The following is a 72,089-nucleotide window of genomic DNA, read 5'->3' as shown; positions in this document are numbered from 1 at the left end:
AATGTTATTTTGAATCTATTAAATATTTATATGATTCCAAAGTCAAAACCACATAAAAGTATCTAGAGAGCCCCATTTCCATCATTTTCCCGCTGCCCTGTTCCTTCCCTGGTAAGCAATCACTTTTATTGCTTTCTGCTTGGCTGTTTATCCTGACACTGCTTTTTTTTCTTGCAAATATAAACCATTTGTGTACACACTTAAACCTCTCTGCTCTGGGTTGGATCTCAAATGTTCCTCAAAGGCTTAGTCCCCAGCTGATGGTGCAGGGTGTGCAGGACAGTTACTGGGGATACTGGAACCCTGGTCTTTTCTTCTCTCCATTTAGAAGCTTCCATGAGGCAAGCAACTGTAGGTTCCACATACATTCTCTACTGTGGTGTTCCACCTCATCACCAAGCGACAATGGACTGAAATCTCTGATTTGTGAGCCAAAGGAACCTTCTCTTTCCTTTAAGCTTCTTGCCTCTGGTGTTTTGTCACAGCAGAGGTGGGAAGCTGGCATCTCCCTTCCCCTTTGTTATATAAGGACAGTGTGCTATGCACTGTGCATTCAGCATTTTGTGCTTTTCACTTTAGGACACACTTTGGAAGCCGTTACATGGCACCTTCCATGTTCCTTATCAATCGATGTATCCTGTTACATGAGTATACTACTGTTTATCCAGTAATCTCCTAATGGTGGTCATTTAGAGTTTTTGCAATGTTTTGCTGTTTCAAAAAATGCAGAACAAGCAACCTCATGTGGAAGTCATTTTAGTTTTGTTTTCCCCATGACCCTTCAGTCTGAGAACCTGAAAGTAGGGTTACTGGGTCAGAGGGTAAATGCATTAACAGCACAGTCTCTCTCCTGTAGAAAAGTTTTTCTCCAAACAAGTTGTACTAGTTTACATCTCCACCAGCAACTGTTTCTAGCCATCCATTCGATAAACACACACCAAGTACCTACCAGGTGCCAAGCACTCATTTATTTCCAGAAGGCACAATGGTAGAAAAGACAGACGTGATTCTTTCATTCAAGAGCTCACAGTGTGAGGAGGAAATCGAAGTGAGATTCACACAAAACTGTCACATATCCATTAAGAAGAAGTGTCAGCTCTGCAAGAGTTCACAGTGAGGAGCTGGGCATGGTGGTACATGCCTGTTGTCCCAGCACTTGGGGTGTGGAGGTAAACCAGATGTCTAAGGCTAAGTTCTGTGTCCTGGTTAGTTTCAGCTGTTAACTTGTCACAGCCTAGAGTCACCTGAGAAGCAGGTCCCTATCCACGAGTTACCCAGTCTAGACTATCCAGTAGGTACATCTAAGGGAGATGGTCCTCATTGTTAGCTAAGGTAGGAGGGTCCAGCCTACTGCAGCAGCAAAGGAGACACCACTATCAAGAAGGTGACTTACCTAAGGCAAGGTTCATCTACTGTACTCAAGATTCACTGATCCCTTGAATTTCTTCAACTCTAGGAAACTTAAATGCATACTTTGTGGTCGTGGAGAACTGTCTTCAGAATTTTTTAAAAAAGAAACATAATTTTAAAAAGAAAACAAATCAGAAATTTAAATAATCACATTAATTCAAATGGAAATGCCTCATAATCTAAAACCTATAGAATCTATACAGTGATCCCTATTCAGAAGTTAATTTACATCTTCAAATTATTTCACTGTAAAAAGAATACTGAAAATAAATGAACTAAATTTGTAACTTAAGAACTTAGAAAAAATATGGTGTCTTAGTGAGTATTTCCATTGCTGTGAAGAGACACCATGACTGTGGTAACTTTTATAAAGGAAAACATTTATTTGGGGCTGGCTTACTCTTTCAGAGGTTCAGTCCATTGTTATCATGGTGGGAAGCATGGCAGCAGGCAGGCATACATGGTAATAGAGGAGCCAAGAGCTCCACATCTTTATCAGAAGGCAGCCAGGAGGAGACTGGATTCCACACTGGGCGTAGCTTGAGCACAGGAGATGTCAAAGCCTGTCCCACAGTGAAACGCTTTCTCCACCAATGCCACACTGCCTAATAATGCCATTCCCTATCCCTATAGGCTAAGCATTCAAGGGCATGAATATCCATGAATAGAATGGAGGCCATTTTTATTCTAACCACCACAGATCAGTATGGTAGTGCATGCTTTAACCCTAGTAGAGGCAGTACAGCCTGTCTAAATTTGAGGCCAGCCTGGTCTACATAGCGAGTTCCAGGTCAGTGAGAGCAACATAGTGTGGTCCTGCCTCCCCCCAACTCCCGAGCAAAAAAAAAAAAAAAAAAAAAAAAAAGAACCTAGAAAAAAGTCTGGAAAGATGGCTCAAAGGTTGAGAACTCTTGGCTACTTCTGCATAGGTCACAGGGTTGGTTCTCAACACCCACATATCAGACAGTTTACAACTTCCTGTAATTCTAGCTCCTGGGGTTCTGACACCCTCTTCAGGCCTCCACTGACACCCATACAAATCCACACACAGATACACACACGTCCACATAAAATTAATAACAAAAATAGCCAAGTGGTGGTGGTGGTGCACACCTTTAATTCCCACACTTGGGAGGCAGAAGCAGGCAGATCTCTGAGTTCGAGGCCAGCCTGGTCTACAGAGCAAGTTCCAGGATAACCAGGGCTACAGAGAGAAACCATGTCTCAAAAAAGACTAATAACATTTTTTTAAAAGAACCTAGAAAAGGACTAAGACAAAGAAAAAAGAGTAGAAGACATAAGGATGAATAAGAAATGCGTGAACAAAATATATTTAGGAGGGAATTTAAGTTCCAGGTTTTTAAGCATACTTTCTAATGTATGCAATTACAAGCAAGTTTAGATAAGCAAAAGAGAGGGGAGGGATGAGCATTGGTGGAGATACATCCTGTCTTAGTCAGGGTTTCTGTTGCTACATCAAAACGCTATGATCAAAAGAGCAGGAAAGGACTTATCCAGCTTACACTTCCACATTGCAGTTCATCATCAAAGGAAGTCAGGACAGGAACTCAAACGGGGCAGGCACCTGGAGGCAAGAGCTGATGTAGAGGCCATGGAGGCATGCTGCTGAATGGCCTGCTTCCCCTGGCTTGCTCAGCCTGCTTTCTTATAGAACCCAGGTCTACCAGCCCAGGGATGGCACCACCCACAATGGGATGGGCCCTCCCCCCTTGATCACTAATTGAGAAAATGCCTTACAGCTGGATCTCATGGAGGCATTTCCTCAACTGAGGCCCCTTCCTCTCTGATGACTCTAGCTTATGTCAAATGGACACAAAACCAGCCAGTACATAGCTGTGTTACAGAAATCACTAGAGGGATAAAGGGATGAAAAGAGAGCCATATGACAGTGATGTGCAAGCCCACACAGGAAGCCTGACTATCCCCCAAAATATAAGTGATCAGAACTGACTCAAGAAGAAACAAAGAGCCTTAAGAGACCAGCCAGAGAGAGAAGGCTTGAGAGCATGCATATATACGAGACCATCAATGCAAGGATGCCCAGCCTCTCTCTCCCTCTTCTCCATTTTTACTCACCACCCTGCCTCTCTCTGTCCCTCAGTCTTTATTTGCACGTTGGCTCCATTCTCCTAGATTACACAAAGTTCCTGCTGCGGTTTGCATGTATATGTTCTCCCAGATTTGGTTTAGTTGGAACCAAAGTCCCAAGGGGCAAGCATTAAAAGCAAGACCTTTTGGAGATGATTAAATCATTCTGGCTCTAGGTGCAGAGTGTTTATGAAAAGATCAGGAGATAGCCACTGAGACCCTCTTCTCTTTGTCTGTCTGCCATGTGAAGACCCAGATTTCAGTCCCAAACAAATAAACCATTAATTTTGCAACAGGGCCCCAGACCTTACTTACTACAACCAAGTCCATGATGGAAATGACATTGGGGCCATAAAACTCTGCACATAGATGTAGGGAGCCGTATTGGATTTGGGCCAAGAGCCAAGCCCTAAGATGGCACCAGTTTTTGCCCTCTCTAACTAGTAAACACCCCAGAGCGCATGCGCCTGTATCACGCCACGTTTCTGACCAATTATGTTAAGACACCTCAGCTGGCGGACGGGCAGGGAGGATAAAAGGAGAGAGCCTCCCGGGTACGGGGCTCCCCATCCATGAAAGCATCAAGAAAGATATCCTGAATAAAACTGCTGAGAGAAGAACGTAGCCGTGTTGCATCTTTTCCTTGTGGGACAAGGTTGGGTGAGACACATAGAAAGCATCACCTGCCAAGAATGAAAACAAAGACCTGACCCTTCAGAGCCCACAGTTCTGAGAAAGTCTTTGAAGGTGCTAACCTTGCTTTCTGGCTTCTGTACTTCTGCTTCTGGCTGACTGTTCTTGTTAGCTGCATTATGTCAACCCAGAACAAGTTTTGTGAACTAGAGCAGACCTGGGAGTTTTAGGTCAGGGAGGAGGTGAAAGGGGCCAGGATGCTGGCACAGGGACTATAGGCCCATTGGCTCTGATAGGCAACCACAGGTCAATGGGGATCATCCCTTCTGCCAGAGGCGAGGGAAATGACTCTCTGGGGGATGAGAACCTGAGGAATGATGGCTTCTATCTAGAGATCTTCAGCTTGAGCCCATTTCTGAATATACAGACCTGCCTGAGACCTAGCAGGAGGCAGGTAACAGGTGTAAGGAGCAATGTTACTAATTGGAATTTTGCTGCCAATGTAGTTTTGTTTTGCTTTTTTGAGACAGCGTCTCTCTACATAGTTGAGTGGCCTAGATCTCACTATGTAGACCAGGCTGGCCTCAGACTCACAGAGATCCTCCTGCCTCTGCCTCCCATCACTGTGCCCTGCCCCAGAGATAGATTTTTTTTAATTAATTAATTTATTTTATGTATGTAAGTACACTGTAGCTGTCTTCAGACACACCAGAAGAGGGCATCTGCTCTCATTACAGATGGTTGTGAGCCACCATGAGGTTGCTGGGATTTGAACTCAGGAAGACCAGTCAATGTTCTTTACTGCTGAGCCATCTCTCCAGTTCTCCAAAGGTAGATTTTTGAAAATACTATAAGAGGAATGTCTGCAGGCCTGGGGACGGAGTCCTTCCCAGGAGATTGCTGGATGGCTGGTTACTGGTGGCTGGGAGGAGTCAGTCAAGAATGTATCAAACAGTCACTTAAAAGTCTGAGAGAGTATAAGATCTGCAACTTGCAGTGTGGTTGCCTGGCAACCTTCAGGACCACTGAAGTTTGTCAGCAAGAATCCTTTGGATGGGGCTGGGGGGGATGGCTCAGTGGTTAAGAGCACTTGCAGAGAAGCCTGGTTCCATACCGAGAACCCATGCAGCGGCTCACAAGCACCTGCAACTCCAGTTCCAAGAGACCTGACACTCTCTCTTTAGTTCTCGGTAGCAGCAAGAATGTACATGGCATACACACATGAACGTGGACAAAACACCCCATAGACATGAAAAATAATAACTAAATATATATATATATATATATATCAGAATTCCAAAGGTGAGACTTAGCTGCAGTCTGGCTTGCAGAGAACGCTCTGTATTTGCTGTCGTTATAGGGAGGTCGAGGCAATCCGAACCGTTGTATTAACAATTTTATAATAGTAAACTGTCTTAGCCAAGCATGGCGGCGCATGCCTTCATTCCCAGCACTCAGGAGGCAGAGGCAGGCAGATCTCTACAAGTTCAAGGCCAGCCAAAACTACATTGTGATTCTGTTTCACGAGACAAAAGGCCTTGGGAGGAGATGCTGACCCCCAGTTCCCATGAGTTATCCTCTGGACTCCACAAGTGCTCTTGGATACACACACAATAAGCAAAGAAATGTACTCTGTAACTAATTTTCCAAAAGAAAAACTTTTTAAAGAAATCTCATATTTGATATTTTATATATTTATTATGATTGAAAGTATTTGACCCATTGGAATGACACCCTTATAATCCAGTTATGTTTATGACGGAGCAATGATTAAGCGTTATGATTTCAGGTTGAAATCCCACTGAAGTAACAGGGCATTGGAACATATGAACTTTAGGCTCAATCTATTTATTAGTTGGGTTTTCTAGATTGATTAAAAACTATTTTTTCTCAGGTTTGGTTTGTTAAGTAAGAACATTTAAATACTTTAAAAAAAATTTTCAAGACAGGACTTCTCTGTGTAGTCTTGGCTATCTTGGCACTAGCCCTGTAGATTAGGCTGGCCTTGAACTCATAAAGACCTGCCTGCCTCTGCCTCCCAAGTGCTGGGATTAGAGGTATCTGCCAACGCTACCCAGCTAAATACTTTTTAAAAGTCAAGTATTTTTAAATTTATCATTGCCATTTTAGAATGATGAAGATTCAGTAAGTTTGTAAGTTGGACCAAGCGTTATTTGAGGTGTCATTAAAAATGATCGTTAACATTTGTTAAAGTTATAAATAGGACAAGATTTGTAAGCTGAATACAAAGGCCCCAGGAAGAAATGAGGCTCTGGAATTTGTAATTTTAGTAAACTGACTCCATGTTTAAAACCCAACATAAATCTTATTAATGGCCTTCGCTATAGAAAAAAAAAATTCTGAAGGGTCCCTTCTAAATTCATGTGTGTGAACTGAATCATCAAGGTCATGGTTTAAAGAGGTGAGCTGAAGGCAGCTGAGTTGTGGGCACTCTCTTTGCACTCTTGAATTGGCTCAGTGTCTCATGAACAAGCTGCCCCTTCAGGCCCTTCCTCCTCCTGCCCTGTGTGAATGCAGTTTAGAAAAAGCGCCATCAATGGAGACTGTCACTAAGGAGCAGGTTGTCACTATACACCCAAGACTGCTGGGTGCCTTGGACTCCAGCCTCCAGAAGATATGTTTCTTTTGCTTCTAAGTTAACCAGTCTTGGGTTTGGGTTTTGTAACAGTATCTCACAGAGGACAGGCTGACCTTGAACTCATAATACAGCTGAGGCTGACCTTGAACTCCAAACCCTCCTTTCTCAGCCTCCCATGAGCTGGGATTGCTGGTGTGCATACCTGGCAGGCATAGTGTTGTAACAGCAGAGACAGACTAAGGCAAGCATCCAGATGCCTTGCCCCTCCATAACAAAGCTCACCTTCCAGACCCATGGTGATAAATTCAAATCTCATCAATGCTAATGTTGAGATGGTCGATGGGAATAATTTATCCTACGTATTGGACAGTTACATCAGTTATCGGGGACAACGGCACCAGAACAGAAAAAGAAGAAAGCTTTCCTGATACCGTAGAAAGCCTCTGTCCCTAAAGGACAGGGCAGTAAAAAGGGGCGGGGGCGGGTTGGAGACAAAAACAGACCAAGTGCCCTGTCTTATATTGGTTCAAAACTCCTAATAAAACCATAGCAGAATGTGATGTTTCTTGTACAAACGATTTCAAAAAACACATTTATACCCTTTACAAAAATATTACCAGCAAAGCCTTAGTGTATTTGATGAAAAATATCTCAGATCAAGAGGTGTTGCCCATAGGATGGTTCAATGTTAACAAATCGATTAATATAATTTATTCCAGAAAGTAGACTACAGGAATGACTTAAGAGAAAAATATACCAAGGCCAAGTGGCACTCATTACAAGAGTAAAAACATAGATCAATATTAGAAAACCTATTGATATAATTTAGTTGAATTATAATTGGAGAAAGGAAACCATTATATAAAGATAATGAAAAAATCTTTGATAAATATAATATCCCTAAGTTTCTACCATCTTACCAAAAGAAGAATGATACTTTCACCTTATACATTCAAACATTTTGACATTTATTTATTGGTATGTGTGTGCACGCTTGCTCTAGCAGGCAAGTGGGAATCAAAGCTTGACTTGCAGAAATCAGTTTTCTCTTCCACTTTGTGAGTCCCAGGGATCAAACTTAGGTCATCAGGCATCAAGCATATTACCCACTGAACCATCTTGCCAGACCTATTTTAATTATTACATGTATATACACATGCATGCATGTGTACTTAGTGTGCGTGTACATGCATATGTGGACACCAGAGGACAAGTGTGACGGCTGGCTCTCTGTCACGTAGGTCCTGGGGACCAAACTAAGGTCTTCAGGCCTGACAGCTGGCATGTGTCTCACCAAGGTGTCACCTGCCCTCACTCACCTTATTTCTTTTTTGAGTCAGGGTCTCTAGTTCAGGCTGGTCTAGAACTCACTGTGTAGAGGATGAACTTTAACCTCTAGGCTTCCCGCGCCCACATCCCAGGTACGTGGCTTGCAGGTATCCACTACCACTGAGGGTTTCTGATGTCCCGAGGCAGCTGTAAGCGTCCACATCACAACGAGATTGTATTAAAAAAACTCTTCTAGGTTTAGAACAGACAAGAATGCCCACAGTAGCTTCTTGAGAAACCAGAATCTCATATCATAGTCTAGACTGACCTCAAACACGTGACTCCCTGCCATCTCCTGCTGCTCTTGATTAACATTGTTCCGAAAGTCCTAGTTGCTTAATTAGAGAAATACATGAAAAGTGAGATAAAGATGAGGAAAGAGGAGGCAAAGTAATCATTATTTAAAGTTCACATGATTGAATATCTAGAAATCCCTCCCAGAAATCGATTAAATATATTAACTGGGTCCAGGAACTTGGCCAATTACAAAATAAATATACAAAAATCAAAGGTGCTCCAATCACACAATAAAAGATACCTAATAAATATGACACAGAATGATTCCCTTTGCAGTGTCTTAAAAGAATAAAGGAAGTAAAAATGAACTAGACGGTGAGATGCCTCAGATGTTAAAAACACTGGTGGCTCTTCTAGGGGACCCAAGTTTGATTCCCAGCACCTACATGGCAACACCCAACTTCTGAAACCTGGTACCAGGGGGTCTTGTCCCCTCTTCTGGTCACCTCAGGCATACATGTGATACACAGATATGCATGTAAGCCAAATACCTACACACAATGCCTATAAAATAAAAGAGACAAACTTACAAAGATTCACAAACATTTATAGGGAAAGATTCTGAGGAAGGACATCAAGACTTGAACAAAAAAGGCATAGCATAGACCTGTAATCTCAGCACTTCAGGGGTAGAGACAGGATTAGAAATTCAAGGTCGCCCTTGGTCATGGAATGAGTTTGAGGCCAGTCTGGGCTACATGAGACCCTGTGTCGAGAACAAACCAAAAATTTGGCATGGTGAGTCACACCTTTAATAACAGCACTCAAGAGACAGAGGCAGAAGGATCTCTGTGAGTTCAAGGACATCCTGGAGTAGAGTGAGTTCCAGGCCAGCCAAACAAGACCTTGTCTAGGAAAAAACAAAACAAAACAAAAAACAGAATTGTAATAGGCCTCCTTCAAATAAATATAAAAATCATATTCAGGATCCCCCAAAGGCCTTATAGAACCTGACAAAGTGATTCTAAAGAGAATTTGAACAATAAAGTTGTAGAAATAAAAGTCAAGAGAACTGGAGAGTTCTTGCTGCTCTTCTAGAGGACCCTGGGTTCAAATCTCAGCACCCATAAAGAGTTCCTCACAACCATGTAACTCCAGCTCCAGGTTTCCCACCCTCTTTTGGTCTTGGTGGGCACCTACACACATGGCACACACACACACACACACACACAAACATGGAAACATGCATATGCCACAGTCTGTCCAGGAGCAAGCAGTTTTTTCCCATGTGCATTACAGAGGTTTGGAACTCCAAACAGCATGGGAAAACTGGCAGAGGCAGTTTTAAACAGATCTAAGATGTGTTTGACTAGGGTGTGGAAATGCACATCAAGGAGTGAAGAAAAACCCGCCACATCTTGCAGGTCACATGGGGAAGCTGCAGTGTTGTGTTGGTCGCTCAGGTGTGACAGGAGAGTGTGGCCACCAATCTTTATTGTGGTTTTCATGGGAAGAAGTGGGCAAGGCAGGACAGAGATATAGGTTAGGCCTGAATGGTCTGAATAACTTCAGAGATGGCGGGGCCACAGGGATGTTACTGAAGTTGTCCATCCCAGGCACTATTGTGATTTGGGCCAGGGGAGTTTGCAGGTTCTGGGGATGTTAGATTATCTACTGTTTCCAACTGGTTGCTTTGCATGGAGTTGCTTTTCTCAGGAGCAAAGAATTAGCTATCCCTGGGAGGGGCAACTTCTCCTGGACTTGGTAGAACCCTGAGATGTTAAAAAAAAAAAAAAAAAAAACAATCAAAAATATCAAAATATGGGGCTAGAGAGTTGGTTCAGTGGCTGCTCTTCCAAAGGACCCAGGTTCAAATCCCAACACCCACATGGTAATTCAGAACTATCTGAACTCCAGTTCCAAGGGATCTAACATTCTCACACAGGCATACATTCAGGCGAACATCAATGCACATATAAAAATAAACAAGTCATTAAAAATGTTTTTTAAATACCAAAGTAAAGGCTAGGGCATAGCTTAGCTGGTAGTGTCCTTGCCTGCTGTCACAGAGTGTGAACAGACACCATAAAAAACACACTCTTATAAGGACAACATTTTTTAAAAGATTTATTTATTTTATGTATAAGAGCACACTGTCGCTGTCTTCAGACACACCAGAAAAAGGCATCAGATCCCATTAAAGATGGTTGTGAGCCACCATGTGGTTGCTGGGAATTGAACTCAGGACCTCTGGAAGAGCAGTCAGTGCTCTTAACTGCTGAGCCATCTCTCCAGCCCCATAAGGACAACATTTAATTGGGGCTGGCTTATAGATTGAGAGGTTCAGTCCTTTATCATCAAGGTGGGAGCATGGCAGCATCCAGACAGGCATGGAGCAGGAGGAGCTGAGAGTTCTACATCTTCACCTGAAGACCTCTAGGAAAAGACTGGCTTCCAGGATGCTAGACAAGGGGGTCTTAAAACCCACACCCACAGTGACACACCTACTCCAACAAGGCCACACCTCCTAATAGTGCCACTCCCTAAACTAAATATATTCAAACCAGTACCATGCACAAGGATCTGCACCATATCATCTGGGTTTGTTGTGTGTGCCCGACATCCCAGCAGGTAGAGGCAGGAATTCATGGCTATCCTTAGCTACTCTAGGAGTTGGAGGCCAGCCTAGGAAACATGAGACTCTGTCTCAAAAACAAATAACCCTCCACACACAAAATTTGCTGATCTACACTGATAATCAAATAAATGCAAATTTTAACAAAATGGCCAGTTTAATTTGTCAGATATGGAAAGAGGGCTAGTAGTCGCTTGGTGGCAGTATGCTTACCCAGCATGCTCAAGGCTCTGGCTTACATGGGGGTAAGTGGGGCATTTAAATACTGGCTGGATCCTGGACTACTGAGGGGTAGAGAGATGAGCCAGACTAGCCAGGCCGATCAGTCTTTGCTTCCTCCGCGGCTCCCAGCCGGCCTGCAGCCACTCTTAGCATCTGCTTCCCACTTCTCCCTCAGCACCGGCTGCTCTGGCTTGTCACTTCCTCAGTCACGGAGAGCCTGGCTTCTGCAGCTGCGCACACCTCGCACACCTCCAGCTGCCCATCTGTTCCTTCATCCTAATCTTCCCATCAGGAGCCACCCTACCCACAATTGACAGTGTCTTCCTGAGAATGCTCGCCCACAGATGCTCACCTACATGAGGTCTCCAGCTCCCATTTGTCTTGGGAGGCCTTTGTTGTTGTTTCTTTGTGTGTTTGTTTGAGGCAAGGTTTCTCTGAGTCACCCTAACTGTCCTGGAACTCACTTCATAGACCAGGCTGGCCTCAAACTCAGAGATCTGCCTGCCTCTGCCCTCCAGGCGCTGGGGTTAATGGCATGTACCACCTCTCCCTGGTTTGGGAGATTTAAACTTACAAATGCAGCTGTTTGCTAGACTGTGGCTTCTCTTTAATAAATCTACACTTGTGCAATAAATAAATAACAGCTCAGGAGGCTGAGGCAGGATGAACACTTAAACTCAGGACTTAGGCCACCCTGATAAACAAGCAGTCTTTGGCCTCTCTCTGTGTCTAGATTTCTTTCTCTCTCTCTCTCTCTCTCTCTCTCTCTCTCTCTCTCTCTCTCTCTCTCTCTCACACACACACACACACACACACACACACTCACTCACACACACACACACCACACATACACTTTGTCTCTCTCTCTCTGTGTCTCTCTCTGTCTCTGCCTCTCTTGCTCATTCTCTCTCTTGCTTGCTGTGTGTCTGTCTCTGTCTGTCTCTGTCTCTTTCTCTCCTTCCAGCAGGCTACCACATCTACCTGGCTTTTCAAGGGTTCTGGTCATCTAAACTCCCATTCTCACATGTGTGCAGCACACACTTTAACATCTGCACTCCCTCTCCAAGGCATGTGCACAACTTTTAAGTCCCTACATGATTCCTGGGGGAGGGAGCAGGGCAGTGGAAAGAGGGGAACTTTAGATACTTGGTCCGTTTCTGTAGGGAAGAACTTTCTGTGGGCCTGAACTTTACCTTTGGCTGGCTGACAGGATGTGGCATGCAGTCTTGGCAGGAACTTTGCCTTTCTCAGGATGACAGTGGGGGTGGGGTTCCAGAGGCTTTCTGCCGGGCCAGCTGGAAGAGCACAAAGGCCACAGACAGATCATCCTTTACTAACTAGTTGGGGGGAATCCTTGTATTAGGAAACTGGCTCTTCCTTTTTTAAAATAAAATTTAAGCTACTCCGTTTTGCAGCATTTGCTCACTTCCGTGATGTAAATATTCCCACCGGGGCTAATTTCACAGTGTAACAAGCTGCTCACAGGATTCCTGCAGATTTAGCAAGTAGCTCTCTCTTGCTTCCAGGGCCACTCCCATGAGTCCTCCCTTCAGAGTCCCAAAGATAACTGGGGAGCCTCTAAGGAGAACTGAGGACTTGTCAGCACACAAATGGGGTGCTAACACAAACAAGGAATTAAACCCAACTCACTAGCAACAAGCTGATATAGAGTCAGAGACGTGAGCTATGTTTGCATTAAAATATTTTCACTTGCTTTTTCTCCGTGTAAAACAGACACAGAGGATGGCGGTTCGTTCTGCGGGGCGCAGGCTGAGAACCCCCTCAGTGTCAGGCACCCAAGATTAACAAGGTGAATGAGACAAGGTTCCTGGCCTCCAGAAGCTTACAGTCTAGTGTCTAGACACTAATGTCTCATAGTCATTATTTACAGAGAAAATTAAAGTGGAGAAGGAACAAACAGGTAAGGCTCCCGTTTTAGACCGAGGGAGAAGCCCTTCCTGATGAACAGGCACTTCAAGGGCATGGGGATGAAAAAGGAAGCAGCCAGTCCTGGCGCAGGCAAGAGATACTGGGGGCCAGTAAATTCCTGGCAGGAGAGTGGAGTTGGCCAGAGTTGGGGGGTGGGGCTGGGGTGCACAGAGGAGACCCTGATCCGACCTGTGTGAGGTCAGCAGGGCTCAGGTGTGGTTGGAGAATCTCCTGCGTGTGTACAGGGAGAAGGAGGATTAAATTAAGTCAGGGCCCTGAATTTGCATTAGCTGTGGTGAGGAAGGCTTTGTAGGGTTGGAGCAGAGAAATGATATCTCCCCTACGTTCCAAAACGAATGCTGTGCCAAAAATAGGATGTGGGTGGTAAGGAAAGAAACAGAGGGTGGTTGAGATGGCTCAGCATCAGGTTAAGGGAGCTTGCTGCCAAGCCTGACAGCCTGCGTTCAATCCCCAAGACAGATATGACTGAGAGCAATCCACCTCTAGCAGCTCTCCTCTGATCTCTACAGGTGGCATCTGTGTGAGGGTACTTAGACACATGCACGCAGGAAAAAAAAAAAAAAAAGACAGACAGACAGACAGACAAAAGGAAGCACAGAGACCAGTCAGGAGCTGCTGCTGCGGACCAGCTGAGACAACAGTAGTTTGAGCTAAGGCAGAATTGGGGTAAGAACTGGGGTAAGCCCTGGACTGAGGGCTGGGTTTGGTGATGGTTTCCTTTAACCCTAGGCAGGCAGATCTCCGTGAATTTGAGGGCAACCTGGTCTAAAAGAAAGATCCGGCAGGGCCAGATTGAGACCTTATCTCAAAAACAAATAGATAAACCCAAAAAGATAAAAAGAAAGGAAATGGATCAGGCCCACTCCTTGTGTACTGGAATTTTTGGGCTCTTTAGCGAACAGGTATGGGGTGAGAGAACACAGAGGGCGCCCGGTGGTGGGGGCTATCCTTGCCCGCGTGGAATCCTGGGCTGGCGCATGTTAAAAGGCTGAGATGGAAGGAGCCGAGCAGGTGTCAAGCTCACACAAATGAAACTGACAGGAGGCTGAAGTGGAACACTTGCCTGGCGTCCCTCTGGGGGCCTCAGATCCCCCTGTCAAAAGGGGGGGGGGAGCGGGGTGGGAAGGTGAGAGCCGAGAAAAAAAAGGGAGAGGAGAAGCCACCAGCAAACTGGAATATTCCAAATGTCCTAAAATGTTTTACTCCAGGCAGCTGGAGCTGATCCCAAAGAGGATGTGACTGCTCCAAGGCGTGGCTCAGGGGAAGGGTTTAGTGTAGGGATGAAGGAGAGCGCGGCCAGAGGCACCCAGAAGAATCCAAAGCAGAGAAAGTAATAAACTGAATATAGTCAGCTGACCAAACTAGAAGGGCAAGAGGGAGGAGACCAAGAGAGGAAGACAGGAGAGAGAGAGAGAGAGAGAGAGAGAGAGAGAGAGAGAGAGAGAGAGAGAGAGAGAGAGAGAAATAGGCTGATAAAGGTAGGTAAGAGACCTGCCTGCCTCCCGAGTGCTGGCAGTAAAGGCTTGTGCTACCACCACCCAACCCAAGAAATATGTGAAGACCACGAATGGAAAAAAAGAAAAAGGAAGGAAGAAAAAGCATTTTGTAGAAATACTCTCTCGGTCTGGTTTACAGTACTGTAGCAGAATGTCTGCCACTGAGTAGTTTGCAAAGAACGGCGCTAAAAGGCCAGGCAGTCCAAGACCAGAAAGTTAGCACTGGCGAAGGTTTTCGTCCTGTCCCAACATGGAGGAAGGTCGAAAGAAGAGAACAAGAGAGACAGACAAACTTCCCCTGTCCTCTACCTAGTTAAGAGGACCGTGCCTCATGAGGCCAAGCGCCTCCTAGGCTAGGACAGCTCAGAGGCGCGATTGCGGGTCACCAGCCGAGGACCACTTCAGTGATGGTTTTAGTCCCGCCCAAGGGCGCAAATGGTAGGAGGAGAGTTCCCACTCCTTCAAGTCCAAGTCGTCCTCTGACTTCTCCGTGTGCACCACGGGAGCCTCCTCCCCATACATAAGTAAACAAACAAATAGAAAACATCTTTTAAAACTGGTTCCACTTTCACCTCCAGAACCGTTCAAAGCCGAAACAAATGCTAAAAAACAGAAGCCTACTGCAAATAGGCCTTTAAAGATATACTTTTAGTAACGCGTGGTCACTTTATGTTTAAAGGTCCGACTTTCCAGGAAGATACAACAGTCTTAAATTTGCGTGTACCTAATAACATGCTTTCCAGAAGGTATAATCAAGAGAGAAAAGCACAGTGACAGAGAATAGCAGACAAAACCGCCAGTAATTTCTGGGACCCACACCAAAAAGTCACACAAAAGGCCAGGTTCCAAGGCCTGACCCAGAAGGCACATACTGCGCACGCGCACTCCTGCAGTCCCCCCCCCATGTTCCCTTCCAGCGCTCACGGAAACCCAAAAAAAACAAATATTTTGTGGGACCTTCAGTTCGAACAAATTTCAAAGTATTAAAACTACGCAGGACGTTATCAGATCGCAATGCGTTTATATTACAAATTAATAAAGAAACGGTAACTGCAAAACTCTCCATTATTGGGAAACGAAGATGTTTCTAAATAATTGATGTTAGTCATTGACTACAGAGAAAATTATAACGATGTTTTCTGAGGGTTAAAAAAAATTGAGTAAAGTTTAAAAAGCACACACACACACACACACACACACACACACACACACACACACACAGGCACGCCAGCAGTTGGCTGGAGGCTGGCTAATGAAGCTACAGTGTTTAAGGCAGTTTTTCATTCTGTGGGCGAAAATGAGACATTGATTAATTTTTAAGATTTCATAAGTCAGGTAGCATGCTGAATTACCAGGGTACAGGAAGAATAAAACCAGAGAGGACAGCTTTCAAATCAGGAAATAAGAACAAGATGAAAAACCAAATCTCAGAAGAAATAAGCGAAAGAATGTAAATTAGGAGATCAGAGGTTTGAATGTATGCAAGCTTGCTTCTACGCGGATATTTAAAATGTGGCTTCCAGCCATGTCTGCGTCTGGGCGCGGGAAGATTTAGCTCCTGTGAGGACACCAGGGCTTTGTCCACAATCCCGCCTGCATCCCTCATTACCTCTGTCTCTGCTTTCTGATCTTTATCAGAAGACACTGAGGTCTCTGTGCCCAATTAGGGACCAAAGGGCGAATACAGTATTCCCTCCACCCCCTGGTGAATCAGCCAGGTGGCCGTGTGACATTCTCATAATCGCTTCCCTGGCAAGAATGGATACATCCTAAAGAGACACTTGTGTCCCCCCTTTTTGGCTATCAGACTATTGAAAGAATGGACCCCAAGAAATTAGTTTGTCCAGGAGTTTCCTCCTGGAAGAGGAACCGGGCGACGCCCTGGGGGACTCAGGGCTGAGGGAGTGGCGATCAGGAGACCACATTTGCAGAACTGCTCTATAAGGCATGTCTCTGGCTTTCTGAGTAAGACCTATCCTCAGGTCAGGACCCTGAAGACAGACTTGGAGTTAGAGGGAGGGAGTCGCTAGATCCTTTTGTTTCTCTTCCGGGTATGCTCACATTGAATAAATCTCTCTCTGCTTTCTTCACTATTAACTTGGTTCTTTTAAATTCCCTTGTTGAGGAAGTTAGGCTGAACCTGGCTTCTTTAGACACAGGCTGTAACAGATTCCCAGGTGCCCCCGGGATCTCAGCTTGGGGCACACCCTTCCATGTACCATCCCCCACTTGCTGGCATTTCCTGCTCTTGGCTAAGACCTGCATGTTAATATTAACCAGAGTCTCCAGGAGCTGACTCGTAGCTCTATTAGTTTCCAGGGCCTGTGTTAGCGGATCCTGCTCCAGTGCGCATGCACTCACAGAGCCTAGCCTGGCTCAATCCATCATCTTCTGTTAGGGATGTAAACTGGAGCACAAGGTGTGCTTGTGTTGGGACCAAGAGATGAGGAGACAAGCCGGCTAAGCATCTTGAAGACCCTGGAGACCCAGCCTGCTGCCTGGCAGCGACCACCCACATCAAAGTCTGCAGTCAGTGGCCAGGGGAGGAACTGGTATCTTTGTTAAAAGTCCATAAACTTTGCTCTTTTATTATTTTTTTTCGATTTGTTTACTTTTATTTTCGGTGTGTGTTTTGCTGGAGTGTATGATGTATGCGCTCCGTGTGTATTCCTGATGCCCGTGGAGGCCGGAAGAGGGGGGTGTATCCTTTGGAACTGAAGTTACAAACAATCGTACGAGCCAAGCCCAGGTCTCTTCAAGAGCAGCCTTCATCAGCCCCGAGCCCTCGCTACAGTCCTCAAGGTTTGATGTAGCCCGGACGGGCCTTTAAACTCATGAACGCTGGAACTGTGACCATGCAGCACCATGTTTTATATAGTGCTGGGGACAAGCCCTAGGTTTCATTCATGCCACTCAAGGATCAGGGGAAGAACATCCCCAGCAAGTTCATGAGTGTTCTTAAAGGAAAATGGGCCAAGACTTTCCCCGTTATTTTACTGATTGATTGATTGAGTATATCATACAAGAACAGAACGTATTGGGACCATATCCAGCCTTCACTGCCCTCTTCAGCTTCTCCCATCCTCTCCCATTCCCCTCACAACTTCGAGCCGTCCTTCTCTTTTTCTTAATCTTTCAAAAATCAGTTTATTTTTATGCGGATGGATGAGTTGCTTGCAGGTGTGTATGTACACCACCCGCATTCCCAGTGCCCGAGGAGACGGGAACAGGGAACAAGATCCTCCGGAAATGGAATTACGAGATGGTTGTGACCTGCCATGGAGGTGCTGAGAATGGAACCCAGCCATCTCTTCAACCTCTTCCTCCTTCTCCTCCTCTCTTCCTCCTCCTCTTCTTTCCTTCCTTCCTCCTTTTCTTTCTCTCTTTTTCTTTGGACAGACGTACTTTGAGTAGCCTGGCTATCCTGGAATTCTGTAGCCCAGGCTGGCCTTGAATTCAAAGAGATAACCCTGCCTCTGCCTCCCAAGTGCTGGGATTAAAAGTGTGTGTGTGCACCACAACATCCAGCCTTCTTTTGTATATAGTTCATTGAGTTTGAAAGTGCTGCTCGTATGTGGAGGGCTCTCTATCCACTGGGGTCTAGGTCACCCACCAGGGAGCACACCCCTGAAGAAAAGGCTTTCCCCCTCCTCTCGCAGCCTCAGAGAATGCACAACTCGCTGGAATCGGGGCCTGTGAACCCATTCTCCATCTGTGCTGGAATGTTGACTGGTTTGGTCACAGGCAGGCAACCGCAGCTGCTGAGGTCCAGGAGTTCGGTGTCCCTGTCATGTCCAGGGGACAATCATTTGAGGCACTTTTCCTGCTCCTTTGTCCCATCTTCAGTTCTCTAAGCCTCTGGGAGAAGGGGTGTGGTATAGAGGGAGCTTTAGGGACAATCTTTCCACAAGTGCTCAGACTCTATTTTGACTGGCTGTTCATCTCTCTATTAATCTCCATCCACTGGGGTGGGGGTGGGGGGTAGGCAGAGCTTCTCTGAAGAGAGTCAGGAATTGTACTTGAGAGCAGCTGGCCTAGGAGGTTTTTTTTTTTTTTTTTTTTTTTTTTAAACTTCATTTTGGTTTCCTAAGAGCCAGATGGGGTTGGGGATGGTAGTTTAAGCTTTGAATCTCAGCTGGGGGGAGGGGAGGATAAGGCAAGAGAATTGTTGTGAGTTCGAGGCCTGTCTGAACTACCTATTCAGTTTGAGGCCAGCCTCTGCTATACTGCAGGATTGTTCTATTTCAAAGAATAACGGGTGGGGTGAGGAGACAGCATCGTATCCAGTCCATAGCAAAAAATAACAAGGCCATTATGTTATGCCCACCACAGCTTGCTCATAACAACACAGCCTGGAACTATTTGGGATCTATGGATGGAGATCTTGGTTAAATAAGGATATTACACCCACATGCTCAGCGGGAAGCTGGGCCGCAGTTAAAATGATGGTGCTTGGGCTTGATGTAGGAGCTGCTCACATAGCTATTACTTTGTAGGGAAAGTAGGTTCCACATCACATTTTATACTATGACCTGATTTTACGCCTGAATGCAGGATGGTATAAACATCTACAGAGGAGTGTAATTATAGGCAGTGTTTGGGAAAGTGTTTGGAATGAGACGGGTGGAACACGACCAGGACTAACCGGTACAGGTCGGGTGTGGGGCTCGGCTTTTCCATATGCTTAACTGTGTCTTAAGTTTTTAAAATAATGGCCATGAGATAAAAAGGAGTAATAATACTAATTTTAAAAAAGACATAAAATCCATGGTCCGGGGCGAGGAGGAGCTCTGGACGCAGCCCGTGACAGACACAGGCGAAAAGTGAGTTGATTCCTTAAATGAGGCTCTATCTGGCTTTTGTCACTGAGGTGAGATTCACAGGGTACAAAACGTGCCACTTTAATGATCTGTGAGTGTGCAGTCCGGTGACACTAAGATTATTCATGACGTCATGTGGTCATCGCGGCTTTCTGTCTCTAAAACCTTTCCTTTTCTCAAACTGCAACTCTGAAAGTTCCCACACCCACACACCTTCCTCCTCCTCAGCTCCTGGCAAACGCCATTTTGATGTTTTGGGAGAACCAGATGCTCTAAGTGCCTTGCTTAAGTGGCATTTGCCTTTTCTTTAAAAACCAGAGGTAACACTTACCTTTACTCTATGAGTAGGAGGAGTGTTTTGCCCGCATGTACGGGCAGCCTCTGGGCCTGTTGGATCCCCGGAACTGGGATGACAGATGGTTGTGAGCCACCATGTGGGCGCTGGAAATTAAACCCGAGTCCCTCGTAAAAGCAACATGTGCTGTCAACCACTGAGCCATCTCTGTAGCCCTGGGCACTGGCCTTTGCAAGCTGGCTTGTTTCCCTCAGGAGAATCTAATGTCCTCAAGGCTCAACCAAGTCACAAAAAGAATTGTCTTCTTTTTAAAATAAATTATTTTATTATTGCGTGTGTGTGACTCTGTGTATGTGTGTGTTTTTGTGTTTATGTGTTACAGTAAATATTAAAAAATATGGAACAGTTTATCTCTTTACCGGCCCGGAGGCCTCACTCAGGTTTTAGTTTGGAACTGCATGCTCCTCTGGTGCCTGGTCTGAGCCGCTACCACGGCTCAAGTCGTCCTCCCTTCCCTTTGCAGTTTACTACTGCCTGTTCTCCGCCAGGGTATTTCTGTACCCCAAAATCCCACACAAACACAACTCTACAGCCCGACAGCTTTTCATATAGGTTTATATGTTCAACTCTCAATCCACAAACCCTCCACACAACAAGATTGCATCAAATAAACAAAGATACAAACTGCCCTTCGTATAAGATGCTAGACCTATAAAATCCTTAATGTTCATAGCTATTTAATGCCAATTAATATCACCTGGGTCCAGCTGGTCCTTGGGAACCTCCATGTAGCCTCCACCTCTAACCTCTGTCCTCTCCCACCCTCCACCTCTCCGACCTCTGACCTCTCGTTCTTAGACCTACTTCCCTGGCCCCACCCAGTCACTGGGCTTTCCTTTATTTTACTAATTAAAATGGGAATGTTCAGTAGAAGTCCCTAGACTAGCCAGTGCTTCTTGAGGAAGTGGAATTAACATTAAAATACAAACAGCTTCTGGACAATCTACATTTATGTGTGTGTGTGTGTGTGTGTGTGTGTGTGTTTCTCTCTCTCTCTCTCTCTCTCTCTGTGTGTGAGCAAACAGCTTCACGATCCCACAGTCACCGCTCCGACGCTTCTGCCTTCCCAGCAGGCAGACCTCGGAGGTCAAGGCCAGCTTGGTCTACACAGTGAATTCTAGGACAGCCATGGCTACAACGAGAAACCCTGTCCCAAAAGGAACAAATACCCCTTGCATCCTGTCAAACCAAGAGACAGGGTAAACCTTCCCTACTTTAAGCCGTTTTTTGTCAAGTGTTTGGTCCCAGCGAGCAGAAAGGTGAGTAATATAGGCAGATGCTGAACAACAGGGTCTTGAATTCATTGCTTTATAGAAGTCCTGGAAACAGCCCTTCAAGGGGGAAAGCACAGCCCCCACTTTGTAAAGGCTCTCAGGCTCCAAGGGTCAAGCTGCCTGTACAAGGAGACTGTGTCAAGTAGATAAAGGAGACCAGCTTACAGATATGGAAGCCGGTCAGCACAAGCCGTGGGGACCCGATCCTTGCTGCCGTCCGTCCTCCCAGGCTAGCGGGCTCTGATCTGAATTCTCCTCATACACGCACTTGCACACTCACTCTCCTAGCACAAGAGCCTCTCTGGGACAGGGCTGGGCTGGCAGTCGAGGAAGATCGCCTCCTGCAAGCCAGGCTTCATTCTCCTCACGCATGGAACTGTGATGTACTGATTGTGAATGCTAAGCACACTCTGCTCCCAGAACAACACTTGTAGTCCCGGAGACTCAGCTCTAAAAGGGGTGGGGGCGGCTCCACACACACACACACACACACACACACACACATAGACCACATACATACCACACACATACAACACACACACACCATACATACACTACATACATGGACACACACACATACACCACACAAACATACACATACACTACACACACACACCATACATACACTACATACATGGACACATACATACCACACATACACCACACACATGGACACACATGCATACCCCAAATAGCACACACTCACCACACATACATCACATACATGGACATACTCACAAGGACACCACATACACACCAAACACATGGACACATACACTCACATTCACACACACACATTAAAATTTAAATTTAAAGAGGATTTTAATCCTCTTTAATTCTTACATGTGAAGCATGTAAGAAATCTAAAGTGTCTTTAATATATATAAACTAAAAATAACCTACTAGAAATAAGTGTGCTGAGAAGTCATGGCGCTTGGAAGAATTAACGTTTCCTGGTTCTTCTGCCCCAAACCCACTGCAGGCATTTGGTCTCAGAGAGGCTCTTCTGTGTGCAGAGATGACAATACCTGTGTGGGTGACAGAGAACCGGCCCCAGGTGTGTCCCCGCAGCAGGTGGCTAGGAAAGGCATGGGGTGAGTTCCACAGTGTTAGGGAAGCCCGGGGCCCTGAGAGTGGTTGAGAGGCCCCCTCACCAAATTTTCAGGAACGAAATGCTTTTCACTTTAAATAAAATGGTACAAGTAGTAGCTTTAGCCAGGAGGTGGTGTCGCAGGCCTTTGATCCCAGCACTCAGGAGGCAGAGGCAGGCAGATCTCTGTGAGTTTGAGGCCAGCCTGGTCTACAGAGTGAGTTCTAGGGCATCCAGGACTACACAGAGAATCCCTGTCTCAAAACAACGGCAGCAACAACAAAAGGTAATGGCTTTACCTCTCTATGCATTCAAAGACTTGGTTCCATCTCCTAGCAGAGTGACCTATCCTCAACCCGAGACAAACTACTAAGCATGTCAGCCACAGTTTTCCTCTCTGTAAAATGGGTCCCTGTTGGTTAAGTGAAATAATACATGTAAAAATCCTGAGGTTGGAGCCTGGCAGAGACAGCTAGGAGTAGTTCTGTTAACCCTACAGAAATGAGGAGAAAGTCCACTGATTCGAATCATGGCCAAATTAATTAAAACAAACAACTGAAGAAGCTTTTTAAATTTTTTTTTTTTTGTGTGTGTGTATATGGGCTGTCTCTCCCTAAAGGTGGGGTTCAAGAGATCAGCATTGGACATGGGTAAGTATGGGTTTTGATAGTTCAGGAGGAAGGGCTTCCAAAGTGGGGATTTGGTAGGCAAATAGGTGGTGTTACAGGAGCAGACCATAAGCTTAACAAGTTGGTCATAACAACCTCCTTTAAAACAAAGACATGGTTGCCAGGTGCCCATAATAAGATCGTCACACCAAGGTAGCCATGCTAACAAGTGGTCATAACAAGGTGGCCAGAGTATGAGACAAAGGTATGGTTGCCGTTCCTGGAACCATTTGTTGTTAGGGTTACAGGTCGGGCACAGCCCAGTCCTTCAGACACTGATTAAATCATGAACTGCAAAGAGTCTAGTTAGTCTTTACAGGAAAATGGCTTCCAAGCCCAAGATGGAAGCAGGCTGGTTCATCATAACAGAGAACAAGGAGTCTGGCAGTGATTCCGGAATCTTCTCTCTAGCCTACCACACTGCCTCTGCCAGGGGACAAGTCTTCCTCCATTAGAGTGGCTCTCCCTACAGCACGGACAAAGGATTTGGTTCTTCAAAGTTGACAATTGGTAGGACACTCAGAGAGAGAGAGAGAGAGAGAGAGAGAGAGAGCAAAAGGAAAAGGCCTGGCTGGGGGTGGGGCTGCTTGCCCCTCCCAGCGGCTTGAAACAGGCACTCAGTTGCTCTAGAAACGTTAAAGCTCCCCAGATGTAAAAACACAAAAATAAAATCACTTTCCCAATCTGAATGTTCTACTTGGTCATTCCCTGAGAGGAAGATTTTTTTTTTCCAGTTTATTTTCCAGCAAAGAAGCTCTTTAAAACCATCAAAAGATCATGTGTCTTAGAATCTCAACCACCTTGGGCTCCAGGGAGCAGGACTTTCTTGGCAGGAAGGTGAGGGACAGTCACCTGGTCCCCCTTTAACTCCACCCATTAAGTCCAGGAACCACATCCAGGGAACCCTAGGTCCATCAGGGGCCCTGAAATCCGAGCTGACCTTTCACCTGCTGCTGTTGAGACTGTGTCACTGTTCAGCCTGTCAGGTGTCTCCCACCACCTGGCCATTATTCACTGTTAGCTAACTTTACCCCGAGAGGCCCCACTCCTACCAACACCAGAGTTCGAATGCCACCTCTACACTGTTAGCGTACCCAAACAGCGTGGGAATCTAGAATACAAAGAGGTTCTTCCTTTGTACTATGGACTGAACTAAAAAAAAATATATGAAGTAGAGGCCGGAGAGACAGCCATCAAGCCTCAGGATTGGAATTTAGTATCTGCAATCATGCGGTAGAAGAGAAGGGATTCCTGCAAGTCGTTCACTGGCTTCCACACACACGCAGAGGCGCTATGCCCCCCCCCACAGGAGAACATGCAACATAAACAAATGATGTATAGTTTTAAAAAAGTATTCAGCAACCTGTTTAGTCTGCTCATACTTCTGTAAAAAAAGAAACCCATGCCAGGAGTTCAAGGCTAGCCTGGTCTATATAACAAGTCCCCGGCCAGCCAGGGCTATATAGTGAGACAGGCAAGAAAGAAAGAAAGGAAAGCATAAAGCCTACCTCAGATAAACACCCGTGTATGTGCATATGCAAATCTCTGAAAGAATATGCTAGAAACCGTTCTGAGAGGAGTTGTGGTAACTGTGAGGATGACTAAGGAAAAAACTCTTCTCTCTCAGGATTGTACACCCAGCCTTTGAATTCTGAGCCACCTGATGCCCATTGTGCTGCCCGGGGCTGCTCTGACCACTCCGGTCTCTCTGTCTCTGCACATCCTCACAGGACGTCCCTTCAGCTTTCTGTTCCTCTCCTTCTTTTCTAAAACAGCTCTCAACCTTCTTGATGCTGTGACCTTTTGATATAGTTCCCCATGTCGTGGTGACCCCCAAGCATAGTTATTTTTGTAGCTAACTCATAACTAATTTTGAGACTGTTACGAATCGTAACGTGAATATCTGATATGGCAGGATATCTGATACGTGACCCCCAAGAGGGAGCAACCCACGGGTTGAGAACTGCTGATCTAAAACTTTCCTTCCACGAATCAGCCCCTGACCTTGTCCACTCACAGGCATTTTTTTAATCAGACTGCTAAGCCAGAAAAGCCCTCCAACATTAGCATGCAGAACCAGAGGCTGCAGGCGTACACTTGCAGAGATGTCGTGATTTTCCACTTTGGAAAATGAGAGGTCAACACCGCTTCTCCAAGGCAACGTGCTCAGGAAGACAAGGGACCAGCTGTGTCTGCAGAAGGGACCAGCAGCTTGGGGGCATCAGAACAAACTTAGCCCTGCTGGGGACTTTGGTTTTAATAAATGACAGATACCATTGTTTTTAAAGATTTATTTATTTTATGTATATGAGTACACTGTAGCTGTCCTCAGACACACCAGAAGAGGGCACCGAATCCCATTACATATGGTCGTGAGCCACCATGTGGTTGCTGGGAACTGAACTCAGGACCTCTGGAAGAGCAGCCAGTGCTCTTAACCGCTGAGCTATCTCTCCAGCCCATCCATCTATCATTTATTATGATGTAACACATGGTCCTAGCCGAGTGTGTCTGTCTAAAGACGTGAGCATAGTGGGTACTGGAGGCAGTATACACCTTTAATACCAGCACTTGGAGGCAGAAGCAAACAGATCTTTGAGTTCAAGGCCAGCCTGGTCTACAGAGTGAGGTCCAGGAGAGCAAGGACTACACAGAGAAACCATGTCTGGGGATGGAAGTTGGGGAGAGGAGAAAAATGTAAGCATGAAGTTTGTGTCAGTATTTCTAATAACCCCAAACCAGAAGTATCTCAAGTATCCATAAATAAACAAGTGGAAAAACAAACTAATCCCACCAACTTTGGGAAAGCACATGAGCATGTCTATCTGTTCCCGACACTGTATGCTTATGACAGGAATCATCTGTATGCCTTTAGAAGCACGTCTCGGGCTGGAGAGATGGCTCAGTGGTTAAGAGCAGTGACTGTTCACTCTAGAGGTCCTGAGTTCAATTCCCAGCAACCCCATGGTGGCTCACGGCCATCTGTGATGGGATCCAATGCACTCTTCTGGTGTGTCTGGGGACAGCTATAGTGTACTCATATACATAAAATAAATAAACCTTAAAAAAAAAAAAAGCATCTCTCAAAGGTGATGAGAAAATGACATGGGGCAAGAGATGAAGAGAAGTCCACGGAAGCAGAGACATGGGGTGAGCAGGAGGGTCTGGGTTGGAGAGGGAGAAAACAGAGGCAGTACACATTTACACACAGAGACTTAAAATTGACTTCATACAGAGCTGACCGTGCAAACTGACCCATTTTACTGAACACTGCCTAGTATAGGGTATCTGGTCCCCACTCGTTGGGGCATTAGAAGGATCCAGACCATTTAGATATGTTTTTTGTTGTTTGTTTTTACTGATATTTAACCTTCTCTAGTTTTAGTGGGACAGAACTTATGGATTCTACATGTGTAGGAAAATACTTCTCTACACACTGAAAAATAAAGTCCCAGGCCATTAGGAAAGCGCACAGCAGATTCGAGTTACAGGGAATGAGGGAGCTTTAAAGGGCCTGATAAAGCCGAGCTTGTGAAAGGTGAACCAGCGCTACAGGAGACAGACCCAGCCTCATTCTGAAAGCAGAGCTTTTCTGTGCACTTGGGGACACCTGTGGTCCTCGTACAAGTAAAGGGGTTGCACCTGCCTGTAATCTACAGCAACGAGCTCTATAACCAGAATCAGCTCACGGGTGTCTTGCAGGGAGCTTGCTTCTGCTCCCATGACGCTCTCTTCAGGCTGGACCAAGGCTAAATGCCAACCCAGGCCCAAACCCACCTTCGCACATTTTCCCAAGCTCATCCGCAGCCAGCATCTGCAGGCGAGCATGCGTGGTCAGAACAAGTACTGTTAACTGGCATTCGGCCATCTTCTCCAACCCTGTATGAGTGTTCTGCCTGCCTGCATGTATGTCTGTGCACATGCATGTAGTGCCCGCAAGGGCCAAAAGAGGATGTGGGATTCTCTGGGACAGTTACAGTTTTGAGCCACCGTGAGAGTGTTGAGAACCAAACTCTGGTCCTCTGGAGTAGTGGCCAATGCTCTTGATCACTGGGCCATCTCTCCCCTATGTTTTCCTGTTATTTTGATCTCTGTATGTGCACATGTGGACCTGTGGGTTCCAAGGGTCAAATTCAGGTTGTTGTGCTTTCACGGTGAGAACTTTTACCAGCTGAGCCATCACACTGGCTCCACATAAGTAATTTAAATATTAAACAGAGCTGAAAACAAGCCAGGAACAAAAGAGGGACACCAGCTCTAGCCTTCTTGCTCTTGCTCTATACTCTCTACCCCTCCCCCCTCTCTCCGCATGCTCTTGACTCACCTCTACTTCTCTCTCTCTCTCTCTCTCTCTCTCTCTCTCTCTCTCTCTCTCTCTCTGCCTTTGTCTCTACTACCCTCTCAATTCCCCTCCCCATGCCCTGATAAACTCTATTCTATACTAAAAGGGGGGGGGGGGTGAGAAGGGACCTATATATGTTTCCATGTATATCAACCTTCATGGTAGGAGAGAACACAGCCGCTCAGAGCACTTGCTTTACTGCTGAGCTTAGTGGGGGACCCTTTAACCCCAGCACTTTCAAGGCTGAGACACAATCTCAAGCTCAAGGCCAGCCTAGGCCACACAGCAAGGTTCTGTCTCAAAAACCAATGGGCTGGGGAGAAATCTCAATGGGCTGGGGTGCTTGCCACACAAGCAAGAGGACCCGTACTTGCTTACCAGTGCCTACCTAAAAGCCAGGCATGGTGGCATGTGCTTGTAACTCCAGCACTGGGGAGGCAGAGACAGGGGGATCCCAGGGCTAGCCAGCCTAACTTTTTGGTGAGTTCCAGACCAGTGAAAGACCCTCTCTCAAAATCAAACAACAAAAAAGACAAAAAAAAAAAAAAAAAAAAAAAAAAAAAAACCTAAGATGAATGACACCCTAGGAATAATAACTAAGGTGACCTCTGGCCTCCAAGTGTACACATGTTACACATGTACCTGAACACAAATGATTTTTTACAGACCTTGTTACTATTTTCTCACTTAAAAGTATAGGATTATAATTCTACATTTATGACTTATAGACTCATCTAACCCCCAAACAAGCCTGGGTAGACAATGTCACTAACCCCATTTCATAGTCAAAGAAACTGAGCAATGCCCCAAGTCACCCAGCTGGCTCCCAAACAGCAGGGCAGGAACTCAAACCCACGAGTTCTCGCCAGCATCCCTGTTGTCTGCAGACTCCCAGGCTCTACCATGCCAGCGAGCCTCCCAGCAGAACACCTGACAGATGTTGGGCATCAGTGAATCCTGAAGGTGCCACTCAGTGGTCAATGTCTCTGAGCTCTTTACATTCATATCAACTGGGAAGCCCACACACTCCCCTTAGAACGAGGTGATACCCAGTGAGGTTACTTTATTCAGTCTTTTTTTTTTTTTTTAAATCTGTTTATTTATGCATTTGGGTACTTTGTCTGCATGTATATCTACACACTAGAAGACAGCATCAAACAGGTTTAGCCACATGCCGGAGTCTAATGGGGACACAGTATGGGAAGTCAAAGGAGGGACGACCCTTTCTCAACACGAGTCAGCAGTACAACCCAAATCATGTCTACTGCTCTACCGTCATCTCAGGAACACTTTCTGGAGGAAATATAAAAGTACCATTTTAGCCATTCAAAGCCTGCAGCCCAGCAGTGCTTAGTGGAGCCGCCACGTTGCATAACTATAGCTACTAACTCCAAAATATTTCCCCAGCCTGAAAGAAAGTCAGGCATGGTCCCTGTATTTTATGTAGTTTCTGCTTGTGCTGGGTTAGATTGTATCTCGGGCCATTTGAGGCCCTATAATAAAATAACATAAACTAGGTTGTGTATAAACCACACAAGTTCATTGAGTTCATTGAAGTTTAGAGTTTGTAAAATCCATGATCAAGGCACTCTCAGGTGCAGTGTCAGATTAGGCAGGTGCAGTGTCAGACCAGGCAGGTGCAGTGTCAGACCAGGCAGGTGCAGTGTCAGACCAGGCAGGTGCAGTGTCAGACCTGGCAGGTGCAGTGTCAGACCTGGCAGGTGCAGTGTCAGACCAGGCTCTTTTCCTATTTCTAGTGTCTTTGTCTTGTGTTCTCACACTGTTTGGGGGACTCCTTCATTAGGAAGACTAATTACAATGTTCTAGTTCTAAAGACCCCACCTGCTACTGTACCTGGGGGAGGGGAGGCACTGGGATTTAACACAAGAACACTGGAAAGGCACAAATATTTTAACTAGAGTAAATATGACCACGCAGAACTCCTGTGTTGAAGTCCCAAGCCTCAGTGCCCCCAAACATGACCTTACTTAGAAACAGAGTTGCTACAGATGTAATTCCAGAGGTCGCACTGCGGGAGGGCAGAACCTAAGCCAATGTCACTGTTGTTCTTTTCCAATAGGCATGTGAAGACTGAAGTATACCGGGAGAACACTTGTTATTTCAAAGACTGAGACTAGAATTGTGCTCAAGTAGCCAAGAGTTTCAATAAACAACCGGAAGCTAGGGAGAGACTAGGAAAGACTCACTGGAGGTTTTAGTGGGGGCACAGCCCTGCTGACAGCTTGGTTTCTAGCCTCCAGAACTGTAAGAGACAAATCTGTCCTCTGGCATGACCTCGTCTGGCATTCTGCTGCCTTGGGAAAGCAATCCACTAGCACTTAGAGATGATGCAGAAATATCAGCGCAGCCACCCACGGTGCATGTTTGAGTCTCACTCAGCAGCAGGCGGTTGCAGTAGCATTTTGACACATTCAATATTTCTTGAGATTGCCTGTAAAGGGAGATTCTGTAATTCCTACCTGATATTTGGGAAAACTGAAAAGTTACTGAGCAAGTTCCCCAAGCTTACAAAAAGCTGTTTAAATGACAGAGACAAAAGTTATGTGTAGAGGTTCGACTCTAAGCTCTAACACTCCTACCCAGCACATTCTATGATGGTTCTAACGGATGTTCTGAAAAGTTCTGTGGATACACGAATGGCTGTGTGTACTAACCTGCCATTGGAGCCTGGCCTTATTTTTCCTTCCCCCACTTGTTTTGCTAAAGAACTCATTCCTTGTATCCATTGTGGTTCTTAACCACACCCTAGAACGATCCATCCGAGCTATCTCTACCCTGAGGACCTGTTTTGTACACTCATGACTGCACCTAGACTCCCCAGGCTTTGTTGTTCACCCCATATAAAAGGAGTCCTGAGTAAAGCCTGTGTGGCATTCACCCATTATTGAGTGACCCGTGTGTGTGTGTGTGTGTGTGTGTGTGTGTGTGTGTTTCTTTTTCAATCCCCCAGGCCTCTGTCCAAGGCTCGGTGACAGTGATGGCATGGGCGTCGTCATCTGGAGGTCCCACCGAGATTGGAAACTGAGGAAAACCTGACAGGATCGTCCCCGGGAGCCGGCAATTGTAAGTAAAAGGGGAGACGTATTGGGGCAAAAAAAAAAAAAAAAAAAAAATCAAAAGGTTATTATTATTTTCTAATTTTCTTAAAGTGAAACTAAAATGGGGATGACGAGTTCCTCCGTATTGTTAGCAGTCACCAGTTTCTTTCTTTGGAGGTTGGTGAAAGATACTCTCCTAAGTGATAATGCTAAAATAAGAGAAATTAGGGCTGAAATGAAAAGAACTTTTAAGACTGTTCAAGATGAACAGGCAAAGAAATCTGTCACTTCGGCAGATGTTAACTGGCTAAAACCTCGCCTAAAGCTTACCACAGATCTTAAACCTCTGTTGTTCTCCAGAGATGCAAATTCTAGTCTCCTCTACAGTTAACTGAGAGATGAAAAGCTGTGCAGAGAATATAGAGAAAGCAATGAGTTAGCAGCAGATATTATATAGATTATAATAAATTATTGGCTGTCTGTATTTTTACCTCACATCCACAGCAGTTCTTTTGGCAAAAGAAACCATTAATGTAAATTCATCTTTTTTCCTTGTTAAGTAAAGTTTTAGCATCCTATTATGGGACCTTTGCTGTGTTAAAACAGAATTGCATGATAGAATAGTAAAGGTATATATATATATACACATATACATATATGTGTGTGTGTGTGTGTGTGTGTGTGTGTGTGTGTGTGTATCTTTTTTGAAGGTAATGTCTTAACCTGATGGAATATCTATTCCTTATTCTAAACAGCAATTAAATTGGCTATTACTAAATAATGATTTGGCCTATTGCATTTGCAAACTTTTCCAGCAAAACTGACAATTGATAATCATTATCCAAAAGACAAGTTATTAATTCCTTTCTCTATGCATGCCTTTTTATTTCCTGTAAATTTACACATGCAGTCTATAGGTAATGTAATTATAGATAGTTCATCTATGGAAAAGTAATATATACAATTGGATCACATGTTCATTCTCTTGAGTTTCCCCCTGCTGCAGCAGAGATTATTAGATTATGTGCTATAGCCACTATTTTTAAATGTTAAATTAGTTAAACCTTAAATTTATATATTGATAGCAAATATATATTTTATAGTTTGCGATTGGTTGAAATTGTTTCATTTTTAGATACTGCTAATTCTTGAGCTTTACAATTGTTTATACAAATAAAACTCAACTCAAGAGAACTTACTGTTCCATGCTTAGATATTTAAGAGATACTGGGTTGCCTGGATCACTTAGTAAAGGCAATGCCACAACAGATTTGTATGCCAGATAAATTATAATCTCATTTTTTACCATCAAGATAGCAATGGCCTGAGACAACAATTTTGATATTTCTAAAGAATGCACACATCAGATTGTAAAGATTTGTCTTAAATGTCCTCTGTTTCTTGCTATATCACATAATGGAGTTCATCCTTGAGGACTTGTATCTAACCAATTATAGCAAATATTTATTTAAATATTAACACGTTTTCAAACTTTCTAGTTGCAATTGCCTTAACAGAAGAAACAACTAAAGGTATAATTTTTTCATGGCCTATGCTATTTTCATATGGTTGGTGCTCCAAATCAGATTATAACAGAAAATTGAACTGGCTATTGCAGTTGAGCATTTAAGATGCTTTGTTGCCAAGTTAATATTACCCATATTATTAAAATTCCTTATAATTCTCAAGAACAAGATATTATAATACAGATACTGTGGAACTTTAAAACAATATTTTTATAAATTAAAAGGGGGGAGTTACATCCCCATTTATTTGAATCATACACCTTTTTATTTTAAAAAAAAATTTAAATTTGGATGTCAAGGAATGTCTATGGCATCCTACAACTGGGCAAACTTATGCCCAGGTGAAATAAAAGGATCCACATACTGGCATATGGTATGGTCCTGATCAAGGGGACCAATTAATATGGGGAAGAGGGTATGCTTGTGCTTTTTCCCACAGGATGCTTGCAAGAGCATACTAGCTGCCAGAGTGGTTGGTGAGACTTGGTGATGCTGAGACAAAAAATCATGCTGACCAGTGGAGCTTCCTGAGTGCACTGACAATGACGACCAAGAAGCTGTATTGGACATCTGTTCCTGATCCACCTTTGCTTGCCTTTAACCCAGATTGGACAAGCAGCTTTACCTCAAGCTTTTAGGCCTTGTGGGACAGAGAACATGGGGACTGTAGAAACAGACTTTAAAAAATTAATAGAGAAAAAGCTATAATAACTTTTCTCTTAACTTTAATGTAACCAGCATTTACCATATTCTTATGTTTGGACCAGTTCCTTTTAACAAGTTTCTAGGTATTTTGCAAAGTCAATTTGCAGCTTTTCAATTGAGGATGGTGAGACAACAGTACCACGTCCTTCATGAAGGAAGAGATTTCGTTGACACCGCATGCTAGTACCTTTTCCCTCTTGATCTTTACTCTCTATTCCTTTACCATGCCTGTGCTCCATAGCTTATTTCGAGCATCCAGCATGTCCAGAGCTGGGTACCATGCTCCTTCTCTCCTTCATATAAGACAAGGTCATGAGGTGCAGCTGAGACTGCAAGAGGGGCTTGTTATAGCTGTCCTGGATCCTCTGTGAAGCACGCTCTCTTGACACCAGTGGAGACCAATATAACATTTTGGACCACAGAAAATTTGTGGCCATAATGACAATCAATTAGCTAAGGACGGGCAGCCTTCTGGGAGCAGGCTCACCTAAGGCAGGGGCTCTGAAGACTGGTAGGGTACCTAAAGATGGGCAAGAGTCTTGGATCCCCAGATTGATCCTAAGACAAGGCGCTGCTTGAAATTGAAGTTATGCCTCTTTTCTACTCATTTGAGCCTCTACTTCCCCTCTACAAATTTGTCTTTTATATAATATAAAAGGGGGAGCTGTTGTAACCCACCATTGGAGCCTGGTCTTATTTTTCCTTCCCACACTTGTTTTGCTAAAGAACTCATTCCTTGTATCCATTGTGGTTCTTAAAGCCCTAGAAGATCCATCTAAGCTATCTTTACCTTAAAAACATCCTGTTTTGAACACTCATGACTGCACCTGGACTCCCCAGGCTTTGTTGTTCACCCTATATAAAAGGAGTCCCGAGTGAAGCCTGTGTGGCATTCACCCATTATTGAGTGACCCGTGTGTGTGTGTGTGTGTGTGTGTGTGTGTGTGTGTGTGTGTGTGTGTGTGTGTGTGTGTGTGTGTGTGTTTCTTTTTCAATCCCCCAGGCCTCTGTCCAGGGCTCAGTGACAGTGACGGTGTGGGCGTCATCAGCTGTGTCTTCAGTCTGGGTCTGGTGGCCAAGTGAGAGCAATGGAGCAGAGAGGAGGCGGTGAGGATAACCATTACGTGTCTGGTCACATGACTGAGTGAGAAGAGACGCCATGAATATATTCTTGTGATGCTGTTCAAATGGATGAGACAGTGAATTGCTGACAGGACTGAAGATGGGTCTGAACATTAGAGGGGGTGGATCAGAATTACAGGGTTGGGAGTCATCAATACATCTAGGTCCAAGGCTTTGGATGCAATCATGGGGACAAAGTACATAGGAAGAGAAAAACAGACGTCTAAAAGGAACCTCAGGGAACTCTGGGCTTTGGAGATAAATGGAGGAAAGGGAGCTTTACCTTCTAGCACATTCTATCTTGGAAAATACAAAATGGTGAGTTGAGGAGTGGGAAACTAGCCAATGGAAACTATAGTCTATTGCAACAGCTGAGGGGACAAAAACCTGGGGAAAGAAAGGGTGGGCTGTGGCAGTTGCAGAGGTGACAAAGCACAGGGGACTGAAAGAAACGAGCTCCCACCACTGTTCATTCCAGTTCAAAAAAATATCAACCTGGTTAGATACAGCCAAAATTAAAAATTGAGTTGTATGGTCAGGTGTGGTAGTGCACACCTTTAATTCCAGCACTCAGGAGTCAGAGGCAGACAGATCTGAGTCCCAGGGTAGCCAGGATTATTCAGTGAGACATTTAAAAAAAAGTTAAGTTGTAAAAACAAACTAAGAAACAAATTTGAAACTTCTTGACATCCAATTTCTAATTATTTCGCTATTCTATGTTCTATATTTTTTAACATTTATTTAGGGGGTGGCATGCATACCATGACACATGTATGACACATAAATGACAGTCAGGAAACAACCTGGGGATTCAGTTTTCTCTCCTTTGACTATGTGGTTCTCAGGGAGCAAAATCAGGAACTCTGGTGGGCGGGCTTGGTGGTGATCTCCTTTGTTCACTGTGACATCGCTGTAGCTAGCTCCCACCTGTGTTCTTATACATACTCCCCTGTGTATATTTGTATGATGGAGAGACACAGAATGTGCTCAGTTTCCAAGGTGACCTTCAGTGACATCGACGGCGTTCTCATGCTATGGAAGTTGTCAAGTGCTGCAAATGAGAGCTCACCTTGCTGATTACCTAGACTTAATAAAGTAATAAAGAACCGCTAGGGTGCAGCTTAAACTTAGAAGTAGATCATGTCCTCCACAATTATGTTGGGTAGGCACAATGTAATGCACCAAAACTCTACTATCTTAAGACTGTCATCCAGTCCCACAAGGGACTCACACACATTCTTTTAGGATTTTTTTAAATTTATGTATATAAGTACTCTATTTGTATGTACGCCTGTGTGACAGAGAGGGCCTCACATTCCATTATAGATGATTTTGAGCCACTAGGTCGCTGCTGGGAATTGAACTCAGGACCTCTGGAACAGCAGCCAATGCTTTAACCACTGAGCCATCTCTCCAGTCCCGATGAATGACAGTCTAATATTGTTTTACTTCTGAGTCTTTGAAAGAAAAGAACCATCAGCATTTGTGTTGGCTTTGTCAGTTACAGCCACATACTGGTTAGAACATGAGGATTCGTGTGCTTATTTGGAGAACCCTATAATTTATTATAAACAGTATTCTCATGATATCAGTGAGTGGGCTTACACCAAGTGGGCATTGCGAGTGTATGTGTACGTGTGTGGTTACGTGTATTATGTGCAGACACCTGTTTGTCCTCTGATACCCACCCCGATTACAGTGGTACTCTGCTGCGGCAGCCTTAGGAAAGCACTCCACCGCCACTTACAGACGATGCATAAATATCACCACAGACAGCAACAGTGCCTGTTTGAGTCTCACTTGGCAGCAAGCTGTTTTCAGTGTTTTGACCCACTCAATATTCCTTGAGATTGCCTGTAATGGAGATTCTGTAATTCCAACTTTGTATTTAGGAAAATTGAAACCGTTTAAGACACTGCTGTGCCTCCTAACCCTCTCCGAGGCATGCAGTCTCACGCCCATGGGACCCAGCATCGGAATGAGCCAAAGCTTTCAGAGTGACTGAGAGACACCCAATTCACAGGAGGAAACAACAGCTTCAGGTGGGCATTTAAAGACCAGGGACTCTAGGTACCGAATGACGGGAGGGAAGCAGAAGCCAGAGACTGGGGTGGAGCAACAGCTTGGAGCACTGCTCACGCTTTATTCAAGGTGGAAAAGGTCTGAACATGGCCATAGTGTGCTGACCCCTCAGTTTCTACCAGTTCTTAGTGTACAGGTCATGGGAGAATGAGGAGCCTCCATTTTGTAGATTACAGAGAAAGAAGAGTGTTCAAGGGACAATCTGGTTTGCACATAGTTCCCACTCACTGAATGCAAGGAAAGTGGCTACATCCCATGGCACAGCCAATGTTTCTGTCTGCATTTTGTTTGTTTGAGACACCATTTCACTATGTAGCCTAGGCTGGCCTGGAACACAATTCTCCTGCCTCAGCTTCCTGAGGGCTGAGACTACAGACCTGTGCCACCATGCCCTACTTGATTAGGGTCTGTGAGTTAGATAGGTGAGAATGGTAGCTCTGCTGCTTTCTAGACAGGCAAGACACCCCTCAACCCAAGCTTTCATGTCTAATGGGTAAAGTGGAAACAATTCCCTCCCATTTAGAAGTCTCTAGACTTAACACTGCTAGGACATGGGTACTTTATGATAACATCATATATTACTGTGACTAAGTGAAAAACAGGATACATAATTCTATAATACATGAGGGGTGAAGGAAACTCCATGTTAGTAATGGTGGCCACTGGGTAAAAGAATAGATTTTTGTTTTTATTTGTTTGCTTGTTTGTTTTTGAGACAGAGTCTCAGTGTGCAGTTCTGGCCAGTTTAGAACTTGCTTTGTAGACCAGACTGGCACTTGAACTCAGAGATCTGTCTGCTTCTGCCTCCCAAGAGCTAAAACCAAAAGCTGAGGTACCACACCCAAGCTAGGACCGAGTTCTTAATTCAATATATAAAAGTTCTACAATAAACCTATTTTAACTTTCACTCTGAAAATACTTTTGAACTGAGTATAGTGCCTCATAATTTCAACATAGGGGAAACAGGCAGGAGATGCTGTGTTTAAGATCAGTCTGGGAAGGCTAAAGAATAGGTTTCAGACCTCTGAGACCTTGCTCGAAAATAAGGAGAAAGAAAAACAAAACAAACAAAAAAACCATTTAAGCTTTACAGAAAGAGAAAAAAAAACATTTAAAAGACATTTTTTAAAGCCAGGTATGGATTAGAGAGATGGCTCAGCTGTGAAGATCACTGGTTGCTCTTACAGAGGACCTGGGTTCAGTTCCCAGAACAGAAGTTGGCTCACGCCTGCCTAACTCCAGTTCCAGGGGCTCCCACACCCACCTCTGTCCCCTAGAGCACTACACACATACATGCAGAAACACATACATACATAACTTTTTACTTTATATTCTTAAAACCCATATGTGATGGCACACACCTATATCTTGAAGGCAGGAGGACAGGTTAAAGGACAGAAGGCAGGTTAAAGGCCACCACTGGGCTACACAGTGAATTAGAGGGAAGCCAGGCTTACAAAGCCAAGACTCTGACTTGGAAAAGAGGAGCAGCAGCAGGAGGAGGAAGATGAGTAGGCATAGGAGGAGGAAGAAGGAGAAAAAGAAAAAGAAAAAAAAAAACCTACCCCAACACTAATAATATAATAAAACAAATAAAGTAGTAATATAAAATGATCTAAAAAACCCGTATTCACAGGACATGAAACAACCAAAGTCTTCTGGCTACTCATGTATCTGGCATAGTCAATTTATTTGCAAAGGATGGAGGAGGAAGCAGGGAGACTCTGTAGTAGGTTCAAGGCCAGCCCGATCTACAAATCATGTTCTAGGCCAGCCAGGGCAGCACAGTGAAATCCTGTCTTCCGGTGGAGTTGGGAGTTGGGAGGACTTCAGAGATTGCTCAGAGGTCAAGAGCAACTACTCTTGCTGAGCACTGGGGCTTGGTTCCTAGCACCCACACGGTGGCTCACAGCCATCTGAGTTCCATTCTAGTGGACCCCTTGCCCTCATCTGGCTCTTGGACAGTAGAAATGCACACGGTGAACAGACCCCAGCAAAGCAAGCATACACATAAAGATAAATAAATCTTAACCAAAAGCTATGAGAAGCTCAGAATTCTCTCTTCCTGCCTAATCCTGTGGGTTTTAGATATTAGGGGGACGTGGAACAAGGGACAAAGAGGCTATAAATTAACCTAAACATGACTCAAATATTTAATTTATGCATTCATTAAATTTTTACCTGTTATCAATCTTAGAGTTCCAGGTGTTAATAGCACCTCTAAATTAAAGTCAAATATAAGCATTTGCATAAAAGCATTAGAAGATGATTAATAGGTATTTCCACACAGCTGCAATCTATTCTGCACTTTCAGAGATGAAAAAATAAAACCTAAAAACATCTATCTATGCTAATCCTCATGAAATTATAGAAAGAACACCCTCCAGTTTTCCATATACTCAGCTGCATTAACAGCACTTTTATTGCCAGGGTCATATTTCACATTTCCTGATTTTGAAAGGCATCACAATTGGGCACCCTTGACAGTTAGGCTGATTTCCACATTATTTCTTGAATATTTATGTGTTGGGTTCCAGAAGGAAAAGACTGATTAGATCTATTCATGTCAGCAAATTCCCACTGATGTGTTTTAGCATTATTTGGATTTTTTTTCCAGTTGCATGGGGCCTCATTTGAGATGCCCTAAGAAGTGTCGATGGACTTAGATAGATTTTTTTTTCCAGAAAAGGGATTTATCTATACTAACTGAAAGCTGGGCCACTGGCAGATACAGTTATGATTCCTAAAACACACTTAGGCTGGTTTTATCTGATGCCTCTGCAGGAATTGAGGCCACGAATTAATGCACTGAGATAAAATCAATTTGAAAATTTCTTAAATCAAATACCAATCCTAGAGTAATACTCTATGTGCAGGAAAGGCAGCCAAAGGTAATAAGAGGCCAATTATAAACTATAAACCACTCGGCTCAAATGTCCTAGTCTGTTACTAGCAAGGCCCATTACACACAGTTTGCACAAGTTAGTCACTGACAAGGCAGACTGGCTACTCACACGCACATGCACCAGCATGCCAACTCTTCCTGTCCCTGCATTTAATGTAAAGACACAGCTCAATTAACAAGGACTCCTTTGCACCATCCTATGCCTAAGAAGTCATCATCAAACATCTACCCGCCCACAAAGCAGTCCAGCTAGGCAGTTAAAGGCCAATTTTAAGCGTCAGTTTTCAGGATAAGCCAGGGCCTGCTCACCGTTTCTTTACTCTGTAGTTTATCGTTTACAAATGGGACTGGTGGTGAGGCCTGTGAAGACTAAATCTAATCATGTACAACTCAGAGCACAAGAGAACTAGACAGATACGGTACTGTTAACCCCTTGCTCCTCCATCTTTCTCTCTACCATCAAAACAACCAAGCAGACTCAAGTGACTTATCCAGCGCTACACCTGCCAGTGGCCTCTTGCAGGGCAGATGCAAAGTTGCAAACCTAATTGTTTTCAGTCTGTGTAAGCTGTGGAGAAGATGAGAGATGGGTGGGGTGGGAGGGGCTTACCACCCCTTTTCACAGTCAAAGAACCCAGCCTATCTCCTTGAACTACTAACTGAGAATATACTGCTGACCTTTCACACAGATCTGCATGATGGTGCAGAAGGAAGTCTGTCTGAGTCATCTCTTGCTCCCTTCATTAAGGCCTGAAACTTCCGTTCTGGACCACGGCAGCCCATCACTAGCCATTAGGATTCCTCAGCTTCTGCCCACTCCTGTTCACTCTCATCCACTTGGACGACACACACCACATGCACAGTATGAGTCAGTCACACTTTACAAATACAGCCTCTAACTCAAGGAGATTCTTACATAACCTTTTGCACAAAGACCTGACTTTGTAACTGCTAATCACTGGCCTTCAGTGGCTCGGCTCTGCAGAAAGCAGCTATCTGCATTTATAGGTTCTGACTCAGATGACTTGTGTGTACTGGGTGTCCTTCTGATCCTGTGATCCCAGCACTTTGGAGGCTGAGGCAGAAGGATTGGGAAGGAATTCTGGGCCAAACTAGGCCTAATCCTATCTCAAACCCTAGTGGTACAAACTTGTCTCACCAGCACTCAGGGGGTGGAGGCAGGAAGATCAGGAATTCAAGGTCATCCTCAACTATTCTTAGCCAGTTCAAAGCCAGCCTGGGCTATATACTGTCTCAGAAACAAAACAGTAAGATTTTTGTGGTATTGAGACATGGATCTTTTGAATAAACCACAGGGATAAGCCTATCCCCTTGAGAAGTACACTGCCCATTTATTGAGATCCCTGTCTTAAGATCACAACCCACCTTTTCCTTACTACACTCAGGATCTGCACTGCTGTGCCAACATACACCAAGTAGGTTTTCAAGTTTACAGAAACTGCCTGGAGAATGCTGGTACCATCTTCCTATACCTCAGGCACATAAAGAGCTCCTTCATCTTCCTCAGTCTTGTGACCACCCCACCTCACTAATTCCTATGGTCTTCTTCATGTTCTCATTTGCACAGTGCTGATCACTGAAAACTATTCACTTCTATTCCCTAACAGCTTCTTGCCAGTTTGTCATGCTCCTTCCACCTTGTATCCTCAATGCCAAGGATAGTGGGTAAACACTTAGCAGGCACACCATACTTATCACAGGTCGTCACAGCACTCAACAAGCTGTTTACTCTCTTGGGGTTTTGATACATGGTCCCCCTATGTAGCCTAGGCTACCTGAGCTCATGATCCTGTCTTAGCCATTCAAATGCTAGAGTTACAAGTGTGTGCCACCATGAGCCCCACAGTAAAGTATGGAGAGGCAGAACCATTGGGAGACCCAGGCCAACCTAGGTTTTTGTTGTTTTGGTCATACAACCAGAAAATAAATAAATAAATAAATAAATAAATAAACAAATAAATAAGGCAAGCAAGCAAGCTTAGAGCTGGCAAGATGGCTTAGCAAGGTGCTTGGCATCAGCCTATAACCCAACCTCACTCCCTGGGACTCATACAGTGAAAGAAACAATTCCTCCAAGCTTTCCTCTAACCTCCACACAAATGCTGTGGGAACCACACAACACATGCAGCAAGCACACAAATTAAATGTAATTTAAAGAGGCAGAAACAGGTGGATCCCTGTGAGTTTGAGGCCAGCCTTCTCTACAAAGTAGAGCTAGCTACAGTGAAACTCCATACCTGGGAGATTAGAAAAGGAAAAAGACAAAAAGTTAAGTGTGGCATCACACACCTGTAATCCAAGTATTATTACAGGCAGGCATTCCCATACCACAGTTCCTTAGATACACAAGGAGATTAGACCCAACTGTTCTGGCACCTGCTCCTTTCTGGACCTGGGGGAGCCTTCTTTGCCTTCGGTGGGTCTTCTGTACTGCCCACAATGTTAGCTTGTGGCCCCTTCATCCACCTTCAAAGCCAGATACTTTAAGTCCTGTTCATCACACCCAGGAAAGGTTCTCTGAAGAACCTGGGGCAGTCTGCCAGATCACCTAGGAAATGCCAGCACCACTACTCACATGGAAGTCCCCTCAGCACATCAGGACAATATTCACAGGGCTCAGGTACTTCAAATCAATACATCTTTGAGGGACCATTATTAACTCACAATGCTTGTCCCCCTCACCCCGAGACAGGACTTATATGTTGTGACCCTGGTTGTCTTGCCTCTGTCTTCTGGGTGCCCAGCTCAGGTAGTCATGCCTAAAGCTAGGTGAACACCACTAAACTAAGTGCAACAGAACATCTGGTGATCTTTATAGGGGCAATCCCAACAAAATCAAGATGCTCACTGGGAGCCAGGGGGAGCACTGCATCCCCGAAACCCAGCACTTAAAAGGGGCCGGAGGATAACATCCAAGATGAGACCAGTCTCGTCTACCTAAGTTATAAACCAGCCTGAAGAGACCATCTCAAATGTAAATACCCAACCAAGCCATAAAACAATCTGTGCTGGAATAGACTCAAAGAAAAATACACGTTTAGTTTTACTGTAAAGTAAGGAGAAAGCTTAATTGTAGTGTTTAATTCCCAGTACAAGGCTGTGTGTGTGGTAGAAACAGAACAAGGTACATGTGGAATCAAACAGGGTGTCTTTTGTATGTGTACGAACTCGTGCTACAGCACAAGCTCCAAAAAATCAAACGAACTCAGATTTGGTGGCCACCTTGCCAACTCTTTCAATAAAGGGGAGAAAAAAAAAAAGACAGAATCTCTCTAACTACCATGGCTATCCTAGAACTCACTTCACAGACCAGGGTGGTGGGCTTTGTTTCTTTTTAAGATTTATTTATGGTGTGAGTACACCATCACTGGCTCCAGACACACCAGAAGAGGGCATCGGATCCCATTACAGATGGTTGTGAGCCCCCATGTGGTTGCTGGGAATTGAACTCAGAACCTCTGGAAGAGCAGTCCGTGCTCTCAACCACTGAGCCATCTCTCCAGCCCCCAGGGTGATCTGCCTACCTCTGCTACCCAAATTAATGCCAAGAGTAAAGGTGTGTGCCACCAACTCCATCTCCGACTCAGTGGGCAAGAAACAGTATGTTTGTAGGTTGGTGGAAATGATCTAGAAAGGTTAACATCAGGAAAAGGCACTTAAATCTGAATCCCAAATAAGGGATGAAATTATGTAGATGGCAATGCTTGCCCTAAATTTTAGAGTGAGGGGACTGGGAAGATGGTTGGTGGTGAAGTACTTCTTTGCAGAGGATCCAGATTTTTTCAGCACCAGTTACAGGGGATACAATTTTGCCTCTTGGTTTCCATGGATACCTACACACATGTGGCACACACTCAAGCAGGCACACAAGTCCTAGAAATAATATAGAATAGGACCCTTTAACAGGTTGGTATTGGTAGTAGAAACTAAGACAGTATCACACGAGTGCAGAGATAGGTAAGATGTGTCAGGAATCTGCGAAGCTTTTTAAAGCTTTGGTGCTAGAACATACTGTGAGAATCAGTGAGGACAGCTTTCAGTAGTTGGTTCAAAGTGTCATTGTTGAGACCATGTGGCACTATCACAAGCTAGCTAACCAGGGAGTGTCCAGATAGTTCTGCCTCTGCTTCCCATCTCCCCACAGGAGTGCTGGGATTACAAATCTCCACAGCATCCAGCTCTTTGCTGTAGGCCCCAGGGAGGAGCTCAGCATTCATACTTGCCTTTTCACCTGCTGAGCTGTCTTCCCGGCTTGTTTCTGGGTTTAAAAACCAATTAGAACTAAAGTGAGGATGGGAAAGGCATTAATGATGTAAGAACACCCAGGGAAAAAGCAAATGAGACAAGAGATGTGGAGTCTAAAAGACAGCACTAGGGTTGACATGAGGCCATGAAACTTTAGATGCACCGGCATGGTTGGATGCCCAATATCAGAGGTGATGCACTGAACTTAAAGTTTAGCCAGAATGAAAAGACAACACATGCCAATTTCCTATAAAGCCAAGAGTAACTATCAAAACCAACCTGAGAATCTAAGGGGGCTAGTGCAAGGCACAGGTTAATACCACAGCTTCTAAGTAGCACAGCACAAAGCTGTCCATTGTAATTGCTCACCAAGATGGACTGAGTCTTGCCATAAAGACCAGGGTAGCTTTGAACTCCCTGGTCCTGTTTCCCCAGGCTGTACTTAGATGACAGGTACTTAACCACCACACCCAGCCTCTACCTTTATGGGTTCATTTCTTTATCACTCTTCTCCACCCCTACTCCACCTTCCATGCCTTCAAAACTAAGGAAAAGAGGGCAGTAAGACTACTTCCTGCTGATTAGAGGCACCAAGTTCCTTGGGAGCAAGTTTGCTACAGTCCAATTTCTTCTTGTTTCTTTACCCACAACCACTTGACAAACAGCAAAAGTGGCCACTTGGGTCTACCATTTATACACCCTTTCAAAGAGTCCCCAGAACTGCAAATGTCACACACTTGCAGAGACTATCTGTTGCTGATATAATCACTCCCCTGCTAAAGCTTGAGGCAAATCATAATCAGCTGTTGCAGACAATCTAAAGCAGCCCCACATCCTACATAAAGGATTAAAACATTCCTGTAACATGGTTTTTAAAGAAACCAAAATTCTCACATCTACCCATTATTAACTGTTTCCTTTAGATTGAAGTCTACTTAAAGTTTACCAATGACTAAAGAGAAATTGTATGATATATAAAGTAACTAATTCTCCACTTTAGGAGTTTAAAGAGCTGGGCAATTGTGGTGCATGACCTTTATCCCAGCACCCAGGAGGCAGATGGATCTGAGTTGGAGGCTAGCCTGGTCTACAGAGCAAGTTCCAGGGCAATAAGGGCTACACAAAGAAACCCTGTTTTGCAACCCAACTCCCAAAAAAAGTTTAAATGGAAGTTATGCCTTATGCAAACCTGTAACAAAAACAAATTCCTTGGAATGAGATTGGTCAGGTCCTTACTAAATACTTCTTAAACTATCCATTAACAATAAGAAAATGTAAAAAACAAGGTTTATGGGGGCTCTAGGACTTTTCCTAAACACCCCATTCTTAGAATGTGAGACCCTAAAGACTCAGATTTTCCAGTCAGCCCAAGGCTGTGAGATCCGGCCTGTGCCTGACAAATAAAAACAATGACCCAAAGTAATTCTCAGAAAAGAACCACAGAATATACTGACTGATAGCCACCTGGCCTTCTAGAAAGCCCTAGATAGGGTCCTGATGCCATGTCATAGTTAGCTCATGCTCTAGTCACCCATTTCTGAGGAGAAAAAAAGGACAAAACCTCTCAAAGTTTTGAAATATATAAACAAGGTTCTGAAAATGTAAAAACAAAGTTTTAGTGTACAGATGAAGCTTTACTGACTAAGCTGAGTTAAGACAAAACAAAATGACTGCTTTAGGAACAGCTCCCCACTCCTCCCTGTACTGAAGTTCAAGGAGAATGCAAATTGTCAACAACCTTACTCTTAAAGTTTCTTTTTGCTTTCCTTCCCCCTTCCTCTCTTTCTGAAAATTATACTGCTGACCAATGGTAAAATAGTTCACCCCTCCTCACAGAAAGTATAAGATATATATATGCTTTTTGAGTTCGTGGTTGACTCTCCCTGCAAGGATGAGCATCCCATGTACATGGAATAAAACCTGTTGTCAATGCAGTGGTCTATCGTCTAATTGTGCTCCGTGGGCCGCTCTCCTGAGCTAAGACTCCTCGGGGTCTTACAACAAAACAAATCAGAACTTGAGAATGCCAAGCAGTGACTGAGCAGAGAAAGGAGAGCAAACATAAACTGGAAGTGGGGAAGAAATGCACAAAGAGCATGTAAAATATGTTTTATTGTTCTTCAAAAGGGTTCAGGGTTTGGTTGTAAATCAGCCTGCACACCTTCCATCAGTCTAACCTCTCTCACAAGTCAAACTGGCTTCAGCTAGCAATACTTCATTAAATCCAAAAGAAAAAGTTTTAATTTTGAGAGGGAAAATAAAAGTCCAGTTCTGAGAACAATAAACATTAGTCTTCTTTAAGACAAAGTAAGGGCTGCTCTATGTTCCTTTACACACCCTTCTCCTCCCCCAGGACCAGGAATGACACTGTTTCAGGCAGACACTGATGCTGGTGGGCACCTGCACTCGCACACCCTCATGGGAGCTACTGTGCTCACAAAACAAATACATATAAATACACACACCAACATTCTGAGCATGTCAAATGGAAAAGATTTGGGTGGTATCGATCCAAACCCTTGAGGAGTCAACAGTCAACCTAAACTTAAAGAGTAAGAAATTTTGATCTTGAGTTTTTGTTAAAGAAATCTACTGTCATACTCTGAAGTAAGAATTTTTGGATTATATCATCATTTTTTACTTTAAGAATTCTAGAAACAGTGTCAAAAGCATTATTTTTTCATTTTCTGGGATGAGGCAGGAAGGACTACATTTGCATTTAGTTAAAAATCAGAACAATTCCATCAACAGTAAACAGGCAGCTCAGAAAGCTGCCAGCATCTGAGGCATCAGTGAGATGTCCTCCATCCTCCTGGCCTGACATGAACAAAACAGGAAGCTTATGGCTCTGCACAATAAAAATCCAGTGGGACAAGATTAAAGGCCTGCATTCAAGGCTTGGGTAGCAGGGTACTGTCAAATACGGAACATTTAGGTGAAGAGGGTACATGGAGATGCCCCTCCGTTTGCTTTGTCTGGCCAACTGCCTTCTACAAATAAGGAAACAGCTTTTCTGTATCAACACACTGAGCAGAAAACCCACAAGACTTCCACACGATGCCATGAGCTTTTGCTGCTCACTGGGCTGCCTGCCCTTGCTCCTCTGATGTCACAGTCTGTGGACACATACTCACTAGGCAAAGCTGTTCTGTCAGTGAGTTTTCTTTTTCAATCTCAGAAGAATCTAGGATTAAAAAGGTGATAAGTGGTTACACTGAACTGTACAAATGAAGACTAGCCTGGAAAACCACCACCACAGGCATTTGTCAAGACCAAAATACTATGAATGCTCTGTTGCTCCTTTGACTACTTCTGAAATCAGTCCTAAAATTTTAAGATACCACTTTTCCATGACATCGTTAGACAGCAAAACCACAGCCCATAGTTCTACGCTTGTGGAAACATGCTAACTCTCCTGGACACACCAACAATGGCCTCCAGCCATCTCTGCAATAAAGTTTCTAGAAGGCCCACTTGTTTCACTGTTGGGAAAAAAGATTCTTTCAGTTAAATTACAGGAAAAAGACTCCATTTAGGATGTCATTTCATTTCCTTACCATTTACAAAACCAAAGGCTCCTGGCTACCTTTCATGCCTAATGCTAGATCAGGGCTGCAAGAAAAAAAACAAAAAACAAAACAAAACAAAACAAACAAACAAAAAAAAAAACCCAAACCCTAACATCATCTTCTATTATCAATAGACTAGAAACCACCTGGACCATAGAATATATGCGCCACTGCTTTTTCTTTGCTTTTTATTTATTCATTTATTTATTTTTTGGTTTTTCTTTTTTTCCTAAAAGTGCCCAGGTGGGCTTAAGGCTGCCAGACACACGCACATCTACAGCAACAAGGGCTTCTTTCTATTCCTTCAACATGTATCAGGAGAAGGGAGAGAGGCAGGAAGAGAGAAGATGGGGAAATCTACCTCCCCCAAATTCCATCACAAGGAGACCTATGTGCCAAGAATAATGGAAGTGTGTGCTCCCCAACAACTGGCTCCACACTGGTTAATATTCTGCTGGTTTTCCTCAGACATCTATTTTGAAAAAGCTTAAAAAACACAGGAGATTTTGAAATAATTCAATCCTGTCAGAAATCAAAACTCCGAAACTAGGAGCAAAATCATCTTTCACTAAATTAATCCCTTTTCCTTTCTTTTTTTTCTTTTCTTAAACATTTTATTCGTGTTATAGAGGGATTTCTTTATCATTTATTTGCCTTCTTCTCAATCAGTAGAGTTGAGGAGTACTGAATCCATCACTACTTTGATGACACAGGTAAGAATCCAGATTCACATTTCCAGGTACCAAGAGTTCCCTCTAATACCACGATCCAGCCGGCCTTCCTCTACTTCTACTGAACACAGCAGTGCCCATTGGTATCTCTGAAGCGTAATCGCATCTTAGGTCGGTATTTCTCCAAGTAAAGCAGCTGTTTAGAATTGAATGCTCCTCTTCTTTTTCTGAAAATATAAGAACAGTGCACTATTATGTAGCAAAGAACTGTACAGCTTCCTGAAATGTACTATTAATAGAATAATGTCTTCTAGCTAGCTCTCCCTAGCTAAAAGACTGCATATTCCCCATACTACATTACTTTAGAAAGTTGAAACATGAACTATTTTTTCCTTTTGGTTTTCCAAGACAGGGTTTCTCTTTGTAGCCTTAGCTGTCCTGGAACTTGTGGTGTAAACCACTCAAACTCAGAATCCACCTACCACTGCCTCCCAAGTTTCTTTCTCTGCCTGCTACTGTAGTCTAACAGAAATCAGCTGGGTTTTGAACACCAGATCACTTCAACACTTCAGATCAGAACAACAAACAACTATTAGGATGCTTTAAAATATGAAAACTAGGGCTGGAGAGATGGCTCAGTGATTAATTAAGAGCACTGACTGCTCTTACAGAGGTCCCGAGTTCAAATCCCAGCAACCACATGGTGGCTCACAACCATCTGTAATGAGATAGGATGCCCTCTTCTGGCGTGTCTGAAGACAGCTACAGTGTACTTAGATATAATAAACAAATCTTTTATTTAAAAAAAAAAAGGAAAACTAGAACACACAAAGACAAAGCCTCAGGTTCAGGACAGACAAGGATGCTTTAATTTTGTTAAAGAAAGGAATAGTATGGCCGATTATTTCAGACCAATGCCCGGACTGTTGGGATACTACCCATATAATTGTGTATGAGGACAGGCCACTCAAAAAAAAGTACCAAGTGATGACTCTGTTTCTCCATGCATTGCTTTTGCCTGCTGGTCATATGGAACTGCCCTGGAGCTATTATGAAATCCAATGAAAGCAGCACTGATCAATACTCATTGTCAAGATTCCTAGACATCCAACTATATACTATCTGATATTGAAATCAGAACACAATCTACAAATGCCAATGGTGTTCAGTTTTTGTCACTTGCCTTAACCTTTTTTTGTTCTATCTTTAGTGTCTAAGCCCAAAATATGCCAGTGCTTGCATATTACAAATGATTCCTTCCCATAACCTCTTCCTCATGCACAGCCCTGCATCAAGTGTCTGAACATACAGCTTCATACTTACTGTCTTATAAACTGAACAGCATCTTCATACTTCATTCCGCATTCAATCAATGCAAGTGCAACTAGCACAGGAGCCCTGGAGACAGAAGCCATCTGTAAGTATCCATAAGCCTTTAGAATCCCAAGAGGTTTAGTTTTCTGAAAGCTTACATATTTCCAGCCTGAGCTTCTGTTGGGTGTAGTGGCATATAGGCCTTTAATCAGAGCACTGGGAAGATAGGCAAATCTGAGTTCAAGGCCAACCTTAACTACACAATGACTTCTGGGAGGAGTCAGGACTTTAAGAGTTCATGTCTCATTCTTGGGTGGATGGATGGGTGGGTGGAGTGGGTAAATGGGGTAAGACAGGAACAAACTCCAGTTTTCCCCTCCAACTCAGTAACCTACTGTTTTCTTCTAAAAGTAGAGCAGGTTGGCCTCACACTCACGAGCAGCCCTTACCTCTGCCCATTACCACTGAACCAAATTTCTCAATTCCTGTGTTTTTCGAGACAGGGTTTCTCTGTAGCCCTGGCTGTCATAGATCTGTAGACCAGGCTGGCCTCGAACTCAAGAGATCCACCTGCTTCTGCTTTAGAAGTGCTGAGATTAAAGGAGTGTGCCACCACCATCCAGCTCTATTCTCTATTCTTAAAGAAAAGATATTTAAAAAGTACATTAATAGAGCACTGCCTCCAACTACCTGAGACAGGAATAGAAATAAAGCTACCCAGGAAGGCCTCACACCACCATCAGCCTTCAAGAGAACTGAAACTTCCAACCTCATGAAGAAACTTTGCCATACTACAGTGCTAAGCACAGCTAATGATTCAAGTCATAACCACCTTGAGGGAACTGTGTCTCACCATAATGTTCTGAGTCACAGTGCACACCATAAATTGGCATTTAACCTGCTGTTGATCAATGTGTAAAACACTACCGAAAGCAATGTTCGGTGAGAAGGATTTTATGATCAGACAACTCTCACTGTGTACACATTCTGTTCATGTTTAAAGTAACCTTCTACCTGCTAACTTCATTTCATTTCAATTCAAACCCAACCGTGTACAGATAATTTAATCTCTAAAACAATTTTAACTTTGTTGTCCACTTAATGACCTAAATCCCTTTTCTTGAAATGGGGGCAGGGACCTTCATTATATTCAGTATGGCATTAGAATCAGATCCAGACCCAACCCAAAAGGTTCTTATTAGAGCTTATTACACTGGCATTTTCTCATTTCCTTTCTGGTGATTTAGTATCATTTAATTACTAAATGCAAATTCTACCAAGGTGAAAATTTTAGTTGGCTTATTTAGATACAACAGTGAACTCAGGAAAAAAAAAAAAAAAAAGGTAATTACCTTCCCAATCCTGCAACACAATGCACTGCAACACAGCAGCCTGGCTCTTCACGAAATTTGGTTTTTAACAGGTTTAGCCAATCATCTACTATCTGATTAGGGGGTGGAGCTCCATCATCAAATGGCCAATCCTGAAAAGAAATGACTTCTTACATTAAACTGGTATGTTCTTAGAGACCAACTTCCTGCTAAAAATGTGTTTGTGTGTGTGTGTGTGTGTGTGCGCGCGCGCGCGCGCGCGCACCCATATGTTTTCTCCAAATAGGGGTTCTCTGTGTATCATCCCTGGCCATCCTGGAACTCACTCTATAGACCAGGTGGCATTGAACTCAGAGATTCTCCTGCCTCTGCTGGGATAAATGGTGTATACCACCTCATGTATCTATTCTTAACAAAATCCTGACCACTGCTGAAAAACTATCCGAGACCTAAATCTCCATCTGTCAAGTCTTCTCAAATGAAATACAATAAATGTCGCCCCCATCTAAAGACAGACAGACAGACACACGTTCTGAACTGAGCCTAGGAACCTAGAAACACTAGGCAATTATTTTACCACTGACCACACCCAACCCCAGCCCTATCTTAACCAGAAATCCTTGTTGTCACAGACCTAAATCTTGTATGGTCAAGGTAGCAGGTAGACATGATAGAGAACACTCCCCCCCCCCCCCCTAAGCTGAGGACTGAACCCAGGGCCTTGTGCTTGCTGGCAAGAGCTCTACCACTGAGCTAAATCCCCAACCCTAGAGAAAACTCTTAAAGCTGGGACCAAATAAGAGGACCACTGCTATCGTGTTTTCAGCCCACCTGGCACCATGGCATGCCAGTTGAGTCTCACTGGTCTTTAGTGCACTTGAGGATTATTCCTCTTGGCTACTGGGTGGTTTGAATAGGAATGGCCCCCATAGATTCAGCTGTTTGAATTCTTGCTGAAGGAAGTAGGTTACTCTGGAGAATCAATTCAAAGTCACCCTCAGCTACACAGTGAGTGTGAAGCCTGCCTAGTAACATGAAACTTTCTCAAACAGTAAAATCAAAGGGCTGCATTCTGTCTTCTTACTGACAGAAATTCCAGACCATGGACCAGTCTTTTAGAATAGGAATGCAAGCCAAATAGTAAAACAATTTTTTAAAAAACAGAATGTTGGTGGTAGTTTATGCTTTTACTAAAGCAAAAATAAGAAACCTATGGGCCACCCACATAACAAGGAAACAAACTTACCTACATAACTGCCTTCCCAGCCACTGACCAGGTAGGTACCTGACTGAGATCAGTGACCTACCTATCTCTCCTTATTGCTTTCTTCCCAGTTATTACACAACCTTCCTATTACATTGCCCTCACAAAGTCACATAAGAGCTTATAGCACAGAAGACTGAAAGGTCATTTCTTTCCTAAGAGCTGCACCTTATGGGCCAAATTATTCAGGGGGAAAGAAAGGTACAGTTTTAACTAACATGAGTCTCTTCTGTAAAGAAACAGCAATTAGCATGCTTACTTTGTATTCAAATTGAACTCAACTAGATCTAACCTGATCAGAGCTCTTCAGAAATCTAACCAAGTGTTAGAAACTACTCTGCACCAGGAAGCCTTCTCCCAGCCCTTAGCTCTTTCCTGCCTTTTTGTCCTCTACAGTCAAATTAGTAGCATAGAAACAAAAGCTGAATACTTCATGAATTATGTGTGTGCAGGCAATCTGGAATCTGAGAACAACCTCGGGTGTTGCCCCTACTCAGCTACTGTTCACTTCATTTCTGAGGGGCTTGAGACAGGGCCTCACTGTTGTAGCCTTGGCTGGCCTGGAACTCACTATGTAGACCCAGATGACCTTGAAATCATAGGACACATGGATAATGTATTATTAATCCAAAGAAACTTTAGGAAACTGCTATTAAAACTGCTACTAACTTGGCATTTGAGTTCCAAGCTTCATAAACAGTGTTTGAATGTCAGTGTGCTCAAAGAAACAAAGACCCACGACACTCACTAGAACGTGGATTCCTTCTTTTTCAACTGGAGCTTTATCATATGTAGCATCACAAACTCGAACCAAAGTTGTCACTCCGTATTTCTTAAGTTCCTTTAAAGAAAAACAGTTATCAGGGAACTTGCTTTTGCAATCTGAAAGCTGGGTTTTAGAAATGTACTATCAGAAAGTGAAACTAGGCAGTATCCTCCTTAGACAAAGCTCAACACTGATCTCACTGCACAAGCAGAACAGACACACACTCCTTATGGAAATATTCATCTTTCTAAAGGGCAATTTAGTAGCACAGTACAAAAACTTTTTAAAAGTTCATATATACAATGACCTAGAATTTGTATTCTTGGGACTTAGAGAACGCAGGTATTAACGACAGGACAACATCTTCACCATAGACAGAACAGAATGGTGAAAGCTAAAACTGTTGCTTATTAGCAATCCCAAAAGAAGGCAGGCACACCTATATGGTGAATACTATAATGGCTACAAAAGTAAAAGGACTGAGGGGACTGTTTTAAATATGTGTTATGATATCATATGTGCTTTTCTGAATATACACACGGGGGAAAAAACTAGAAGCCTAAGGTATTTAACAATTCAATGTTTTTCATTTCTATTATTTTGCTTTTGCTGTCTATTTTCAAGATAGTGTCTCTATTTAACTGCCCTGGCTGTCCTGGAACTTGATTTGTATGTAGACCAGGCTTACCTATAACTTAGAGACCCATCTGCCTGTCCCTGATTCTCACCTGTTAAGGCTTAGCTCTTATTTTGCCTTTCTGTATTTTCCCTGACTTCCACCCCTGAGACAGTATGTCTTTGTGTGGCCCTAGCTATCCTGGAACTAGCTCTGTAGATCAAGCTAGCCTGGAATTCAGAGATTGACCTCTGCCTTCCCAATATGGGTATTAAAGGTGTGTGCCACCACTGGCTGGCTGGCTGTTTATAATTTTTATGCAATAATCATCAATTGCTTTTCTAAAGAGAAAAGGTTTAATTTTGAAATTAGGGGGGGGAAGTAATTTTAAAAGAGCTAGTACACAATTATAGCCAGTTACTCCTTTAAACAGAAAATACAGGCCAGGAATGGCTCTCCAGAGACAAAGGCAGGCAGATCTCTGGAGTCTGAGGCCAGATAGGGCCAAATAGTGAGACCCTGTCTAAAAAAACAACTATTTACAACATTTGTTCATTTTTGTGCCCGTGCTTACAAACAATATTCAAGTCTCCGTTCTCTTCTTCCACCATGTGGGGTTTGGGGTTGAGCTTAGGTCATCGGGTTTGGTGGTGAGGGTCTTTACCTACTGAACCATCGTCTCACCAGCTCCCAGCTGGGAGTGTTAAAATGAGTATTTTTAGTGGCACAGACCTGTCATCTCTGCTTCTTAGATGGCTAAATAGTAGGACCACACAGACCACCTGCACTACAGAATTAAGGCCAGGTTGGGAAATTTAGTGAGTGATTCTAAATAAAAAGTAAATACAGAAGGACTGGGAACATAGTTTGTGGCACTGTACTTCTTGGCATGCATGAGGCTCCGGGCTCCATTTCTAGTGCCACTGAAGCTGAGAAGACTTCAAAATATATGTACTGCGGATGTTGGTAGCTCAGTGGAAAGCCCATGAAAACCTGCACAGTGCCCTGGGTTCAGTCCCCAACACCACAAAAATGGTCTGGGGAGTTAAAATGAGTTTCATGGTTATCCCCCATCAGAAAACTGTTTTCATTTTTATGGTAAAACTATTTAGTCTCAGCTTTGCCACCCATAAAATCAATTCTCTGGCTGCTCTCTATTCCACAACACATCAACAGAACTCAACAGTTGATGGCATCACCTATAAGAAATTAAAAACTTTACATTTAAATACCCCCTTAAGAGTAAAGACTTGAGCTAGAGAGATGGCTCAACAGTTAAGAACACTAAACTGGTCTTCCAGAGGTCCTGAGTTCAATTCCCAACAACCACATGGTGGCTCACAACCATCTGTAATATAAATAAAATAAATATATGTTTAAGTGTAAAGACTTTCTTCATTACCTAAAGAAGGAAAAAAATGAGGCTCCATGTTTTACTACTCATGATCACTTCCTTCCCCAAGTGTCTGGATTTCTGTATTTGTGATAACTGTTACTAAGTAGTTTGTGGTTAAAATATAACATGAGGTTTTCTTTTTTTAAGTATTATTTATTTATTTTATGCATGAATGCACTGTCGCTGTCTTCAGACACACCAGAAGAGGGCGTCAGATCTCAATATAGTTGGTTGTGAGCCACCATGTGGTTGCTGGAAATTGAATTCAGGACCTCTGGGAAAGCAGTGAGTGCTCTTAACCACTCAGCCAGCTCTCCAGACCATGAATTTATTCTTTAATCATTACATTTTAACTTAGTACATATGGGACATACATGTATGTTATGGCAGTGTGTAGAGGTCAGAGGACAACCTGGGGGAATCAGTTCTCACATTCCCAAGGATAGAACTCAGGTTGTCACACATGACAACAAGCTCCTTTACCCATCTTGCCCAACCCCTAACATGTGTTCTAGTATGTATGACAGACTTAAGGTGCTTACTGAAATTCTGAGTACATACTGTGGCCAATAAATGTTGAGTTTTTTACTGAAAATGACAAAAAGTACTACTAATAAACACAGAAAGAACACACAATGAGAAGTACCAGATAATCTACAACATCCCCAAATTCCGTATTCTTTCAAAAATTGTTCTAACAATTCAACCCAATGTAAACTATGAAAAGATAAACATTCATAGCTAAGAAAAATCAATCACAAAAGTAAATTATGCTACAACCTTACCTCTGTGAACTTGTTGAGAGTCGCATTGGTGGGGTTGTGAGTTATCAAAAAACGCATGTTCTCGTAAGAGATCTCCACAGGGGCTGGACGGTTCATTATGGCAAATAAAAAGTGTGAGCGTGCGTGTGTGAGTGTGGTGGGGAAAATGGGGGGAGGAGGAAATCAATAAATCTTGAAATGTTCTGCAGCAGAAAACATTAAAAAGACCACTAAAATGCCTATTACTGATCACTATTTTCTCTATTCCACTTGCTTATTCCTTATGAAGCTTCTCTCTTCAACACAGGCAGAAGTATTGAGAATCCACTTGAATTCAAATTCAACTTGAGCCTCAATGTCTGCAGATGGATACCTTCAGCTTCCAAAAAAATCCAACTACATACAAAATTTAAGCAGCCTTTAAACTACATTTAGGCACTAGTGAGACAAGATAAAAGTGTAGGTTCTTTTCCACTTTTGTTTACTTGATGCTTAATTTTACTGGAGTCATTAAAAGAATACACTTGCAATTAAAAAAAAGAAAAGCCTACTACTTCTGAGGCCAGTCTCGGTGTCCAGAGTCTTCAAGGCAATGTTAATTATGGCACGTATAACCCCAAGCTCACTTGTCAGCGAAAAGGCTGTGCTGAGCCTGGCAGAAGTCTGCCCTCACGCTCAGAATCGCCATAAATGTGCAACGTATATTCCAACGAAAATCCTGGGGGGAAAACACAAATAAGACGAAGTGAATAACAGAACAGAATAAGCATGAAGCCTTCAGAAAGTATATATTCTCTTAGAGACCAAAATAGGTAAAAGGTAACAAATGCTAAATTATTGACACCTATAAAGATCTAGATAAGGATATACATAAGATCTTAAAAACCAGTCTTATAATAATCATGTCTAATTAATTTTCATTGTCTTGTGATCATTCAAATCAAAAACTGTACTTGAAGAAAATTTCCTCCCATGAACTCACACAATACTGTATTTTTCTGCTTTTGGTGACTTGCTCTTTCACATGTATTCTGTTTAAAATAGGGTATTCATTTGTAAATAGGCTGAAGATAATTAACAAAATTTTACTTCAAAAATTTGATTGTGGGGGCTGGAGAGATGGTTCAGTGGTTAAGAGCACTGACTGCTCTTCCAGAGGTCCTGAGTTTGAATCCCAGCAACCACATGGTGGCTCACAACCATCTGTAGTGGAATCTGATACCCTCCTCTGGTGTGTCTGAGGGGAGTGAGAGTGTACTCACATATAATAAATAAATCTTTAAAAAAAAATTTGATTGTAGCTCCCCATTTATGATATTAATCCATTTAGTACGGCCAAATCTTAAGTTTTACTGTTTTATGTATGTGAGTACACTGTAGCTGTCTCCAGACACACCAGAAGAGGGAATCAGATCCCATTACAGATCTCATTACAGATGGTTGTGAGCCACCATGTGGTTGCTGGGAGTTGAACTTGGTACCACTGGAAGAGTAGTCAGTGCTCTTAACCACTGAGCCATCTCTCCAGCCCCAAATATTTATTTTAAATCTGGAGATACAGCTCAGTTGGTAAAGTGCTTGCCTAACATTACAAGCCTAGTCTGACTAACAGCACCTCATAAATCGGGCGTGTGGCATATATCCAGTAATCCTAGCACCTGAATGGTAGAAGCAGAAAAAAATCAGAAATTCAAGGTCATTCTTTGCTACAAAACAAGTTTAGGGCAAGCCTGGTCTACATACACACAAACATAAATGAAAGCATTTGCCTCAAGGCAACATAGTAAATAACCGGCCCTGTGTTTTTGAGTTTAATGTATCCCCACTGTCTATGGATTTAGCTCACGCACATGCCCATGCTCTTACTTCTAGTCCAGGTTCTCCTTTTTGCCATTTTTGACGTCACCGCCTCAAGAGTAAAAAATCAGCCAGGCATGGCTGTAATCTCAGCCCTCAGGATGCTGAGACAGGGTAACAATTCTTAGGCCAACTTTGTCTTAACAGCTATACAGTGAGATGCTCTATCAAAAATAATTTAAAGATATTTGGACTTAGTAGCATACACCTTTAATCTCAGCTCAGCTCTTGGGAAGCAGAAGCAAATGGAGTTCTGTATGTTTGAAGCCACCTTAGTCTACTCAGGAAATCTATGCCAGCCAGGGCCATATTGTTTGAGAAACATCAGTGGGGGCTGGAGAAATGGCTCAGCAGTTAAGAGCACTGACTGTTCTTCCAGAGGTCCTGAGTTCAAATCCCAGCAACCACATGGTGGCTCACAACCATCTGTAATGGAATCTGATGCCCTCTTCTAGTGTCTGAAGACAGCTACTGTGTGTGTGTGTGTGTGTGTATTTGTGTTTGTTTATATATATAATTTTAGGGCTAGAAAGATAACTTCCTGGTGGAAGGTAGTCTCTTCTTGCAAAGGATTTCAAATCTCTAACACCCACACTGAACAGCTCACAACTCTGCCCTGACTTCAGTTCCAGAGATTCAAATCTTCTGGCTTCCGAGGATATCTGCACCCATGTGTGCATGGCCAACACACATGTACACAAATAGAGTTAAAAGTATAATAAGTGTAAACCTTTTTTTAAAAATTGTTTCTTTTAAATATTGTTATGTGTACAGGAACAACTTTGGAGGCTAGAGAAATAGATGGCTCAATATTAATAATAGAGTACGTGTCACTTTTGCAAAAGACCTGGGTTTGGTTCCTAACATACACATGGCAGTTAACTGTCTGTAGCTTCAGTTCCAAACAATCCAGCACCCTTTTCTGACCTATGAGGCTTCTGCGTGCATGTGGGACACACCCACAGAAAAAGCTAGGTGGCAGCAGCAGCACTGCAGGCTTTTGATCCCAGTCTGATCTGCAGAGTGAGTTACAGGGAAACCAGGAAGGGAAAAAACAAACAAGCAAAAGTAGGAGCTATCTGAAGTCAATGATTCCCACAAGCATTCTCTCCAAATATCAGTTTAGGCCTGGTGCTTTCAATTTAATGTTTCATTACAAACTGGCTCAGTCAGGCAGTGTCTATATAACCCAAAGTGCCTCTCAAAACAGAGAACTAACTGGTCTAAAATTTCTCCTCTCTCCTCTTCTATAAGTCACCGATAGTTAATCACTTATTTGAAGTTCCAGGGCTAAAAATATAGCTATGCTTCCCTAACATGCATAAAACCCTGGAACTGATACCCCAACACTGCAAAAATTAAAGAAATAATTTAAAGGGTTTGGTACACTGGCACACACCTATAAATCCCAGCTCTTGGGAAACAGGAGCAAAAGAATCAAAGTTCCAGGCCAAGCCAGAGCTACACTGTTAGACCTTTTCTCAAAAAAAACATATTAAATTTATAAAAATAAAAACATTTGTGCTGGATGTACTTCAGTAATAGAAGGCTTGCCCAGCAGACACGGGCCTCAGGTTCCATCCCCAGCACTAAAAGGAAAAATAAAAATAAAGGCTCTATATGAGCAGATAGAAAATACTATGAAAGATAGATTGGTGTAAGTCACCTGGGGAAGAAAGTGAAATACAGAGAGCCCGGGCCTATAAACTTTCAAACATCTTCTAGTCTCACATCTTTTTTCCTTATCGATATTCTTATTTTATAAATGGCGTGTTTAATATTACTGTGGACACAAAACTAAAACATTCTTAAAATATGGCCCAGCCTTGGAGGTGGCTTTAGAACCAGTACACAGGAGGCAGAGGCAACCAGATCTCAGAGTAAAGTCTGATCCCCACCCCCCCCCAAAAAAAAAAGAGGGAAGGGGGGCATGCATTGGTAGTGGTGCATGCCTTTAATACCAGCACTTGGGAGGCATAGGCAGATGGATCTCAAGTTCGAGGTCAGCCTTCTACAGAGAGTTCCAGAACAGCCAGGTCTACACAAGAAACTAGGGATAAGGGTGTGGTGTATAATCATAAATTCAAAGCTATCCTTGGATACATAGAAACTTGAAACCAGCCTAGGCTATGTACAGATCTCTGTAAGTCCAGCCAGATCTATATAGCAAGTTCCAGGACAACCAGGGCTACACAGACACCCTGTCAAAACTATGACCCCTCTTATAACTCTCACTTGTAACTGCAACCTCAAACACAGGCGCCTGAGGTCACACAAGACATTTTACAGAACACTCCTGGTACAATCAAAGAGCTTAACAGCTAGAAGAAATGAAGATAAAATATTCTGACCTTTTAAAAACTAAAAGATCTTGTTCAAGTAGGTAAAATTGTTTTTAAGCCAACACTATTAACTAGAAACAAATCACAGACAAGAGCCTAGATCTCCTGACTCCTTAGTTACTTTTTTCTTTCAATTTTGGATGCACCCACATATTCTTCAAGTCCATTCTCTTTGCATGCAAGTCTAACTTTTCAAGTAACTGCAACTGAAGACTTCTATGAGGAAAGGAGTATTTAAAAAGCCATTTAAAAACAATGGCTTGCATACAGAGCACAGGAAAACACAAGGAAATTCTAAACTGCTTTTAGATCTGGTTCAAGCTTATCACAGCTAATGTGTATCAGATGAGTAAAGGCACTGAAAGGATTGCATTGTAGTGGCAGCCAGACTTAAAAGCTTACAGTTCTAGCATTAAATTTTCTACCTAGTCTCCAGTATTTGTCTGTTGAGCAAACAAAACAAGCTTTATCCCATCTTACTCCTCCCAGTTCATTCTGGAAGAACCATTTCCAGGGATAACGATAACTTCTTATTAGATTTTCAATTCTTAATACTGAAGGGCTCCAACAACAGAATTTCTGCCAAAAGAAACAGTATGTTCTATCAAAATTAACAGACAGAAGATAAAACCAAGTTTTTGTCCCACTACGCATCGACAGTACAAGTTTTGCACCTGTCACTTCAGCTGAACTAATGTTAACTACAGCTGACACTTCACACAGAGCAAGCCTGTTTTAAAATCAGAATCCCCACCGTAACCCACCAGCTAGAGTGTGCTCAAAAGCCGCAGAGCCCTGTATTGCAGCATGAATACTGCACTTATGTCCTATACAGGGAAAACGTTTCCTAAACTTTGCTCTAGCATTAATTCTGCTCTACCTACTTAAAAAAATAAAAATCATTATTGAACTGGTAAAGTAGCTCAGTGGGAGAACATATTCTTGGCAAACCCAAAACCCAGCACTTGATTTTTAGAAGTGAAGTTATATATGGCAGCTCAGGAGGTAGAGGCAGAAGGCCTCAATGCCTTGAGGCATCCTCACCTAGAGTGGAAGTTTAAGACCCTATGTCCAAAAACTTACCATCAACATGATACAAGTAAATCAAATTATTACACACAAAATAATCTACCTTTTATAGAGCCTGATTTTAGAAAGGTTACATGGGGGGGGGGGGTGATGATTAAAAGCATTTCACTTTTTGAAGACTACCATTCCGTTCCCAGCCATGTCAGGCAGTCACAAAACAGCTGGCCTCCAAGAGCATCCTCTTTATTCACATATGCCTCCACAGACAAAAAACACACATTTAAAAAACCAGAAAGTTATGTTAGATACATTTCTGGTTTTGTTTAATAATTTAATTTCAGCAAGAGTATGTTCACAGAAAAATTGAAAAGCGTGGTCTGTGACAGAAACCCCTCTAATCTAAGTGGAGACTACACAGAAGGGATGGAGAGCAGAGGGAAAAGATGTAGGAGTTTGGAAAAAGAGGCAAGTAAGCAGAGTCCTACTAACTACCATTAGTGTACTGCCAACTAATGGCATACAGACCATGTAAAACTGAGGGCAGGGGGCTGGAGAGATGGCACAGTGGATAAAAGGACCCACTACTTTTCCAGACCTGTACTCAATTCCCAACACAGCAGTTCACAACTGTCTATAATGCCAGTTCCAAAGAAACCAACACACACACACACACACACACACACACACACACAGAGGCAAAACACCAATGCACATAAAGTACCATTTGTATCTTCCTAAATGAGAATCTAAAGCCAACAACAAACAGTATCAAACAGTCCAGTACCCACCCTTTAATCAGGGTATATCCTTTCTTTGTGGTTTTGTTTTATCCTGGCTATCCTGAACTTACTCTGTAGACCAGGCTGGCCTCAACCTCAGAGATCTACTTGCCTCTGCCTCCTGAGTATTGGGATTAAAGGCGCTTTGTGCACCTCCACTACTTGGATATAAAGGGTATATTCTTAGTAGAGAACTAGGCAAAGCTTAAAAATAAATCTATATAATAAATAAACAGGTAAAAATAGATGAAAGACACTATTGAGCAAACAAAGTTAAAAGATGTGTGGCAGAATAAATGGTATGCTTTAAAAAATGTATTTGTGGGTACTTTCAAACCCAGGGACTATCTGAAAGGTTACAAAGATAAGAGGGTAAGGATTCCCGGAAACAGAGGGGGTGGGGATGGGGGGGCCACTGAAGGACAGAAGCATTAATTTGCTTATCTTAACACACAGCTTTCAAGTGTTTTATAGCTATTCCATGCATCTTCTTAAAAAACTCTAAGGTGATCAAGAACCTCTAAGGGTTTAAAACTTAGGTTCCAAACAATGTTATTAGTAAAGGCCTCCAGAGGGCTAGTCGCCCTGCCTTGAACAAGCCTGTAACACAGTTCCAGGAAGACAGTTTTCATATTTGTTAAAGACTCAGCAAACTTCACATCATGCCATAGCAACTACAGTCCTGTTTAAATGTGAAAACAGCTATTCAAAGGCATGAGAGATCAGCCCTATTTAATTTGGTCCAATCTGGCTAACATCAATCCACTCCCAATGAGCTCTCTACCTTTTAACTCCAAATTAAGTCATATAAGCCTAATGTGATGACCTATGTCAGCAGTCGCCAAATTAAAACTGCACATTAGAATACAAATGCACAATAAAGAATTCTAGACAAAAGGAAATAGAACCTAAACCCCAAAGCCTACAAAGTGTACTTACTATTATTTTTCTCATCAGAAATTCTATAGAAACCCATGTGACTAGCCTCTATGCTCAAGCAACATAAAGCCAAAATGTACACACACTGTATACACAGCCAAGACCTTGTCATATTTTCCCCAGAACAAATCCATTTTACATAAACAAAAACATCTGCATTTCCCACTGAAATAAATTCAAGTGATCTAATCTGGAAATTTACCCAAATGTGCTAAAATTTCTTTGTGTATGTGTAGTTAAAAACATAGTAATTTAAATATCCATTGGATATATATCACATACCTCTTAAGGCAAAGCTATTTTAAAAATTACTGTAGGAATGAATTTTATATTTCAGTGGGCAAAAAAAAAAAGATAAAATGCCACTCCTTGGAGAAAAATGCAAAGTAAAACAATCTGCAGTTCCAGAGGAGACTAGGATTCCAACTTTTTTAAAAAGTCCATCATCAGCAAGAACTTGCTAGAAAAGTGACATTTTAACCAAGCCCAGAAGGTGTGAACCAAATAGATATTCAAAGAACATTTTAGACAAGTAGATAAGTTGTGATTACAATAAAGACATACTTTGGGTGTTCCAGGAAAAACAGGAGGACCAATGCTTCTGGAATAGAGGGCAAAGACATTCAGAGTCAGAACTTTATATAGACTCCATGAAGTTTTTGACTTTCCTGTAGAGAAATGACCCTCAAATGAAGCCAATTAAGGGTGTCATTCAAGAATGACAAGTTGTTTTTAAAGAGATCACTCCAGCTGCTTTATAAAGATAGACTGGAAAAATGATATGGGTGGAAGCAATAAGATGGGGGAGGGGTGGCTGTTACTATAATCCAGGAGATAATGCTGCTGAGACCAAGACAGAAACAATCCAGAAGATAAGAAAAAGTCAGTTTTCAAATACACTCTAGAGTAGAACCCAAAAAGCTGTGTCCACAAACTGGATATTGAAGGTGAAAGCCAAGACACTGTGAAATTCATAGGCACCTACTCAGACTACAGAGTGAAATCATTTTGACTATCAATAGCTCCCTACTTAGTCAGCACTGAGTGAAGAACTGTACTGTTTGAGTTTCTGAAGGCATGTAATCTTTAGAAAATGTGTATTTACCAATTAAACACTTCTCTTTTAGTTATCTAGTCTCAAGCTGAAATTGTTCGTTTTCCTGACTTACTCTAACCCCTCTGAGCACTGTTGAGACAACTGCTCTCTCCAGCCTGGGTTATCTACCTTGCTTTATCCTTTAATGCTACATTTAACAAACAAAAACGGGTATACTGGCTTTTTGAAATTTAGAAGATTCATATTAACTTTCCTACTTCCACAGACTTTGGTCCTATACAGTAGATTAGTATCCAATGAATTTTTATAAACTAGGAACCACAGTATCTGTAAATAAGATAAACAGAAGGATAGCTTCTTTATCTGGTTAGAGAAAACAACTCTCAAGAGTTTCAGAGTAGGGCTGGAAAGATGGCTCAGTGGTTAAGAGCACTGCATGCTTTTTCAGAGGTCCTGAATTCAATTCCCAGCAACCACATGGTGGCTCACAACCATTTATAATGGGGTCTGATACCCTCTTCTGGTGTGTATCTAATTAAGATAGCTAAAGTGCACTCACATACACAAATAAATCTTTTTTTAAAAAAAAGTTTCAGAGTTACTCCTTGGTTATTCCCACTCCTGCACTTCCTTCTTTAAGAAAGGAACTTGAGAATGAAGTTCCAGTACAGAAATCAATAATCCACTCTATAAAAAGAAGCTATGACCTTGATGGTAGGAAATGTCTTAACATTTCAGAATCAGCAAAGACACATGGCCTGCCACTCAAAAGGGAAAGGAAAGCAATTAGCCAACAAGCACACCTGCTTCTGAGACATTGACAGCTGCTCACTCACATACATGGGCCCTGTTTCCATCCCAAATCAAAGAGAATGGCTTTCAAACTTGTATCCTAGTGATTAGAAAAAAAATTTTAGTAATATCTTTCTCTACAAATAGCTTTAAGACAAGTATAGTGGTATTTTCAACTCATATTTGAAAACATAACAACTATACTGGCTAATAACATGAAAAAGCCTAACGTTATCCTAACATTGGGTGCTGATCTAATTATTTAATCTTAAAAACTTAAAACAGATGGGCTGGGCAGTAGTGGCACACAAGGAAAGCAGAAGCAGGCAGATCTCTGAATTTGAGGCCAGCCTGGTCTATAAAGTGAGTTCCCGGACGCCAAGGCTACACAGAGAAACCCTGTCTCAACCAAAAACAACAACAGTTAAATTGATTCTGCTCATCCACACTTTCATTTCATCTGTACTTTACATTACAGACTAATTAATAGCACTTTAAGATACCAAAGCATCTTTTATTATAAAGTTATGCTTGTTCTTTTTCTAAACAACTGTGGTAACCTTCCTGTGCATTAAAAACTACCTCCAATTAGTTGCTTTGCCTGAAAATTAGGCCAAATGTTTTTTTTTGGTTTTTCTTTCTTTAATCTCACTAGATTAAGTAACAATTTAAGTCTTGAATCATTTTAATTCACTTTTTAACTTCACATATTAATTCAAAACCTGCTTACTGAATTGATTATTTCATTAATAGATACACTTGAGGAATTAGGGTTATTATTCTGTGGTAGAATGTTTGTAGTAAAGTGTGCTCAATCCCCAGAACCAAATCAACCAACCTACCAAAACTTCAACTTTCAACAGTAATAGTTTTAATAAAGCAAATTCAGAAGCAAAACCTCAAAGGACACCTGGCTTCTGCTTGTCAACACCACTGTGAAACATTTCCTACCCTGCACCAGGACAGTTGAAATGACTGTAGCAGCTGCAAGTTCCCTGAGGTTGCAAAACAGACATTTGGAAAAGGTTATTTGAATCACCTTTCAAAATAACCCAGAGCACAGGAGCAGGATGCAAAGCAAGAACCCAAAAGGCCCTTTTCAGCATCTATATAATACAGTATTTCAAAACACCCCAGGTATGCATAGGTCAACTTAACACTTTCCTGATTGTCAAATACATTGACAAAACTACAATTTGTCTAATGTCCACCCAGAAAGAGGGAAGGGGATGTTCTCTTTGTTTAGGATAACAAGACATTCCAAAACCCATCTTGTCAGCAAAAAAAGTCCCATAAAACTCTCTGCTGTTAGGACATTTTTGTCTATGTTTCAAAGAAAACCAGTTATATTATGACTTCACTTCCTCTTTTTATGAATCATGTTTCAGTCATCTGTGTCTGTAGGCCTCTTTTATTATTTAATCACTAATTGTCCAATAATGGTATGATTTTTTTCACTAAACAGAAATATTCCCAATTTAAAAAATAACCGACAATGAAAATGGAAGGTGTGTAGTATGTGTGAGTATGAAGTAAACTGGGGAGATCACTGACGTCATGCTGAGAGTCCTCTGTTGCCACTAACTTAGTCTGACATGGGCTCTAATTTACAAACATAAAATTAAATTTTTCCTTGTCCTCTTCTTACAAATGCTTCTTCGTCTATAATACCCCATCATCTCTAAATGGTACTAAAATGCAGCATACCATACACAGTCTACTAAGGATCAAGCACACAAAATCAATATGGGTAAAAAATACTTGACAGGAATTAGGCTTTCATGTTAACAGTATATATGTTAAAGAAAGTGTGAAAAGAAGGGAAGAGAATCAAGATTTCAAAAGAGAGCCAGCAAAATGGCTCATCAAGTAAAGGTGCTTATTGCCAAGCATAAAGATGGGAATCCAGAGTATAACTGAGAATCAACTCCCATTAAACTGTCCTCTGATGACACATACAAGTGAACATGTAAAAACAAAAACTTAAGGAAAAGCATGAAACTGACAGGAACTGGATGAACCCAGTAGAAGTCATAAAGGACAAGATAATGTGACTTGAGAAAGATTAGCCTTGATTAACCAGATTAACACTGGAGACAGTCTTGACCATATGAAGAATTTCAGGCCAGTTCTAACCTCAGTAAAGAGTCTCAGAAATCCCAAAGTGGAGCAGTGGTCTTAAGAATGGAGTAAATGCTGTCAAACTGGGTTCCTTCTCCTCTAAAACACAAACTCCACAATAAAAATATTTTCTATAATCATTAATCCCACTTGATCACTGAACTGGTTTAGCTCCAGAAACAGAAACTGCTTTAAAGATCCCATCTTGTCAGAAATGTAAAACAGAATATAGCTAAGCCAGGCTCCAGGTCTCAGGAACTGTCACAGGAGCAAACTGGTCACTGAGTTTTGGATCCTGGGCCATGCCTCAAGATCCTGTCAAAAGACAGTCAGGGCTGAGGATATATACCTTACCTTACATAACCAAGGCTCTAGATTAGTTTCCCACGGACCATAGAATACAAACAACATGCACATAGTGGCTCCTCACATTTACATAATTTAAACTACTCAAACAACCCTTGTTTGTAAGCAGTCATATCACTAGACTCTGCTGTTCCTCTAACACGTCCTTCAATCTGCTGACTCTCATCCTTCTGTACTAACCAGCCATGTCCCCTCATGATACGCTTTTCACCATAATGCAGAGTAGAAAATGCATCCTACTACTAAAAGCAATATACACATCAAGCACGCATATCAATTACATATACAACACAATGGCACAGCTTACAACCTGTAAAACAATTAGGGGAAAAGATGTCCAAATCTTAAAACAAACAAGAAGATCTGATTTTCAATTCTATCAAATGATACATTACTTAGAGCCAACATTTTTTACCACTGCCGAAATAAAAATATAATTTAACAGAACCGCTAAAGCAAATGTATCAAGGGTGCATTTTATGCCAAAAGAATTAACATTCTCTGAGAAGAATGAAATTTCAACCCAAAAAACTATGAAAGGAATTAAACACCATTCTCCAAAGGAAACTGCTCAAATGTTCAAGTGTGTTGTTTCAGACCAGGTTCAACTAGCAAAAGAGCAGACTAAAGCCTCATCTTTAAATTCTCTAATAATCTTAGAGTACTTGAAACCTAGCCTCACTGTAGCCCAGGGTGACTCCAAAGCTCAAGGTGACATTGAACTTGTACCCTCAGCCTCTAGACTGAACCTAAATGTCAAAAAGGAATACAAACAAGAAACAGGTAATCAAGTCACAAAAACTTGTATAATTAGTCTACTTTTCAAAATAATCTTTCTTGGAAAAATTTTGATCCTTTATAAATCTACAATGACTGAAAATAGGGGGACCAGGTGTGATAATGAACTCCTTCAATCCCAGCACTGGAAAGAAGTGGCTAGAGAAGCTCTGAGAGTTCCAAGTCAGCCTGGACTATATAATGAATTCTAGGACAGAGTTAGAGACACCCTTTCTCAGGAAAAAAAATGGAGGGAGAAAAGAGATGGGGAGAGGTTAAGAGGAGAGAATGTATATATAGTGCAGGGAAACACCTTTAAAGGGCGCAGCACTGTATAGAAAGCTCATTTTCTCACTCAAGCCCTGATAACTTCATGAGGACTTGTGGAAAGTGAACAGAGCCTACCATTTCTAAGCAGCTTTCTTTGTGAAGGTGCAGGGAAAATGACAATTTGTAACAATGGCAGATTTTTGTACAACACCTACTTTGGCTCTATACCAGGCACTCTTTCCTCTAAGGCATTAAGGTCTAAGACAGTCCAGAGAGTCAAGTGAATTAGAAAACAGTCCATGGATAACCATGTAGTTCATGGTGATACCAGACATTTGTGTATAACAGTTTTGATATTGAAAATAGGGGACAACTCTTCCTCACTCAATAGATGGAACTCAAATCGGCATTTCACAAAGCAATTCTCATCAGTGGTACCCACTGCTTTAGCAGGGATGTGCGTGCTTTAACTCCAAAGGAAAACAAGTTTGTCATTCACCACTGTCTTTAATGTTGTTTCAGTTTAGATCCCAACACTTGGAATTCAACATTTATTCTATAAACCAATTTCCTTACTTGTAAAGATGAAGGAGTCAAAGATTAATAAATGTGATGAATTGTTTGTTTTTTACATTTATTCTGTTCGTGTTTATATATGTGCATTTGTGTAGAAGTCACAGCACACTCTGCAGCCGGCGCTCTCCTCCTATCATGGAGGACAGCTCTAAGGATGACACTCAGGTTGTCAACAAGCACCTTTAGCTGAGGAGCCATCACCTCAATGAATATAAAGTTATGGTTTGTGATCAGACAAATAGGCCTCTAAAAGGGGAGCACTATTTTTAGTGCTGAAACCAAGAACACCGAAATTTAACATATTTTACAAGTACCTAAAACCAGTTTCTACCACTACACTTCTTACGAATTTGCTCTACTACTCCATCACACTAAACTGTATCCAGATTCCTACTCACTCAAAATCCAACTTAACAATTGGCATAAATGAAGTTTCGATCTCCAGAGTGAATGTGGAAAAGCTGTGTTGTTCCCCTGAAGCTTTCTTTGAGAATGCTTGCTCCAGAGTTTTGTTGATCTCTAATCCCTAATTCCAATAAAAGGTGGAATTGCAATGTTAAGTCCCTATTGAATTTCAACACTGTCCTCAAAGGACTTAGGGTGCAGCTCTGTAGTAGATTGACAGGAGGCCCTGGGTTCAAAGGAGCTAGGGTGGAAGGTGGACCTAACTGAAAGAAAAAAAAGAGAAAAAAAAATACAACTTAATCTGCTCACAATTTCCAACTAGTACATATGGACCTTTGATTTAAAGTAACTCTCACAGAAAGCATTTCTTTACTCTTCCTTCCCTTGTGCCACCAAAGTTCAGTGATGTTGTAAGTGGTTTCTGCTATAAACTTGGTTCAAATTAAATATTACTTGACTGACTCATGAAGGGAGTGGTTTGACTTCTGTTCTGAGTTAGAAAATACCCAGTTCAGCAGTTCTGAACTATATTTCACTGGTAAAGGTGTTCTGAAATCCAGCTTATTCTAGATACTAAATCTAACAAACTGTTGTCTTAGTAATACTTTTGCATTTGAAGTTCAACTTATAATTAACAAAGTACTTTCAAGTGAATTTTCTTACATGTGATTTGCAATCTTTTGACTTAATTATCTGTACACCCCAAGAGAAACTTTTACAGTGGCAACCTCAGTTGACTCCTCAGCTCCAATAAATGCCCCCCATAACAAACAAAATTCCCAAACATAAAAGTCTACTACATTTCTTTAATCAGACTTTCCTCCCAGACATATCCCAGGTGCCTCATAAAAACTGTCTCAAAGCACACACCCTGGGGCCCCAAGACAGTTTCAAGGCAGAATCTCCTCCCACATAAAAGCCTAGCTTAGGCCCCCAAAAGCCTCAAGTCAGCATCTCCTACAACCATCGACTTGCCTCAAACACACTTGTTTTCTCCATTACTTCCCACAGCTCTCCTGTGTGCAAACTGCTAGATCACTGTGAGAATGAGAAATTTCAAAGTCAAATATGCTTCTGAGAGAATGGTTTGGTATTCTGGAAAAATCGGGGGCTTTAGATGACCTTAATTTTTAATCCAATTCTTATTACCTACCTGTGTGACCTGGGACAAGCTACTGAACAAAGTGCCTGCTGCTCATGTGTCTCTTCATCTCACTATCAAGTCCAGGGGGCACATCACCAAATCCCGCATCTCAAAAAACCTGCCAAACAAATGCCAACAAGGATATCCTCCACCTTTGTGGCTGTGAGAATAAAATGAATATTAAAAAAACCACCTGTAGCATAGGAGCACTTGTTACTAATTACTCCCACCTCCAAGTAAGACAATACTGGTTCTCAAGCAGAGTACTCTAATTTCTGAGAAAAAGAACACACCATTAATTTCTACTCAAGCGTAGTGGAGTCATGCTGGCCATGCTAGCAGTCGGGAGTCTGCAGCAAGAATACCACGAAGGGGCCAGCAGTTAAGTTCCAGGCCAGGATACAGGATAAGACCCCGCCTCAAAACAAACAAACAAACAAACAAAAACCCTTAAGTTTTATATATATATATATATATATATATATATATATATATATATATACACACATACATATATATATATACATACATATATATATATATATACATACATATATATATATATATAAAATTTCAAACTTCAAGTAACATGTTGAATTTTGTTGTAATTCTATATCCACTATCACAAAGAACTACTTTTCTTAACTTTCCTTATTCCCAACATTTTTTGGTAGTAGTAGCAACAGGATTAAACTGAGAACTTTATACGAGGCAGTGCTCTACCACTGAGTTATAGCCCCAGATCCCTTTTACTATTTTGAAGACACACACACCCCTTTTACTATTTTCAGATTAAGATCTCACAAAGTTTCACAAACTGCCCTTGAAATCTTCCATCCTCTGGCCTGTGGCCCCCAAGTAGCTGAGATTACAGACCTGTGCCACCAGGCTCAGCTTTGCTTACTTATTTCCAATTACCTTCTATGGTTATAGCATTAAATATAAAACTGTATCGACTATTATCTCGAACCCCCAATTTAGCCTACTTATACACCTAGACTTTTAATACTTAGAAGACCTGAGACAGGAGGATCAGAGTTCAAAGCCAACCAGTTATGAAGAGTTTGAGACAATACCAAAACTACAAGAACCTATTTGGAATTTCTAAAAGTACAATAAAACAAATGAAACAATAGAATTACTTCTACGAGCCCCATAGAAAAAGCCCATTTACAATTCTTCCGATCATCCGATGCAAAACTAAACATGTCAGGATCAGAAAACAAAGCCCTGATAATGTGAGTTCTTCTATAGTCTTAGTTTCCTCTGGCGCACTAACAAAGCTGAACTTCACTTCCTGTCTGAAACTGCTCAGTAACACAGAGCAGGGAAAGAAGTAAATACCATATACTAATCCAGCAATAGAGACTCCAAACTGAAGCATTTGCTGAATGCCTATATTTGCTGAATGACGCTATATTAGTCACTTTATACTTCGTGACAAATCCAAGGACAAAAACTAAACTACAACACTTCTTTATCGATATTTATGACCGTTTCCTAGGCACCTTCCTGCAGAAGGATAAGAGGGAGCCACTCACTGGTAAAAGATACTGCGGTTTACCTCATTTAAGCATCCTTGACCTGAACACTGAGCATCTGCCAAAAAAGTTTGCGCTTCCGAATACTTCACCGGCAAAAACTCAACCTTCTGAACAAGAGTCAAGCCTGGATGGCTAGCGCTGGGAAATGGGGGTGGGGAGGATGGCAAAGACATCTCTGGAAATTCATAAATTTACAATTTTTTTTTTAACGAAAGGAAAAAGAAACGACAGAGATCAGCGTCTCGGGAGACGCTGACCCTTTTCTCTTACTGGACTGCGACTCAAGAGGTCCCACGCTTTTGACTGAGTTAAGACCCTGGACGCGAAGGTTCACTATCAACACAAAGACCAAGGGGCCTCCAGGATGCCTGTGCTCACGCGCCGGACAAACGCAGGCGCACCCCTGCACACCTCCTCGTCCGCCACGCTCCTCCTCGCCCCCACTCGCTCTCGCCACACCTTCACCCCCACAAGGACACATGCTGCCCGCACACGCACCTTCTCCCGCATTCTTCCACTCTCACTCGCTCGCTCGCTCCCCCCACCTCGAGCCGCGCTCCCCGCCCCCGGCCCGGCCCTCCTTCCGGGGACGTGTCTCGGGCCTGCTCTAATGGCAGCGGCGCCTCCCGCCCTCCCCTGCCCGAGGCCCGGGCGCCGCGCGGGGCCGCCCGGGAGGGGCGCACTCACGCTGGCGAGCTGGGGACTGGGCATTGAAGGCCGGCGGAGGCGGGAGCGAGGAGGCGCCTCTCTCCTCAGTCACCTCGGCGGCGGCGGCGGCGGCGGGAGCGGCGGCGGCGGCGGCGACGACTCCCCCCCAGCCTCGGCGCGCGACACCCGGCCCGGCCCGGCGGCGGCGGCGGCGGCGGCGCGTGTCCACGAGTCCGTCTTGCTGCTGCTGCTGCTTCTGTCGTGACCGCCGCTGAGTCCCCCGCTGCCGCCGCTGCCCCCGCTACCGCTGCTGCCTGCTGGCGTCGCCTCGCGCCGTGCCCGGCCGCTGCTGCCGCTACAGCCGCTCCCGGACGGACGACGGTTACAGTCCGGCCGATCGAGCCGCCGCCACCACCGCTGCGCGCGCAGCCGGACCAGCTCCCGCCGCCGCCCCTCAGGGGGCGCTGCGGGGCGCGGCGCGGTCACGCCCTCGGAGCCGATGATTGGCTACCGGCGGCTCGCGGCGGTTAGCCTCGCCCACTTTGCCTGCGGAGCTTTGACCTACTGCCCTGGGCGCCTCCCGCGCTCCGCCTCCGCGTGGTTTGCTGCGCTCGGCACTAGAGGCGACGGAAGGCGCTTACATGTGACCGGCGCGGGGTGTGGGTAGCAGGGTGACGAACGTGGCCGAGGGAAGCGCCCGCCCACGCCGCGGCTCGCCCATCCGCACCTGGCTCTAAGTTAGCGCCTCTAGCCACCCAGTGACCCGCAAGGTCGCGGGCGGATTCCGGATCCCGGGAGGCTCCTCGAGCCATATCCCGCTGGGACTGGGACTGGGCGGCAACCAAGACCTGAGCTGGGGGATTTCCAGCTCAGAAGTGGGGAACTGAATACCTTATACTTGGCTGCCCTTCCTGGAGG

The 72,089-nt window shown here is 43.1% G+C and overlaps 1 protein-coding gene across 3 annotated transcripts; it reads right to left on the bottom strand.

The window, feature by feature from the left end:
- Positions 1–44,928: 44,928 nt before the first annotated feature.
- Positions 44,929–71,613, bottom strand: PTP4A2 (protein tyrosine phosphatase 4A2). Of its 3 annotated transcripts, XM_080920891.1 has the most exons (7): positions 71,211–71,613; positions 68,989–69,097; positions 54,547–55,243; positions 51,732–51,824; positions 49,741–49,871; positions 48,398–48,472; positions 44,929–47,301 (listed from the first exon to the last, which is right to left on the bottom strand). In XM_080920891.1, exons 3-7 carry the CDS (start codon positions 54,640–54,642, stop codon positions 47,193–47,195), a joined length of 504 nt encoding a protein of 167 aa, XP_080777017.1. In that variant the 5' UTR covers positions 54,643–55,243; positions 68,989–69,097; positions 71,211–71,613; the 3' UTR covers positions 44,929–47,192. The 3 variants fall into 3 exon arrangements, with proteins under 3 accessions (XP_080777017.1, XP_080777016.1, XP_080777018.1); XM_080920890.1 differs by lacking the exon at positions 68,989–69,097; XM_080920892.1 differs by lacking the exons at positions 68,989–69,097; positions 71,211–71,613 and adding an exon at positions 71,022–71,119.
- Between the last annotated feature and the right edge of the window lie 476 nt (positions 71,614–72,089).

This window comes from Micromys minutus (genome assembly GCF_963924665.1).
Source record: "Micromys minutus genome assembly, chromosome: 9".
NCBI classification, from domain to species: domain Eukaryota; kingdom Metazoa; phylum Chordata; class Mammalia; order Rodentia; family Muridae; genus Micromys; species Micromys minutus.
Note: the sequence above shows the minus strand (reverse complement) of the source record. Positions and strands in the feature narration are given on the sequence as shown.

Excerpts from the sequence above, each read along its gene's own strand:
- PTP4A2 (XM_080920891.1), bottom strand. The coding sequence starts at position 54,642 with ATGAACCGTCCAGCCCCTGTGGAGATCTCTTACGAGAACATGCGTTTT. Across the intron at positions 49,872-51,731 it reads AAGAAGGAATCCACGTTCTA|GATTGGCCATTTGATGATGG; the intron begins GTGAGTGTCGTG and ends ATTTCTTTTCAG. Across the intron at positions 47,302-48,397 it reads GCTGTTCAGTTTATAAGACA|AAAAAGAAGAGGAGCATTCA; the intron begins GTAAGTATGAAG and ends TTATATTTTCAG.